Below are 69,914 nucleotides of genomic sequence, written 5' to 3'. Positions count from 1 at the left end.
AGTGGAGCCACATTCTGGAGACCCCCTGACCCCCTGGGCTGAGCACTTGGCCAGGACTCTCCAGCCAGCCCATGCTACTGTGCCAGGGGCTGACAGACCTGGACTCCTCTTCCCTCTCTGGGTGGGATAAAAGCCACCCACCCTATTGTTCACAGCCATCCTCTCAAAGTTTATAAATAAACCCCATTTCCCTGCTGTCTTTGTGCTTTTCCATTTTGACGCACCCTTGATTTCCTCCTATTCCAGAGGCCGTCAAACAAACAGCTCCTTTTTTTGTTGTTGGTTTGCTTCCTCCGGGCCGTGTCTGAGCAGGCGCCGGTGGCGGTGCCTGTGCCTGGGCGCACGTCAGGTGCCAGGTGCCAGGATGCCGAGCGCAGGGACGGGGTTATCTGACAGTTTCCCGTAAATCACCCCATTTTGTAGGTGTGGGTGTTAATGTGCAACTTGGTGACGAAGCAGCTGGTTTTATTGCATCTGCAGAATGTTAGCAATGGGATGCTGAGAAGTCCGGGGATGGGATGTGGGAGCCTGGTGTTGTCCCAAACAATTCTTCCCTCTACAGGGTGAGGCAGAGCAAGCTCAGGCTCCTGCAAATCCAAGCATGAAGTGGGTGATCCACAGGATTCACTGCTGCCCAGACAGGATCACACCTCCACTGTCCTAAAAATACTGGGGTGTTCAAAACAAGGTGATTCCCCAATTAATTTTAATGGTGACACTTAATTTCTAAGCATTTTAAAGCTCACTTCTTGCTGGCGATTTGCAGCTCTTTAACAGCAATTCTGATGAACAGCATATTTTGGGTAAATATTTAAGGAAGACTAAAACTCACCCATGATATATGTAACTGCCCTTCTCTCTGTAGCAATATTGGGAATTGCTCATGTAATACATGGCTGTATTAGACGTGGTCATAAACGCAGGTCTGTGCCCTGGGCCAGCACAAGGAAGGGCGTGTTTTGCTTTTTCAGCACTTGCATTGCAAGGGCAGGCTAATTTTTAACTCCTTCTAATATTCATAACATCTGGGTGAAATCTGTCCACTGACCTGGGGTACAAGGAGAGCTGGGGAGGGCAGGGATGCAGAGTGAGATGTGGGTATGAATGAAGCTTTCCCTTTTTTGTTCCTTTTTTTGATTACTTCTGCTGAAACCAATCTCCTGAGAAACTCTGAGGGCTAGCATAGGTGTTATGACAACCCTTCTGCCTCCTAAGTTAAAAAACCTGTTCGGTTTTTGATATCCAGCTGGGTCATTCCCGAGCAGGAGCGAAGTTGCTATCTCTGCTATATGTGCTCACGCTACTAAGGTTAAAAAATAGGAGAGAGAGAAATCTTAAAATATCTTGATGCCTGAAGAAGAAATTCAGGAAGAAGAAAAGAAAAGCCAGGAAAAGGGATGTGCTGAGCTGTAACAACACGTGGGCAGCCCCTGTGCTGGCACGTGGCAGCCCAACCCTGGTGACGTTGTGGGTACTCACGGTTTCACCCCAGCTTGCTGCAGTGCAAGCGGGTGTCTCCAGTTGTTTGACATTTCCCTTCCTCCTCCCGAAGGCCGAGACGTCTGTCTCTCCCTATCCCGCCCATGTCTGGAGCCACCAGCTCCAAAGGGGAGCAGAATCAGACGGCGGAGTTTCCCCGCTCCGCTGCCTTTGTGCGCAAACCGGGTTTATCTGTATTGTTTGACCAGCGCCAGCAAATTACACCCTGCCTCATGCGTCGTTAGGGAGAGGCAATTAAATACCAACCCAACGAGTATTGCGGCCAGCGTGACTGGGGAGAAACAGCTGCAATCTGCATGGCAGCTGGGAGAGACGGGTGGAAAACATGAACCTTTTTGTTTATGTCTTTGCTCTACCCTCTGCCGTGTCTGGCTGCCCGGCTGGGTGAAACCTGCGTGGGGCAGGGATTGGCAGGAAGCGGGCAGGGATTGGCAAGAAGCAGGCAGGGATTATGCCTGGATCCAGTGAGTTTGCACTGGTTTGACTTCAGCCCAAGTGGCTGGCAGTGCCCATCCTGTGTGGTGCTGGCTCGGGTCACCAGAGGTCACAGGACTTTGCTTTTGCCCTGCAGAGCTTTTCTCCAGCTGCTTTCCAGCTGTTGCCGCCCTGTGGGTTGTTCTTGCAGGCACATCCTGTACATCCCTCTAGGATTTAGTGCTCCAGCTCAGTTTCCCATCAAATCAACCCGGTTTTTCTATGGCATCTTCTTCAGTGTCCTTGTGCCCAAGCTCCTGACACTGACCTTGTGTCACTGCCACCCCACCAGCAGTTCCCTGTGCTGTCCCCAGGTGAGATTTGCTGTCCCCATCCTGTTTCACCTGCCATGATCAACAGCACATTCACATCTTCATCCGTCAGCCTCCAACACTGAATCACCCCAAGTGTTTTGTAGACCACGAATCCTGTTGCTAATCCTGGGCACCCTAATGAATCATTTTTTCTCCCCAGATGCTGTGAGCACTCTAAGGGATGGAGCCATTTTGCTGTGGCCTGGAGTGTTTTCTCAGTGTTACACAAATAAACAGGGGTAGATTTGAACCAGGATCTCTGGAATCAACTTCCTGCAAGCGCTGAGAGAATTTTTGGGTAGATTTAGAGGGCTACCTTTGCAAACAGCATCTTTTAAGAACCCCTGAAGTGATGTTCATGGTGAAGTGCTCTGGCACCTGGAGCAGGCGATGAGGAAATCATCATTGGAGTCTTGTCAGAGCCAAGGATTTAAGGTGGCTCTGTGGATCATCTGCCACCAAATTCAACCATCTGAAGTGTAGAGCAGATAATTTGTGCTGCTCCCTGTCACCAGCTTTCTGAGAGCCAGCAGTCCCAGGTTTGAGAGGGTTTTGTGAGCCCTGAACAATGGGTGCCCAGGGGGTTCCCAGGAAGGGGAATACCCATGGCAGGGCAGCACATCAGTAACATGGAACAATCGTGTTCCTGCCAAAGCCATTGCCCACAATCAGCTGCTGATTTAACCAAGGGTGTTCTGCCAGGCTGGCCCTATCAGGAACCCACAGTCACTCTGTCCTGCCCTGCAAATTGGTTTGGGGCATTTTATGTGGTTTTATTCTGCAAGCTGTTTACTCTTTGGGGGATCCTACAGAATCTAGGCCCTGGAGGAAACAACAGTCACAGGCCTGAAGAGGAAGGGCACAGGGTTAAAAGTGCAATGGACGGGTCACACTGATTATTCTCTTTACAGCCAGAGATGTTTCTAGGCCAGGCAGTGCAACAGATCAAATCTCTTCTTTGAGACAGGTATCTGACAGCACTGTGAGAGTCGTCATCAGTGGAACCAGAGCAGGTGAGGATTAGTAAATGAACTGCAAAGTGAGTAACACACTGGCCAAGGGGAGCAGAAGGGCTGGGGAGGTCACCCCCACTCAGCAGAGCCAGGACCTGCACAAAAGAAGAGTCAGGACCAGCAGCAGTGGGGTTTTGCTGTGACCTGATTGACATAAGGTGCAGGGATCCCAGCCCACTGGAAGCCATCCATGTGGGATTGCTGTGGGCAGCAAACCAGGGGCTGGGATGCCAAGACTTGCCCCTGGTGCTGGTGCAATGACCAACCAGGGTGAAGACAGAGGATGCCAAGCAGGATCAGCCTGGAAGGATGCACAATCCTTCTCCTTAGTTACAATGAGAGGGGGCAGAGGAAGATGAAGCTGTAGGGAAATACTGGGGAGAGAAAATAGCTTTTAAACCGCAGATATTGTTGGCACATGAACAAATGGGTATTAACTGGTGGGGGCTGCCCAGAGACTGGGAAATTTGTGAAGGGGATTATATGACGTGGCTGCTGAGAATAGTTGGACTAAATGACCCAGCCGATCCCCTCTGGTTTCGCCCTCCCCTTATGGCAGCAGGTGCTTGGAGTAGCAGCAGGGCTGGTCTATTTCTATTTGAGTATTAGGATGTCAAGCAAGTAAAAATGAGCAAAACTGTATCCAAACACTGCTGTGCTTCTTCTTTTCTTGGGATGCACCAGGAAACCCTCCTGCATCAGCTTCAGGGTCAAAACCTGCCTGCCAGTGGCCTGCAGAGGCACAGTGAGCTGTATTGGAGGGAGATGCTTGTAAGAAATTAAGGAAATCATTAGGCAACAGCAATTACAAGACTCACAAGTTGTCTCTCGATGCATCACTCCCACACTGAACCAGCAGAGCTGCTGGCTGGTGCCACTGGATGCTCCCAAGGTTCCTCCCAAAGCAGAGCTCCTCCTGGGAAGCACTGTCCTCTCCAGGCTATACGCTCCCTTGCCCAGCTCATGTCAATCATTGTGGCACCACAGCCAGGGGCTGCTTTCCCCTGCCCGCTGTGGTGTGGCATGAGGGCCAAGAGCAGCATCCTTGTTTCCCCCAGCCTCCAAACCAGCCCCAGTAGCCTTTGCCCTGCAGGTTCCTGCAGTCTTTCCCTGGGCACTGACCCCTTCTTCTGCCTGCAGGTGAGCAGTAACTCCAGGTCTGAGCATGACCTCTTTAGTCCACAATATTTTTTCTAAAATTTAACAGATTTTTAAAATGAAACCTTTATTTTATATTAAGTCTTTTATTTGGAATATCCAGCATTTTTCCCTTCCTTTGAAAAGAAGAATGTAATTTTTCGCTATTATTTATTTGCTGCCATTGCTGGAGTCAAATGTCAGCTGTGCCCTGATGGATTTCCCCACCTTAACGCCAGCCCCAGCTACTGCAAGCCCAAGTTAGCCATGAAATCCAAGGAAACTAATTTTACTGTGCAAATTTGAGGATCTCCTCTCTGTAGAAACTGTCCAATAAATCCAAGTAGAGAAAGCTTTGGCAAAGCAGAAATAAGATATTGCTGAAGGGACAGTCTGGGGAGGGCAAAACTGAGCCCCTGCCCCTCCAAAACCCTGGGTATCATTTGTGCATGCTCCATCCTGGGGGGGGGAGTGTCTGGAAACCTCCCAGGACACTTCTCCTCATAAAGCTGCTGCCTTTCTTTTCCTCTAGGCTTTATCTTCTGCAGCCACTTTGCCAAGACACAAGGCCTGAGGGCATGAAAGGGAAAAATGAGGCACCTGAGCAGGTACAATTTGTGCACAGCCCCAGAGATGCCTGGTTTTATAGCTGCCACCACCTGAGGAAGGCCATCCTGAGCTAATGCATCAAAACACAGGGGGACTGGGAGGTTTTGTGCTATGACATCAATTAAAAGGCCAGCTGAGTGGAGGGACACAAGGCATTCAAAAGTGAGAAGAGGTTTAAACTACTGTCCATTGGGAGGTGTGGGATCCTCCTTCTCTGCTCTTCCCACAGTGCATCCTGCTGGGCTTGTCCTAATGGCTCCTCAGCCCCAGCCCAGAAAGCACAAATCCCAGAAATGTGCTGGATGTCGCTGTGTTGGATGCCACATTACTGAGTTTAACATAAAAACCCAAAGCCAAAGCATGCAAAATTGCACACTGAGACTATTACAAGATCCTCCTGCCTGGAGCAATGTCAAATGACCTTCTCTTGGTCTGCCAGCCCAGCCCAGACTCAAGGATTAATTGGTGTATTCCTAGGAGTGGTATAAAATTTTCTGTTGAACAGACGGAGAACTAGATCCTCCACTTGGCTCTTCTCACCAGGGGAGACACTCTTGGACCTTTTGCCACATCCATCCTCCCACCTGCCTTGGCAGATCTCATCCACTCCTTACAGAGCCACCCAGACCCACCAGGAATATTCAGCATTTAATCCACCCACCATGAGATGTGCCTTTTATCTGCTGGCACAAGGCAATTTCAGACCATATGTGTGCTTTCCCTTAAGGGTGGGCAAGAAAAATTCTTTATTATTTTTATATCAGAACTGTGTGGCAAATACTGTGAAAGGCCACGTGAACAGCAGAGAACTAGTAGGAGCTGAGAAGAGCTCCTGCCAGCTCCCAGCCTCTGAGACAGAAAACCTACTATTACAAAGATGGAGAGTGGGGAGGGCAATTAGGAGGCTGGAAGTAAAAAAAAGCTTATTGTAAAAGCAGAGCTCATAGCTCAGGTTTGCCTGATGAATGCTGAGATCAGGAGATCAGGGAGCACCACACAGGTAGCTTGTAAGGAGGGATTTCAGAGGAAATTAAGTAGAAGCTTTAGAGGTACTCGCAGGATGAAACTGTAAATAACAGCATCATAAATGGATCTGAGATAAGCAGTATGGCTGGGCAAGGCAGGAGCAGGCGAGAGGGACCATCGCCACTATTTGTAGCTTAGTTATTTCTAGCACACACCAAAAGAGAGCATCAAGGACAGATCACAGAGGCAATGCAGCAGCGTGGGCAGCCAGAGACACCCAGCAAAACCATGGAGCTTCCTGAGCCCCAGAAAAGGATCAGGATTACTCAAGGGCCTGAGGACCCACCTTATGCATGAGAACTGCTGGAGCAGGCACTTGAAACCCTGACAAGGGCCTTTCTCCTGGGGCACCTCTAAGTTATCCTGATCTCTTGTTTAATTAAGGGAGCAGTTGGAGAAGTGAAAGGCCATTGTAATGATGGCTTCATAAGAGGGCTGGATGCAGCCCCCCACTCCAGGTCTGGCCAAGTGAGAGCCAGGCCCTGACAGCATCCCTAAGGAGACTGAGCCCTTGGCTGCAAACATCTACCAGCCCCACAGAAGGATGTGTGGCCCTGCTGTAAATCACAGTCCCATGTCATGCCTTGGGACAAGTGACAACAGGCAGCAATAGCAGGTGGCAGCCGGGGCCTGGCAGGACAGCCTGGAGCCAGTGCTCCAGGGAGAGCTACATGTATTAATTATTGACTAGTGAAAGAAGAAATACGAGATTTCACTGACCTCTGTGTATCTCTCTGTGCAGGCTGATTTCTGCACCCCAATTAAATCATGCCTGGGCGAGGAGAGGGGCAATACCTGCGCTCGCCATTGGGCTGGGGCACTTGGCTGACTACAAGGAATAATGCCAGTAACACTAAAAACTTCCTGGGTCCAACGGAAAAATCAAGATTTTGGGAGTTACCCAGGTTCCATCAGAGATCTGCTTCCCCTCCAGGGTACAGCTGCACCAGACCAGCTCTAGCCCATCACCACCACAACAACTGTGTCCATTAAAAAAAGAAAAGCAAAACAGATATGTGATAGCCTCCAAACAATTTTTCAATATCTGTATATCACTCTTGTGCAGCGAGAAATACATGCCCTTGGCAGACAGGCAGCACAACTATCACTTGGAAAATCAGTTAGTCCTTCCAAATGGGCTGCAGCAGACTTTTAAGGCAGGTGAAATTTTATAAAAGGATTACACTGGGATTAGCCTGAAAGGAGAGAGAGCAGGTGCTTCCAGGAGCCTTTGCAGACCGAAACCTAGGGTTGTGCTGGCCCCCACCCTTTAAAACCCTCTCTGAACCCTGCCAGGTCTGTCCAGGGGATGATTTACACTGGTGCTGCCACTGGAACAAACTGAATGGATAACACCTGCGATGTGGGGAAACAGCTGCTGTGTGTGATACCACCAGAACAAGGTCAGAATACACCCACCAAAGAGGACTTACCATGTGTGCTCAGAGCAGTAGCTCTGTTTTCCTCTCTTCAGCCCAACATGGGCGCCACGCACACACACGAGATGATTCCCATGGCAGAGGGGAAGGGATGCTCACTCTCTACCCCAGGGTTTTCTCATGGCACCTCACCTGGCAGCTTTGCACCTAAACTCACACCTTGCTGTGTTACGCAGCACTGCAAAATAAAGCACTCCAGCAACCTTACCTCTTATCTAGCCCAATCCCCAAATGATGATGTGGATTTATCAACATCAGTGTGGGCACCCAACCTCTGCACCCCTGGGCCATGCCATCCTTGCTGTGCCACGCTGTACTGAGGGCAGCCTGCAGCCACAGGCTGCTGATAAAAGGTCCAGGGATCTCCCACGTGGTGAGTACTGCTTTGGCCACGTGCCTGGAAGCTGGGGCCGTGCTGACAGTGTGGGCGGTGGGGCTGAGCCAGTGCTCACCCCATCTCACCCCATCTCCCATTTCCATGGGCCCATAGAGCTGCACTCAGGTCTTCCACTTTTGTTGGAGAAGCAGCTACCCCACTGCCTTGCAGAGAAAAAATCGACAGTGAGACTTCAGGATGAGCTCAAAGGTTGAACAAAGTACAAGAGAAAAGAAATGAAGAGAGTATGCCCTTAACTGGCTGTATTTAGAAGGCTGCAGTGGATGAGGGTGCTGGACCATGGCTGCTGGATGTGCAGAGCTGGCAACACTGCAAAACTTCTTCCCTTATCACTCCTTCTGTGTTGCCTCTGATTCTGTGTGCTTTCCACTGCCCACCCTTCTTTATTGTACCCCACAGCCCACAAGCCCTAAAGCCTCCATTCCTCTTGAGCCAGTTCCCTTGAAATGCCTGCCCTTGGACCATTGCCTTGGGAATACTTTTCTCTGTGGAAGTGCCTTTAAAGAGAAATTATCCTGGAACTAAGCTAGAAGGGAAAGGAATCAAAATTATGATTATTGTGGCTTCAAACCTGGGATATCACACTGGGAAAAGCAGTACCTGCTACTGATGGCTGAATCAGCACCAATTCATACAAAGCATTGCAAAAATCCCTAGAGAAGTGTTGTGCAGGTGCACAAGGAGGACCAAGAAATGCAGTAGGTAACAGAGGATGCTGCCATTAGGCACAAGATCTACAGTATGGACTCTGGATGGCCATACACATCCTCATCTTCTGGGAGAGGGGCTGAGATTTTAAAATCATCTGATTGTTAAGTAATCTGGTGCTGGCTGCCTCTGCTGCCTTTGGTGTGCTTTCAGTAATGACCTCTTGTACTTCAAGGTGAGGTCATGGAAAGCCTTCTGCCCGATGGTGAACCAGCAGAGAGGTGCCCTCAGTGTCCAGCCAAGCTGGACAGCTGCTTGTGCCCAGGTCTCCAGTGGCTGCAACTGGGGCTGATTAGAGCAGTCACATCCCCAGCTCAGCCCCTGCACAATTAGAAAGCCAGAGACATTCTGACTGATGTTTTAATGGGAGTGTTCGCCCATGCATGCTTGTAAAGCAGGAGTCGTGTCTTATCTCAGCTAGTCAATGGAGTTAATAAAAGCCAAGTGCATTTTGAGTCCTTCACTTGCCTGGATGTACCCTATGGCTCAGCCTGGCTCCCACCCCCACCCCCACCCCTGCTCTGGTCAGCCCTTGCTTTTCCAGCTGAAATCCTGCTTTTAGGGATGGCTAGTCACCTGCGGGTGCTGAGCACACCCGGGCCTAGCATTCTGTCCTGCTCTGCTCCCAGCACACCAGGCTCTGCCTTCTTCTCCACTCTTCAGGCCACAACTAAATCTAGATGATGCTTCGTGCCCTCCCCCCTACATCAGCCCGTTCTGGGCTGCCAAACGCAGTGATGGGACAAGTCGTGGCATTGTTGATGTGGCAGCAGCCATGTGGTGCTGCCGGCACGGAGGAGGTGCCATATGGCCACGGGAGAGGCTGTGTTGAGCCGCATTGCACGGAGAGCTGGCCCATCCCCGCCATGTGCCGCGGTAAGGGCATGTGACCGATGAAATCCTGCAGCCATGCTTCCCAAAAATAGCCTGCTGGCCCCCAGCAATTGGGAGCCGCAGGGATTTCATTGCATGCGCTGCAGTCTGGGGCACCATCCCTTCTCGGATGATTCAGGTCCACGTGATGCTGCGGGATCCAGGTACCAATTAACACTTACTAATACATCACTTCTAAACGCCACCACGACCTCTCTCGTCTCCTCTCCAGCCAGTTCCGGTCCCTGGGAGGCCGGTGAGCCCGGCGAGACCCACGGAGCCCCACGGCAGCCAGGTGTGAGCAGGTCCCCACGCCCCAGCACATCTCTGGGGCGATGCTTCTCCCCAGCCGCTCCCACAGGGCTCCTCAATGGAACCCGACCAACCCGACCGGCCGGGCAGGAGCGGGGTTTTGTGCTGCAAACGTAGCAGCGTGTTTCAGGTGTTGCTGTCACGGATGGAAGGGGAGCCAGGAGCGTGTTGGAGGTCACTTGCTACCAGCCTGGTGCTAGTGAAGTCCACTCCTCCTACCCCCTCGAAATTCATGGACTCGAGATTGCAAACGACTCCTGGCAGTGCAAATCGTTGCCCTTCTCCTCAGTCTGGGTCAGGTCCTTGGCTCTCTCCTCCGGGCGCAGCTGCTCTTTCTCACCTCCCTGACTGCAAAACAAGGGGAAAACAAGCTCGAGTGTGCCTGGTCCCGACCCCAGGTCTGCAGGGAGGGACATGGAGGGGGTGAGGGAGGCTCGTGTATCCCTTGCCGGCTCTCCGCCTTCGATTTACTTTGGTAAAAAAGAATTACTAATTGCTTTTAGAGTCTAAACCCACAGAGAGCTTCCTGGGGAGGCACTGCTTGATAGAAGACGAGTAATTTGACATTAAACTGCTGGCGCTTCGTGCCGAGGGGCCCCTTTGGAGTTCGGGGCTGTGCCTGCAGTGCTGGCCCCATCGCCCCCAGGGCTGGGCGCAGGATGGGCTCCCCAGCCCGTCTGTCACGCTGGGTCCCTGATCAGGGACAGACACGCGGGCAGTGGCGGCAGGTGACACGGGGTGACAAGGGGCAGGGCAGGCCTGGCTGTGCCTCTATGACCTGGGGGCGGGTGCAGCCGGGCCCCCACCGCTACACGGGCACCGCCAGTGCCACCATCCTCGGGGGCGCGGTGCCACCGCCGCCGGCGCCCCTTTCCAAGGGGTCGTTCCCCGCTGCGGAGCTGTAACACATCCCGCGGCTGCCGAGCGGCGACCCGCCGGTCCCTCCCGCCCCGGGACAAGCCCGGCCCTGCCCCGCCGGCCGCCCCCCCCCCGCGCCGGGCGCCGCGCAGCCGCCGGCGCTCGCACTCCGCAGGCGCGGCCGGGCCGGGCCGCCCCGCCGGGGCGCGGGGGGGGCGGGACGGCGGCGGCCCGTGGGGCGACACAGCGGCGGGGCAGGCGGCGGCAGCGCTGGGACCGCGGCGGCCGCCGGGCTCGCCGGCAGACGGACGGACGGACGGACGGACGGACGCAGCGCCGCACGGGAAGGCGGCAGGGCATGGGGAAGCGCGGCCGGCCGCGGAGGGAGCCGCGGAGCGAGCCGCGGAGCGCAGGGGCGGCCGGCGGGGCCCGGTGCCCCCTCGGGGACATCTGCAATACGAGCCCCGCGGCGGGCATGGACACCTTCCTCTACAACGTGCAGGTGCTGCTGGAGGCCGCCAGCTACCTGGAGCGGATCGAGAAGGAGAATAAAAGTAAGAGTGGGCTGGCGGCCGCGGCCGCGCGTGTGCGTGACCGCGGGGCGGTCAGGGGGGCTAAGAAAAAAACCCCAAACTTTCGGCTGGCTGCAGGGGCCGGCGACGCAGTGACAAAGGGCGCCGGGGCCGGCCTGCACCCCCCGCGGCAGAGGCGTGCGTGCGACCCCCTCCGCCACTGGGGAGACCTGGCCCGGGGGGAAAGTTTGGGATGGAGAGTGGAGCGGGACAGCGCGGGGAGAGGGGGCGCATCTCCGGTTCTCGGGGAGAGCGGCCTCGGAGGGGCACTGAGAGGGGCTGGGGGGGCGGCGGGCCCCGCGCGGAGCCAGAGCCGGTGGCGGAGCCGGAGCGGCGGGGGAGGAGGCGATGACACGTCCCCGCTCCCCCCGCCGGGGCATGGGCAGAGTCACGTAGGCAAGTGGTAGCGCTCGCCAGGTAGCCGGCGGGGAGGAGAGGGCAGGGCAGAGCAGTACAGGGCAGGGCGAGCGTCCGGTGCGGGGCGGTGGCCAGCCGCGCCGCTAACCTCCTGCTCCGCGGGCGCGGAGGGTGCGCGTAGCCCGCGGCTTTTCCCTGGGGAGCGATCTCCCGAGCGGGCAGGCGGGCCGCGAGGGACGGCAGCACCGCGGGGAAGAAGCGCTTTGGGAACAAAGGGGCGGTCGTGGCCCGCGGCGGAGCGCGGCTGCGGACCCCGCGCAGTGGCGGAGCGCACTCCCGCGGCGCTGCGCCCGGCGCGCCCCGCCCCCGCGGGCGGACACATGGTTCGCACATGGAGCCAGCGCGCCGCGCTCATTGGCCGCCGCCTCCCGGGGGCGGGGCCTCGCGGGCCGCTCCGCCAATGCGCGGCGCCGGGGTCTCCCGTGTGACGTCACGCGTTGCCGAGCGGGCCGGGGGGGCGCGGGGCCGGAGGGGCTCGGCCGGGGGGGGCTCGGCCCGAGGGGGCTCGGCCCGGCGACCCCGGGGTCCTGCGAGCCCGGGGGTGTCGCAGGAAAACCCCTCCGGGAGCTCCGCTCCGCCACCGGCGCTTTGCCCTTGTTTTCCTCGGGTTTCTCTGTTATTCTTTGTTGTAGTCTTTATTTAGATTTTTAAAATTTTTCTACTTTTTTTTATTAAATTCAGTTTTTTACTCTTTTTTGTTTTTTCTCTGCCCTCTTCGGCTTTATGTTTGGGGTTTCCCCCCGGCCCCCCTTTTTCATTCGCGGAACATGTGCTGCGTTTTCTTTTCCGTTTAACTTTACAAAGGGATCAGCGAGTCCCTCACCACGCGTCTCCACCGCACCATCACCCTCTCCTCGCCGTTCATCCCCTATGGCAGCTATAGGTCCCGTGCAGATGACGATATAGAGTGCCCTTGTTCTGCGGGAAAAGCTGCGTGCACGCAGGCTTCCAGGGAAAGGGATCCCACTGCGGAGAACCTGCTCTGCCGCTAAAGCTGCAGCCAAAAGCCCTTGTTCTTTGCTCGCCCAGAACAAATCCAGGCTGCTTTTCTGTTTTTGAAAGTTGACTTAATATTGGGGGCTGGGATTTTTTTCTCATGTGCTAATTGTTATTTCGTAATGAATCTGCAAAGCCGAGCATCTGAGGAGCTGAGCTGCACCGCGAGCAGCAGCTGCGAGCAGGAAAATGACAGGAGACACCAGCAAGAATTTGTTTGCATGTGAAAACAGCAGCAGCCCTGGTTTGGAAATCGAGTGTGAGACCGCTGTTTTGGGTTTGTTTTTTCTCAATGAGCCCTCTTGTTGTGAAGGGGAACTGTTAAAATCATGGCTTTTTTTCGAGGTTAGGGGGTGAGATAGAATTCTCCTTGCCATTGAGATGGATAGTATCTGATCTTTTATATGCTCCATTTAAGAATGCATCATTTTATATGGTTCCTTGTTTGGAGCTGGAAAATGAGTAGGACAGCAGGATAAAGGATTTTTTATTGCTAGGTTTTTAAAAGAGGTGTTTGCATCTAAACAATTCCATTCCTGAGCACTTGTTTTCACTGAAGCTTTCACTAATAATTGTTAAGGTCATAATGCTGAAAATCATCACTTTTATTAGGCAATTCTGCAAAACCTTTCAATATTTTAATTTGCAATCAGGACATTTTAGGGTGAGAAGTCCCATTTAACCAAAGGTTCAGCTAGTGAACGTGCTGTTCAGAACGTGACCGTCATAAACCAGGCAGATTTTACGTGTTGCTCCCAAACAAAGAAAAATGCTGCTGGGATTGGAAAACAATCTCTGAGCATTACTGGCCCTATCTAAACTAAGGAACAGCTGCAGAAGCGGGAGGGTTGTATCCTAATGTATATACATCTCCTTTCTGGGAAGGGATTTGCATGCGGAGCTCAAGTTATTGCACCAAGAGAATGCTGTGCCCTTTCCTCTGCCAGAGCAGGGGTGATTCCTCAGTGCACCCAGTGCTGGCAGCCTGGCAGAGACATTGCTAATGGCTGGTCATTCCTCATTACAGTCTCTGACCTCACAATTAGCAATAACAGGGGCAGCGAGCTCAAAAAAAGTTTGGTGATGGAGACTGCCAGCCTCGGTTGCAGTCAGACTTGGTGCTTGCCTGCTTCCTGCAGGATGCCCGGGTCATTTGACCACCGTGTTACGCAGGGCTGTAATGAGCTATTTTGGTGTTACTCCCATCAGGAAGGTGGCTGAGTCACAGCCCTGTTGTGCCAGGTGCTGTACACACAGGGGAGTGACAGTGCCCTGCCCCAAGGAAACAGTCTTAAAAAAACAGAGGTGACAGATGGATGTTTGTCTCCTCCTGGCCAGGATGAGTGACGGGGACAGAGCTGGGTAAAGCACCAGGATGCTGGTTGGGAGCAGCATCACAGTGTGTGGAAGCTCAAGGGCTTTGGTAGCCAAAGGAAGGAATTTAAGGAAGGGCTGTTAAGGCTCTGAGAGCTCAGGGCGTTTTCCTCGTAGTTTTACAGTTTCTGATAAACCACACTCGGTGTCCTCATTCATTCTTCCACGCCTTTGGTGGTTGTGCTAGGTTATTCACATTCTCAAAACACTGTCTTCAGCAGGAGCAGATGCTGTTTGGTAGAGGGGGCCCCCTGAGAGGTGGACACAACCTCTTCTCTTGTGGATTCAAGTGCTTGGATATCCCAGATGTGTGTCACACCTTCTGGTGGTAGAGGAGCAACTACAAGGATGTTTTCAGCCTCCAAAACACACCTACCCTTGTTTGCAGGTCAGTGGTGCAAGGCAGACAGTGGAGCCTTCCATGTTGAGGGCAGGACTTTCAGATAAGGCAGGAGTTTCCTACCTGCCTGAAGCTCAGGGAGAAATATGGAGATGATTATGATTTACATTTGTAGGTCCCACATCCTATCTTTGTGGTCATGACTAATAGCAGAGGGGCCATGGGATGGCTGGGTGGTGTGGAAACAGAACCACAGGGCAGAGAGCCATGGAGCAGGGTAAGACGTACTGTCAGGGCTATGGCAAGGGGACAGTGTTCAGGAGTGGCCTCTCAGCACCACCCTTATAGTATTCATTTACCTTTTGAAGTATTAGAATAAAAATTACCTGTGTTACACTGTGGTGACAGGGAAGGTTAGAGTCCTGTTATCAGACTCCTTGGGTAAGCTGGAGTATTTTAGCTACTGAAATATATCGGAATTATTTTTCCAGTTGAGCCTCTGGGAGTGAATAACAGTGCTGCCTGCCTTCTTGCTGCAGTTTTCATGGTGAGACCACAAAACCCAATCCCAACACACCTTGCTAACTGACATGTACAGGTTTCCAAATGACCTGTTTCTAGAAATTTAAGCTTGGTAGCCAAGGAATAGAAACATCACATGAAAAAAGTTACAGTGGCTGTTTTCAGAAATGAAAGTTGTGCTGAGGACAGCTCTGTTGGTGTATTTGTAACCTGTGCAAGTGCCACTTCATGAATAAGCATGGCTGAAAATCTGTAGCAGCAGAAATGCTGTAATTTGGAAGATGTTTTTTAAAGAGACCTGGAGTAAACTCAGCTGAGGTTTAGTATGTGTCAGGCATCCCCTTTGTGTGTGTGGACTCATGTTTTTGTCAGTAGGAGTTGCACAAACATGTGATGAATCCTTCTGATATGATAACTTACCTGTAATAGACATGGTGTGTAATACATTCTGATCTCACTACACATACAGACCTGTGTTGCCATATCCTTTTCCAAAAGCATGAAGGCAGTCAAGTTGCTGTAACAGGGGGGGCAAGTTCACAAGTCTAATAGAGGTGTGTATGCATGGGACAGTGGACTTTGGTCCCTCACAGGAGACAGCTAGATCTTCTTCAAGTCCTGGCTGTGTTTATTGATCTTCTGACCAGGAGTAACAAATGTGTGATCTTAGATTTGTCCTTTGCTCCTGAATAATTCTCTCTGAGGCAGAGGACAACTGAGCCTTGGGGATGAGTTAACAGTATCTTCATCATGTGGCTCCTTCCATTGTTTATGTGCTGTTTAGGGTCTTTTTTTGACAAACCAAGAAATACCAGAGCCCTGTAATTAGCAGAGCGCAAAAGAAGTTGAGACTGCCTTTGGTCTGTGTGCAGAGCTCCCATTGAATCAATGAGAGCGGAACACGTGGCTCAAGGTCAGTGTAGATGGTCTTGGATCTTATGGTGATATGATATATAGAGCAGTGTGGGACCTCGTTATTCATATATTTTTCATCCAGCTCGCAGTAAACCCCTTTCATTCCTCCTGGTTCATGACCTGGCCACAGTGATTCATGTGTTAGCCACTTCCAGGTTGGGGTATTTTGACTCATGCTGTTTGGACCTCAGCATAGAATTCAGAAGGAAGCCACAACAGAAGAAATGATAGGGCAGAGGTAAAACCATGGAACTGTGCCAGAAGCACCGCTGAGAACTGATCACATCCCTTGTCAGCAGAGCATCCTGAGAGCCGGCAGAGAAGCACCTTCTGCTGCTGGCTGAAGAACCCTACCTTCTTGTTATTTAGCTGAAGGACTCTGTATATTTTTTTCTTACGGGAATTCCTCTTAATTTTGCGGCTGGATCAGTTAAGTGACATAATCAAAGTCACAGAATAAGATGCTGACTCAGTATAAATTGGGGCACAGCACAGGTCTGAAAACAGAGCTCATCTCCTGGGGAGAAGGAACAAGTAGCCCAAAGAGCCAGTAGATCTGTGGTTTTTACCTTACTGTTTGGCGGAACTTGGTCTTTGAATCAGTGTGCACTTCATTCCTGTTCAAACTCTTGGATATCCCAGGGGTTTGGTTCTGAGAAACATCTGTCCTCAGTGGTGGATGGGTTCCAGATACCAGTGGGAGTGCTGAAAGGGATTATCTGATGCCTTGCGACAGAGTGAGGCTCCCGGATGAGAAATGAGGCTGTGTCCTACAGGCTCTTGTAGGTGCCTTAGTGAAGGTGTTGCAAGCCTTGGAAGGGAGTTGAGTAGGTGGGACTTGGGTTGTTCTCCATTCTGCTGCTGCAAGTCCTGCAATACTGAGCTGTTACAGTCATGACAACAAGAGACCTGGTTGTCACAGTGTGTGCTGATAGGTTGTTCAGATGTTGTTCCCCTCACTAGAGAAACAGGACTGGTATGGATCTGATGTTCCCAGAAATTTGGGGATCTTTGTGAATCTTTGCACTGTTCTGAGAGTGCCAGAAAATGGTTCTTGCTGGGGATCTCTGTCCATGCTTTGATTGCAGATGAATTAGATGTCAAGGATTTGAAAACCATATTAAGAGTTTGGAGGGTTTGTGTGAAGGTGGGCAAAGGAAGCACTGATGACTGTTGCCATCTTGATGTTTCTACCAGAAAATGCACATTTTCGGGGATAGGAGGATTTTAGCAAAAGCCAAGTACAGAATGAAAAACAAGACAGCTTAGCCAAAGGGATTGCCCTTATTGAAAATAACATCCACGTTGCAAAGCATTGTGTTATTTCTAAGCTTTGTGTTCAAAGCAGAGGGCTGGGCATCTTGATTTGTGAGAAGTTCCTGTTCCACCTCTGACTTAGGGTGTGTCTTCATGTGAACAATTATGCTGCTTACACCTCAGTTTCCCTTTCTGCAGAGTAGAAAGAAAATAGCTAAAGTCATTTCGGATTTGAGAAGCTTAAACATTGCTTTCTGGAAAGCTCTTAGAAAATTTCCCTGATGGAAGTTGCTAGTTTAATGCAAGTGATGGTGATGTTGATAAAAAACAGATCACATCTGTTGTACTTGATGAAAATAGTACAGCAGCATTTCAGATGTAAATATTAATTGATTTCTGCACTGCAGATTTTTTCTTGGATATTTAAATTATTGCTAAGGAGGAGGGAAAGGCTATCAGGGAGATTAACAAATCCATTATTAAGGCTGAAAATGGAGGATTGCCGAAGTGCCATTTAATAAAATGTAAAAAGCCCCTTTCTAAAGGGCGAAGCAGCAGAACACACAATGAAAGTGAATCACAGCTGCCAGAAGGGATGCCAAGCAGCAGGCACTTATAATCAGAAAACTGTACTTACAGATCATTCGGAGCCACTAAATTAAATGATCTCATTCCCCCCTAAAATACTCTTCCCTTAGCCCCTCCCTAGTGTTGCCTGTGGATTGCTCAACCACATTTAAAATCTGACTTTGGGGGATTTTTGGTCAGCAGCTGAATGGCATCGGGCCTCTTCATGCTATTCACTTTGCACCCACTTTCGTTTCTCTCACACTCTGGCATTTTGCAGGCTGACCTGCCCACATGAGCACTTGGGATGGCAACTGAAAGATTTTACAGATCTGCTGTGGCTCCATGGTTTACTTGCCTCTTCTCTAGGGCTCCTTTTTCAGGCAAATGTCCCACAGTTTATTCCCAAATTTGTCTTTGTTTCACACAGATTTTTTTTTTCCAATTGTACATTGTTTACTTCAGAAACAAAGACTTGGAAGCTGAGCTGAAGTGTAAATGCAAGAGCTTATCCTACATCATTTCACACAGAACTGATCCTGCTGTTACTTCGTTCCAGGCCTGATTTAATTCACCATGTGTATCAGGGTTCCCCTCTTTCATACTCCCTTGTTTTGTATCTTGAACTTTACCTTCATAAGGCTGACACTCTGATATGCTCCTAACCTACCCCTTCATTTTCCAGCCATGGCTTTCCCTATTTAATCCCTAGAGTGGCACCACATGTCTCCCAGTGTGCCATCAGAAAAGCTAGTGGTAGTGGATGCTCACGAGGGCCTGTTTTGCAGTGATTTTGGGGCTTCATCATGAGTTTGGGAGGCTGGAGTTGTGGGGTTTGGGTTTTTTAATGTTTAGTATTGCTCATCCTGAGAAGCAAGTGGCTCCCTGGTTTTGGAAGTGGTTAAAGGAAGCACAGTTGGAGCCCAGAAACGCTCTTGCATTAACCTCACTCTTGTAGAGAGGTCTGTGCACCTGTATCCTTTTCCCTAATCCAAGATCTGATGAGTAGCCCTTGAGACTGCTCAAATTTGGAATTTTCCATGTGCTTTTAACAATCTCCTCTATGGGCAGTTTCCAGTGTAGAAACATGAGGTGGGGAGAGAGAATACTTCGTTCCCTGAGTTCTCCTCCAGACAAAAGCCAGTCTTTACACATGCTGTGGTCTGGCTGGGTGTAGGGGTATGAGTGGAGACTGTCCTGTCTGAGCAAGGGCTGGGACTGGCTTTCCCAGAATGAGGGAGGAATGTCCCTGGAGGTGTCCCAGCTTCCTTTATTTTTCAGTTATCCTACCTTAAGAGAAACAAAACAAATCAACCCCTAGAGATTCGGAGATGAAAAGGTCTGTGTAAGAACTGAATAGTGGTATTATTTTTACCTCCATCAGCTGCAAGCCTGCAGTTTTCTGAGGAAACCTCAGAAATGGTGAATCAGCAAACTGTGTAGAGAAAAGTTAGCTACCCTGAATCCACTTTTTTCTTGCCTTCTCGAGTTGAGTGCTGCCAGCTCTTGCAACTCTATCATGAGTCTCCTGATACTTTGTGCTCTACCTAAAGCCCTTGCTACCAGACGTAAGCCATTAATTGAGAATCTTTTCTGGGTTTTTTTTTTCAAGGTACTTCTCCATCTCCCATTGTGATGGAGGAATGCTTGCAAATGTAACAAGTCATGGCCTAAAGGTTCAGAAAATAATCCCAGTTAGAACTACAAAACAGTCTTTGGAGGGTTTCTTAGTCAGAATCAGTTTGAGATTCAGATTTTTACTATGGGTGTTCTGATTCTGATCTTGAATGTTCTCTGAGTGTGTCCTTTTTGAGTAAGTCAAATATTTTAGAGACTGGTATCATACAATAGTATGTTACCAGGTTTTTAACCTCCATTCCAGCTAATGTTGAAGTTGGTAAAATTCAGGGTCATAGAAGTGATCCAAGGGTTTGTATCTGCATGAAAATCAGGAAGTAAATACATCATTAAAATTCTGAAAAGAGTGATCATACTGAAAGGTGTGTGACAGCATTTGCTAAAATGCTGAGTTGTTCACTGTTGTTCTTTGTTGATGTGCTGCTTCAAGTACAGTGAGTTTGCTGTCTATGGTATCTCTTGTCTATGCTCTTAAAACCTCTATGCACATTGAAAAATAGGTCTTGCTCCTCAGCCTCCCATGAAAAACAATGTATCAGTCACTCCAGGTGGGACTTCCTGGCACCTTGTTTTTAGTTACATCTCCACAGGTGAGATGTGGAAGGTTTCCACACTGTGACTGTGGCTTTATCTTTTGTAGCCTCTCTGCTTTATCCTTGCCACAGCCCTGTCAGTTCCGTGTGGGTGGGCACAGAGCCATCACCTGGAGTGCTGTGTTCAGTTCTGGGTTCCTCAGTCCAAGAGAGACGTGGAGCTCCTAGAGCAGGTGCAGTGGAGGGCTACAGAATTGATTAGGGGACTGGAGCATCTCTCTTACGAGGAAAGGCTGAGAGAGCTGGGCCTGTTCAGCCTCAAGAAGAGACGACTGAGAGGGGATCTTATCAATGTCTGTCTGTTTGAAGGGAGGTGTCAGAGGTTGGACCAGGCTCTGCTCGGTGGTGCCCAGCAGTGGGACAAGTGGCAATGGGCAGAAACTGATACACAGAAGTTCCGCCTGAATATGAGGAAGAACTTTACTGTGCAAGTAACTGAGCACTGGCACAGATTGCCCAGAGAGGCTGTGGAGTCTCCCTCACTGGAGATATTCCAGAGCCATCTGGATGCAATCCTGTACACTGTGCTCTGGAGTGACCCTGCTTGAGCATGGAGGTTGACCCACTGTGGTCCCTCCCAACCTGACCCACTCTGTGATTCTGTGACCTGACCACCGCCGCCTCGGGGTCTGGGTGGGCACGGAGCCATCACCTCAGGCGTGGGGACACCCTCCCATTGCCCCGGGGGGGTCGTGCCGTGTGTCGCTGCCCCCGACGCGCTCTGGCGGTGCCTCGGTGCTCCCGGGAACTGCATTTCCCAGCCCGCCCCGCTCCGCTCCGCCCGCCCGTGAGCGCCGGGCAGAGGTAAACAAAGTGCTGCGAGGCGGCGGGCGGGGCGGCGGCCGGAGGGGCCGGTCCCGCCGCGGGGCTGCCGGGCCGAGGGGGCCGGGGCTGGGATCCTGGCAGGGCCCGGCGCGGGGGTGAATCCGGGCTGGCCGCGGGGGGCAGCGCTCGGCCGGGCGGTGGGGACGGGGCTGGGACAGAAATAGCGCTTGCCGCCCCTCGCCCTCCCAGGAGAGCCGCCCCCCGGGACGGTGTGACGAGGCCCGGACACTGGGCAGAGACGGCGATCCCCGGCGCCTCCCCACCGCAGCCGCCCCCGTCTCCAGCGGGGAAGCCGGGAGCGTGGGGGCGGAGGGCGGCCCGGGGCTGCGGAGCCCCCCGGCCATGGAGCAGGTCCAGATGATCAACATCCAGCGGCTGCTGGAGGCGGCCGAGTATCTGGAGCGAAGGGAGAGAGGTAATGGGGGGAGGATGGGTGCCCTCCGTGAGGGCAGCGGGGCTGGGGTCAGATCCCCGCCGAGGGGAGAGAGTGACGCCGGAGAAGGGATCAGAGCGAGTGTTGGCTGGCGGGATGGTGATAAATCCCCAACAGCGAGGGGGGTTGGATGAAAGATAGGGCTGATGAGTCCTCCTGGAGGTGGTGGGTGAGCTGGAAGGTTTTTGCAGAGTGGGGGAGATTGGCGTGGATGTGGTTTCTGGGAGGAAAAGGGGGGGGTGGTGTGAAAGTTTTCCACTGGGCAGGAGGGGTGGTGGTGGGTGACTCTGGCTCAGCAGAGACATCAGTGGCACAGTGAAATACGTCTGGTTTGCCTGGTTCAGATAGGTTGGGCAGGAGAAGAGAGATGAGGCACTCTCTGGACTGTCATGGTTTATTTTGATATTTTCAGTGTTTGAGTGGTAGTGTCCTTCCTCCAGGGTTGGCAGAGACTTTATACTTACCTTCCTCCCCTTTCTCCAACTCCCAGTCCACTTCCTTGTGAATACATCCTCAGTCATTTCCCTGAACTGTTGTGTTTAAGGGCCTCCCCAGCTAGGCCGATGGGTGAGGCCCGTCTGCTGACTTCCTCCTTTTTTTTTTTCCTTCTTTCTTTTTCTTTTTTCCTCCTTCTTTTTTGTGTATTTTTTGTTGTTGTTGTTGTTGTTTGTTTGTTTTTCATGCCTTGCCTGTTGATTCTCTTGCAGAGTGCGAACATGGCTATGCCTCGACCTTCCCCTCAGTTCCAAGTCCTGGACTGCAAGACCCAAAGCCCTCACGGAGGCTGAGCCGGGCACGGAAATACAGCGGCAGTGGCAGCATTGCCAGTATTGCCACCAGGTACGATGTGGGCAGGACAGCATGGGGGCAGGAGGGGAGGTGAAGCTGCAGAAGAAAGCTGGAGACAGTGGAAAGAAATTTGCTCTCTGGGGAGAATGGGAAGAGTCTCAACAGCTAGAGGGATTCAGAGCTGGGGCACACAAGTGCAGCATCCATTCTGGATCCACAGCACTGGAAGCAGAGGGGACACAGGGGACCTGAATCTGAAGTGGCACTGCCAGCTGACATCATGCCAAGGCTCAGATGCTGCAGAGGGAAGGGGAATAGGGAGATCTGTTCATAAGGTTTAGGGAAGAGGTAGGCAATAGCTATTCCCATTATATACAGCTGATGTCTTTCCAACCCAGAAATCACTGCTTTTAAGGGATAGTGCATGTGCAGCCAGGGTGCTTTGGGATTGCAATGACAGGCATGATTCGAAGCAAGGAAATGTTTTGAAATGGATCCCCTACAACAAATGGGAGAGAGGGAGATGACTGACTGTAATGGACAACATGTTAAAAATTCAGTTCAGGAAAATGAAGCTGTCTTTCAGTCTGCCTTTCAGGGCAGTGGGATTTCCCAGCTTTTGATAGCTTGGTAATTTGTAGAACTCCACGGTTTTGACACTTTTCTTATTATACAATGCCATGTTTCTTGGTTTCTTAAATCCAAGAGACAACAGGATTAAGCCTATCACCTGGTGCTGTGGTTGCATCTGCCTCTTCCCTCTCATTCCTGTTCTTTTTATTTTTGTTTGCTACCTTCTGTAGATTTGTTCAGACCTTGTTGAGACCTTCTGGGATAGCGAAACTTTAGAAACATAAAGTATGCCTTTGAAAAGGCATTTGCAAGCTTGCTTTTACTGCAGCAAGGCCTGTGCAATCCATAAAATGGTGGCAGGTGGCTCAGGTGATTAAGGCTTTCTTAAGGCCATTGGGAAGGACCTGTAAGGGCCTAAGGGAAAGGTGCCTTTGCTTGCAGTGGTTCTGCTTCAGCAGCATTTCATAATAAAGGTTGTTTGAAGCAATGTTAGGACACCTTGCTGTGGGGAAGTTTTCTTCATCAGGATCAGCATATCTTGACCTCTTTGTATGCTGAATGTTTGTATTTACTTCCCTGCTTCATCCAGCCTCTCCTAATTTGAGGGCACTTGTAGCTCTTTACTGTTTGTCATGAACCAAAGCCCCAGTCCCGTGACTTTGTGTTGGAAAAGGATGGCAAATGCTGAATTGAGGTCGGTATTTTTCCCTCTAGGTTTCCCACATACTATTTTTCCATCCCACACCTCTTTGTCTCAAAGGCCTTTGTCATGGCAACCTGCCCTTCTCCAGAAGAGGGCTGGAAGCACATCCCCCTCAGGAACTCCTTAGCACTGAATCCAGCAGCCTGTAGGCTGGAGAGGGATGCAGAGCACTCCCTGTCCCTGGGGCCAGGGTGCTCAGCAGGCCCTGCCAGCACAGAGCCCCAGGCACAGCTCTCCCGAGGCAGCTCTGTGCTGACACCAGCCCGCTGGGCCCTTGAGCTTGACAGGCTGAATATGTTCATGTGGGGGGAAAGGCGACAGAGAAGCAGAAAGGTACTTTCTAGTCTTACTTAAAATCTTCTTTATACAAGGAATACTGAGGCCAAATTGAATCTTTAGAGTGAGAACGTTGTTACCCAGAGTGTTGCCTCCTGTGGTTGTTTCAGCCTCGGGGAGTGACCAGGGTGAGGTCTGCTTCAGTCAGAGACCAGAGTGGGTCTTTTGGGGAGCTCAGACCTTACATGCACAGTTTGAAATGGAAGTTTCTTTTAGCACAAGTCGTAGCAGCTTGCACTTGCTGTAGGAGATGGCAGGCCTTCCAGATGGCTGAAGTGCTGGGAAGTGACAACTGTGAAGTTTAGGGTGCCTCCAAATTCACTGCAGTGTCTTTTGTGTGATGCTGAGTATAGCATCAGCCTTGTTTAAGGAAGGCTCTGTATCATCTCTTCCTGTTAAAATCAAAGGGGCAATTTAGTAAGTTCTGTCTGGTGGAGTTGGAATGGACTTTGAATTAAATACCAAGCCCTTGATGAGGAACAAAACCTACATTTCATGTGTGGACAGGAGATTTTTTTAGATTGCTTTTGTTTCAAAATGTTTAATTAGTGTAGAGAAATTATGCATTTAGATCTCATGCAGATCTTGTAATTTAACAGCCTCCTGTAAAAATGTCTCTCAAGCAACCTTGGCAAAGTGCCGATGTTTTCTTTTTTTTTTTTCTTTATTTATACACTTTTCAAAATGACGTGTACACTGTTGATGGTCTTTATTGAACCAAATCATCCATGATTTTGTGGTGCAGGGTATTTACGAAGCCTAGTTGCTTATTTGATTCATAGTTTAAATCCAAGTATTTCCCTTCAGCATTTGCAGCCCAGACATGACAGCTATTTCCTCCCAACAGGCTCTGTGCTGTCATTGCACAAACACCCAGAAAGTTCTGAGGAACAGACAGCCCAGCTCTGGATAGCAGTGGTGAAGCAAATCTTATTCTTACAGAACTATGGTGGTCTCACAGTCCCAGCAAAATAATTCTTTTCTACCCCAAACAGGGATGTACAGATAAGAGGGAAAACATTGCTTCATGACTTCTAATTCATATGATGCAATTTTAAAGAAGGGTGTTGTGGCTCAGGTTCTCTTTTCCTTTGCTTGTTTCTGTTGTGCAACCAACAGCATGGAGATTGCTGCAGAGGGCTTCCCTCTGCAATCATTATCTACATGAACGTGCAGTGTTTTGTGTAGATGTTTGAAAGACCTAGTGGCTTTGAGTTAAAATATGAATATGCTTAAAAATACAGTTTTGCTTTAGTCGTGGATATTTTGGTATGGAAAATTACCCACAGAAAATAAGTGGAGAATCACAGTCATTGAGACGTGGTGTTTATAATAGACAAGGGAAACTTTTTTTTAACAAATCCTACTTATCACATAGATAAAAGCAAAAATCCAAGCAAATCAGTTAGCCAACATGTATTACATTTGAATTGAATATTACCTCCATAAATTTGCACTTGACAAAAATATCTTTCGGTTTTTGGAATGGGATGAAAAATGAATAGAGGTTTGTTACAGCATGTAGTATCACTTAATTAATGTTACTTTCTTCTCAAGATGTTTCTGGGGAAGAACCTGAGTTTTAAAAACTTGCTAGAGAAGTGAAGTAGTCTGTGCTGGGAGTACAGTTCTGTGGGTGCATTGACTTGCACTCCAATGTCACTGGAAACTGCTGCATGGACCCTACATGTGCAATTCTAATAGACCCAATTATTTGAAAGGTTCATTATAGTTAGTTAGGATTAGCCTGGTTTGGTATTTATACATTTTGGAAAATAATTGAGAAAACTTTTTAATCAATTTAAACCATTGTGTCAGCAGGAAATAAAATAAACAGTAGGGTTGCTAAATGATTTTTTCCCCCAATAATACTGTCAATTTAATGAAGTTAAGATTTATAATGAAATCTGAAATTATGTTGCAGTATTAGATTGTCATTTGTGTTTTGTTTTTATTTAGGCTCTCAGGCATGTAGAAAGCCTGTTGTTTTTTTGTCTAATCCTGGGGAAATACCAAGCATCCTCCCAGCAGCACTGGGAGCCCTCAGCTCTCCCAGGAGGCCCATGTTGTTAAGAGCTCTCAAAGAATCTATTGCTCAGTTCCATGGGGGAGGGTTTGATCTCTGTCCAGTTTCTTTTTCCTTTCATTTTCCTCTCTTGCCATTATCCTCCCTTGTGTCTGAGGCTGCTTCCCAAGGGCCTTTCAGACACCTACAGTCTGGTAGCAGGTTGCTTGCAGAGCTTGGAGTCAGCAGCTCTTACAAGTATGGTAAGGCATTTTGGACATGTTACCTTGGAAATCTGAGTGTCTGGGTTTCTTTGATCTTCTGGCTCTTGTACTGGTGCAGCTCCTCATTTTCTCTGTCATTGCACTCTCCCTCTACCCACATTAAACTTTTTTTCCATGCTTCTAAATCCCATCCCTTGGTTTTGTGCTGAGTTTTCTCTGTAGGCCTTCATTCACATATCCTTTGAAACTCTCTTTTGAGGGTAAGGTATGGGGACTGTACTGCTGAAACCCTCAGGTATTTTTGGCTTTAAGCTTGATTTGCTCACAGTGTCCTAGAGTGAGGACTGAGGGGTGGGTGCATAGATGTGCATTAGGTACCTCATGTGCCTTAGGTGATGGCTTCATGTGGCACAGGTTCATAAACATGGGTGCAGAAGCTGAAAGGATGTGGCTGCCAAGTGTAGCTGCAAGTCAGCCTTGGGTGTCTGGTGCACAAGAAAGCTGATTTACCACAGCTGTACCTCGCTGTGCAGGGAGGGAGTAGGGGGGTTGGTGAACACTGCACAGTTTTAATATATTATGTCTTTTTGTCAAAGGAGGTTTCCTCCCTCCACCCCCCCACATCGTGCTGCTGACTGAGTACCTGGCAATTTTCAGTCCTTCCTGTAGTCTCTGGAGTTAGGACAGTGCTGTAATTATGATTTTATTGGGGGAGAGGGTGTGCAGGTGTCTGGGTGGTTTGCCTGTCTTGTGTAAGGAATTCCTGAAAGAGCAAATCGTTGTGTCAGCCCATGTTGATCTACTTTTCTGCACAAGGCCCCTATCCCTGACTTCATGTCCCAGAGGACTGGTCTCTGAGACTTTCTGTCTACAGCTTTCCTGCTTCCTAGGCTCTATCAGTTGTTACTTGTTTCTGGATGATACTTTGTGTATTTGCTTGTGAGTTTTTTGGTTGTGGTTTTTTTAATCCTCTTGCACTGGATCACACCTCACTCCACAGCTAGTGGGAGTTGGGTTTTGACTTGCTGTGTGTAGGTGGGTTAGAATCTGGCCCTTGTGTAATATGGGGGGGGATAGAGGCTGCGTTCTGCCTCAAGCCTTGTAGTGCCAGGAAGCTCTATTCATGGCTCAGGACCTGGCTTTGCTTCATAGAGTACAAATCCACACGTGTAAAACAGAGAATGTGCAAGATCTGCTGTGCCATGTTTTGAATTATGCTTCATTTTGATAATGTACAAACAGTGTGATTAGTATCTGGAATCTTCATCTTGCTGTTGAAACTTTGTCTAGAAGTACTTGGAGGCAGGATCTTGCCTCCTAGTAGAGGGTATACCTGAATATGCTGGTTAATTTTTCAAGAAAGGGAGGCTGAGCTATTAAGGATTGCTTTTCTCTTAGAGATGTTGAGGGAGACTGGCCAGCAGTATTGAGTATAATAAGGTATGTGCATGACTTCTTTTTGAGAAAGCATAATGACAATATAAGTGTTGTGCTGGGAAACTGGATTGCTGGTCCATGCACAAGAGGAGAATTACCCCATGTTCAAATGCTACTGTCTTTTTAGGTTTGTACTGGCATACAGGTGCTCAGAGCAGGCTGGCAGGCAGGACTGTTCTCACATAACTCTGTTCAGCCTCAGCACATCCCCTCTGCCCTTTTTGATGTAACTTGCCCCAGTGCAATCTGCAAGTGTAGATAAGCAACTCCTAGTGATGCTGGAGTTTCTGAACCTGCCAGCATTACATTGTGTGAGATCCTGCCACAATTTGGAAAATAAAAAAGTACCCCATGTAGGTGAGGTTTTGTATACAGTGTCTTTTCAGTGGTGCTTGGCTTTGCAGTACAACTGGCAGGTTGCCAGGGAAAACACAGAAAGTGGGGTGAACCCAGCAAATGGCACAAGAAGCATAAAACCCACTCCCTGGTGAGGAATGAGGCCTCCAAATGTGCAAGAGCTGATGTAGCAATTTCCATGGGGGAACCCACTGTGTTCCTCTTTATCACCCTGTTTATTTTATAACCCTCCAAGGGAGAAGATCCTGCCGAGCTGCAGTTCCTGTTTTCCTTTGTGTATTAGCAATACAGCCATGCATAGGGATATCGGGGCAGCAGGGAGTCTATGCAGAAACCCACAATTCTGGGCTCAATTTATACTTTATACCTTCAGTAGTTGTAAAATGTAATTTGTGTTCTGTTTAAACTATCAAAGTTGTGCAAAGAGGCCTTTGTGTAAACCAGAAGTAGGCCCAGTTGTTGATGTTATCTGCAACTGAGCTGTAATTCTCTGCTGCAGCATCTGTCTGCTGTGAAGTGTCACTATCTGTGGCTGAAGGCTCATGAACCCTTTGTCCTCCCAGATTTGGGAGAATCCTCTACAGGAGTGTGCTGTTTTGTAGCAGTGGGAGCTAGTGAGGGCTCATGCTGTTGGTGTTGCAGCACTGCCCAGTTAGAGCTGTGCTGCAGCTGCCGTGGGCTGATTTGCATCACTGATCACAGGGCTGCTGTGAGAACAGGAGACTTCGGATTTTGGTTCTTATGTTCTCAACGTCTTTTGAAATGTGAAGCTTGTTAGACCCAGCCCTTAGACAAATTTGGTGTCCTGGGATGGTGGAAAGGATTTTTGTGCCATACCTGGTCAACTGTTCCTGCAATTCTCTTGTTTTCTCTTCCCATTGTATTCAGTGTACAGGCAATTCTCTGGTTTAAGTCGTATTCCTTCTTTGTCAGTTGTTTTGGTTTTTTTAGATTTTTTCCCATCTCAGCACATTTGTACCCTTTTTATATCTTCTCTGTGTAATGCTTCATCCACAACACATGCAGAGATTTATCCTTCATGCTTTTGTTTAACCTGACCTGGTGCTGTGCTCGGCAGTGAATTGGTTGTCACCTGTAATGTTGTTTCCATCTGCTCCCCTGTTTGTAGGTAAGACTGACTTTTTCCTTTCTTGCTCCTGATTGAGCTTTCAAAGCCATTTCTATTTCTGACCCAAACAGACTGGTCAATGTCCTGCTGCTGAGTTAATTGTCTTGCTTGTTGGAGTTCCTGCTGTTCATCATCTCCTGATCCCTCCTGACAAACTTCTGCCCAAATTCAAAGACTGGCTGCTATTTGTTCTCCTCCTGAGAGTGTTGGCTCTTACTCCTTACCTTCTTTGAACCAACAAAGATAGGATTTATTTTTGTTGACTTATTTTGGGCTCTCTTGATCAGAGGTTGTGGGTCTCTGGGGCTGTGCACTTGGCTGGCCTTTGCCTGGATCTCTTCTCTATGAGACACTGCCTTGTTGATCAGCTCAGAGAGAACAGGCCTGCTTTTTCCATCTTGCTGGATATACTCCCATCTCTCTTTTCTGTGTTCCCTACTGTACTTTCAGTCCTTTCATTCTCTGATATGAAAGTGATTTCACTTCAGTTCTGTTGCTTTATGAATCCAGTTTGAAGTAGCCTTAGATGATTTCCAACATTATCTTAATTACTTGTTTATGTTTTGCTGCTTGCTCTGTGACAAGCAGCCATGCGGACTGAGAGCAATTCTTTTGCCTCAGTTTTGATTAAAGTTCCTCTCCATAAAATAGTCGATTATTTTCTGAAAGCTTCTCATTTATCTCCTACCATCTGTTACATTGTCAAGAAGGGAGAAGTGGTGGGAAAGGACAGATAACATCGGGGTTGCTGTTGGTACTGCTGCTCCAGTGGTCATTGCCCAGGTGCCTGGGCACCACTAAAGCAGTGTACAGGCATGGTAAGGTAACATGGCACTGGTTCTAGTTTGCCTTTTAACAGTGAGGCTACAAAGTGCAGCAGGTCATGAACAAGCAGCCTGGCCATCTGGGAGCTGTGGGAGGTAGCCACCTTGCAGCCTTCATGTTAGTTGTTGCTGCTTGTGAGCCAGAACTGTAAGAACAGAAGAAATTGAAGCTCTTCATTTTTCTCAGCCTTTCTTTTCCGTGTGTCTCCCAAATGCTGGATGAGTGTGTCCCTGTTGACAGAATACAATCTCAGACATAAGGACATCTGGGTTCTCTTCCTGATTTTCTTACAGCCTGTGGAGTCTTTATGCCTCAGTTTCCCTAGTACAATGTGTAGCTAACAATAACATAAATGTATTTTCCTGTTTTCAAGTATGTTTCCCTCTGCCTTCATCTCCAGGCACAGTATTGCAGCAGTGTAGTTGTAACATGAGAGATAACTAACAAGTCTAAATAGAAGTGAAGGAAGTCTGGCCTGGCCCCCAGCCATACAAATGCCATCAGTTTCTTTTCAAACAAAGTGCAGTTCAGTCAGGTGGTGTTTACTCAAAAAGCCTCATTTTCCCTGGTGCATCTGAAGGCAGTTTCTTGAGGGCAGAAGATGAGTGTTTGCAGAGAAGTACATGTTCCCCAGACTGCTGCACTGCAGAGGACACTGCCTAGGCTATTTCTGGAAATGACCATCTTCCTCAAAAGGGTAATGTTATGTGTGGGAAGAAGCACGGTATAGGGCAAGGGGCTGGCATGCTGGGCCCTTGGATCATTTCCTGAGTCTGCTGCTGAAAGGCTGCACGATCTGGGCACGTCAGATGGCCTACATGGGTCCTACCATCTGCACATTATATGGTTCCCACCATCTGTACGTTGGGGTAATGCACACACTTTTCTAATCCTGTTTTCTGGAAGCAGTATAGATGTTTTGGAGCTTGTAACTGCTTGAAAAAAGATGAAACTTAAGATCCCAAGTTTTCTAGGTAGATTTGAAAATTGCCTCCTGTGTCTTTATTCTTTTCCTGTGAACCACTGCAGTGCAGGTACCAGCAACTGGGATACTGGTTCTGAAGTGGCCTTGGAAGGGGCCAAGTGCCTGACCATGTAGTGAGAGTCATATCCTGCTGGAAGTCAGAAGGACAGGGACCACATAGAGAAGTGTTCATATTCTTCTGTCCTCATTCTTTGTCATGCTCTTCCTTGTTCATGGGAGAGCTTGGAGGTGCCATGGTGACATTTTTCTTCACCAGATCATGAAATACATGGTATTGTCATTGTATTTAAAAAAAAGGCAGGAATCTGTTTACAAGAAGTTCAAACTCCCTTGCATCATGGATCACAGACAGGAATCTTGCCTTGGTGAAGGCAAAAAATACACTTTTTCCTGACATGTGAGAATCTACCTGAATTGTCCAAGTCCTAAATTGTTACAGAAGATATCGTCTGCTGTATGTCCAAGGGAGAGGGACTAGGGTTTCTCTACTGAAATGGCTAAGGTACTTCACCAAGTGAGTATACATCAGCTTTTGTCTCTGATCTGTGTGTACCAGCCCTTTTTGACGTGATTAGCTGTGTGCTGTGAAGAGAAGGAAGTGGTTTCTGTAGGACTTTAGCTCACTTGTGGCAGAAGTTAGAAGGCAGACAAATGGAGCAATGAATACCACATTGGAGAACTTGCTTCACTCTTGGCTGCTGTCAGCTGCCCACTGTCCAGCCAGCAAGTCCCTTTCAGGCCAGCTGGTTATGGGAGACCCCAAACTGTCTATTCCTCACACTGATTTTTTCCCAGATAAGACCCTGGTATCTGGGCTGCGGAAATGCTGGTGGTGCACAGCCACAGGGGGCACCAGCAGGATTTGTGCTTAGAACATGTAAAGTGGCCCAGAAAACCAGGTCCTTGGGGGTCTTCACAGAGCTGTTCAGAGGGACATGAAGATGCAATTCTGATTTCTCTGTTTCTTAGCTTCCAGTTTGGAAAGTGAGGATGTTTGACAATAAATGTGCTTGTGAACTGCCCAGCCACTGCTCTCGGTGAGCCTGTCGAAAAGCCTGTAAGGAAAGCACCAGTTCTGTATTCAGAGCAGGGCTTGGCTTGAGGCCATGCATTGAACAATGAGGAGAAAACAAAATATTGAATAGCTGCTTGTTCAGCAAACCGAGTTCCTCTTGGCCAGGCAGGGCCCTGCATGAGGACAGTTTTCCCCTAGCACTTGCGGCTGGGACGAGCATGGAGGGTCTCAGGTGGTGCAGGAGAGAGCCCACGCCAGCACACTTGCTCCCAGCCTGCACAGTGGGGGGGGGAGGCCAGCTGGGGACTTCCTTGCTGGCCCTAGACTGCAGCACTGAATGCAAACAACATTCCTGCTGTTATTTCGCCAGGCTTGGAAAACCTTTCCCTGCAGAGTGCCACCTTGTGCTGCTTATTAGGATGTTAGTCTAGTTTGGGTGAGCTCAGCTCTGGAGCTGGGATAAACTCATGGTGCTCAGCAAGGAGGAGCTGTCTTGCTACTCTTTTCTCCCGTGTGCTGAAAAAGCAGAACATGCACCAACAGAACAGTGTTGCTTCCCCAGCTGAGGGTTATGTATGATACTTCTGTTGTTTGAGTTTTATCAGTAAATTAATATTGCTTTGTTTTTGGCACCCATTTTCGATTATTCTCTGGCACTTTGTGCAGTGGTGTTTCAGAGTTGGGTTAGCCCACTTGGCAGACAGTGGGCAAAACATCAAGGCCGGTTTAGGTTTGGGTTTTTGCTGGTTGTGGGCTTTTTTCTCACTTTTCCACTTACACTTCACAATAATTACATGATATTTTAGCGGTATTTGACCCAAGAATCAGATGGCATGTGTGTTCTTGTTAGCTCTCTGGGATGCCTGAGAACAGCTACCTTATCCTGGGGTTCAGGGAACCCAAATTGAATACCCTGCTCTCTGCCACAGGTTTCTTGTGTGACCATGGGGAAATTATTTATAATCTGTGTATTGGTGTTGTCCTCCTGCATAAAAAGTATTACGGAAGAGTTAATTTTGAAATGTTGCAAACAGAAATAATGATTATGGGGAGCAGGTACCAAATTGAGAAGGGCTGTGTAAATACTTTAGGTGACTTTAAATATATTTACTTCTTGAAGTATGCAATACACTTTTAAAAGTTGTTTTGACTGAGTCTTGCAGGAGACTTTCACAATACTGTGTAGAAACCCAGATGTAGGTGACTTTCTACAGTTGTGAACCACGTGGAAGAGCTCTCTTCCGCTCTTTGAGCTGAAAACAGACTGTGGGGCCATTTCTCCTTTTCCAAAGATGAACAAACATGAGCAGATGCTAGTACGGCTGCGTTCCCTTCTCTGTTGGAGACGGAGAATGTGAACTTTGGAAAGAGACTGGCTTGATCCTGGGAAAACAGCTTTGATCAGAGCCTTAGGAGGAATCTGATACCGTGTCCATCTAAGAGTGACAGAAAAACTAGCCAGAGTTTGGGGCCAGGTTAATCTGGTGCATCTCCATTGACGTCAGTGAGAAGGTGAAACAGTCTGTTCTGTCCCCTCACCTCAGCTCCTTGTGGAGAAGAATTTGCTCTGGACCTCAAGGCCAGACAGTGTAGGGGATCATGAGGTAGTAATGGCTTAAGAAAATTTTTTTCTCTGGCATTTCTTGGAAGGAAATGTTTTGTTAGATTTGCTGATATGCAAGACTGAGGTGATGCTCTTGTTAGACTTGAGGCTGCTACTTGGAAAGGGCATAAGGATGGCAGCAGAAGGACTCCTGCTCCGGCTGTGCCATCTTCTGTTCAGCTGCATCCTGCTCCTCCTCACTGTAGGAGCTCATGGCAGTGTTGAGTACCATAAGTTGCTATGTTCCCAAGGCTCCGCTGCAGCTCTCTGAGGGCCAGACTCCTGGCCCTTTTAGGGGTAAAGTGGGCTCACATCTCCCTTAAAAACAGCCCTTGAGCAGCTCTATCTGGGCAGGAAGAGTTAACTCTTGTGCAGCCATCATTTGTCTTGCCATTGGGCTGGAAGCCTCACATGCTGCTACTGGTGAAGGTTCTTTGTGGGCTTCCCAGGCTGGCTTCTGCATTGGCTTCATAAGCTACTTGATCCACTTGAAACCCTGGCAAAACACTGGGGCTGAACGTTCTTCAGCCAGTAGGTTCTGTTTTGTGGACACAGATGGATTTAAAAGCTAAAAAAGCTGTTGATCACCCTTCTTTTCCATGATTTTGTTTTGTCATTTTTGAGGAAGAGCGTGCATAAAAGAGAGCAGTAATGTAGTTCACAGGTTTCAGAAGGGTTGGTTGTTCTTGGCTTGGGGAACGGAAGAAGGGGAATTTAGTGGCCCAGTGAATGGGTGTCAGCAGATTCAGAATGTAGGAAGAGTCTATAAAATGAAGAAGAGTGAGCTCCTGTGCTTATGTGGTGTGAAGGTGCATAAGCAGGAGAAGTAGCTGAACCTGACTGGAGTAATACAGAAAGCAGTTGACCTGGTCTGCAGCTGGATGTTCTTGTTTTGCTAAATATGATTCAGGTAACTGTACCCTAATTTTCACAAGATGGTGGGATATTTATTTCCATATTAAACTCTTGATAAAGCTGAGTGGGGTGAGTGAATTTGGAGAAGCACTGGGTCTGTGTAGGCATTAAGGACATACTGGAAAAGGCCCCTTACTTACGGCCAGCAGCACCTCCTGAGACAATAGTATATCTGTTGTGGTAGAGATGGAGCTCTTGGAGTCCTGGACTCCTCTGGAGCCAGGAGCTGATGCCAAATACAGGCAGGAAGGTGATCAAAGAGAGGTGACAGGATCCTTGGGTCTAAGTGCCATCTGTGTATTGCATAGAACAAGGGCTCTCGACTGCTGTGTTTCTCCCAATAGAAAATAGTTACCTCACTGAGAACCCAAACCAAAATGCAGATATTCTGCAAGTGCATGTATTGGCCCATTTATCAATAATAAATGTGTATAACCAGAAAGGTCAGCTGTGTTTAATGTTATGTGGCAGCTTTGTGATTTTAATTACAGTAAAAACCCCAATGACAAATGAGTTCAGTGCTGTTTAGAGCTTGTTCCTCTCTGATGAAGTTAGTTGTGGTGCCTTACCTGTGCTTGGGTGAAATTTGGCTGCCTCTGCCATGGTAGGAGAGATTTTATTTAAATAAGGAAAATGGGGTAAAATGGCAAATTACTTGCAGATACTCTTTTGCTGGAGGACTTCAGCATAGTTTAATGTTTCAGCAACACCTTGTTACTGTGTTGGATAGCAAGGTTGCAGGCAGAATCACTGTAACTGGCACAAAAAGTTGTTGCATCTGGCCTTAAATTAGAATGACTGAAAATTGCTGCTTCCCTCTTTCTTCCTATTTTGTATGCAGTTTCAGGTATCTGAGGTAAATTGGGTTAAACTTATGTTTGTCCTCTTCCAACTTTTCGTTGCTTAAAATCTTGACAGGGACTGCTCTGCTATTTTTGTTGTTTGCTTGGCTCCTTTATGTTAAGCTTCTAAAACTCATTCTTGATCTTTTTCCAAACTGTTTTCAAAATGTAGTGAGCAGGATCCTCCTCATTAATAACATTTTTTCAGTTTTTAGGAGTAGTTATCAGTTTGGGTGTTTTAAACTGATTGTTAAAGAACTGACTGCTATAGAAACCTGACTTTTAAATGAGGACCCTGCAGACAATTTGTGCTTGAGCTACTTTTAAATTGCAGCTGATGTTTTGAGCAGTGCCAGTGCATGTGCTTGGGCTTTTGTTTTCCCCTCTGAACATGTCCATACCTGCCTGGCTCTGGTTTCAGCTTTGCAGGTTCTGCTTGCCTTGTCCATCTTACAGCAGGGATGAGAATTCCCCTGGTTTGTGGTCCATGCTTGACAGCAGTGTCCTTGTTTCACTGGGTGACACAGGCTGTGGCTGACAGTCTGCAGCAGCACAGCAGCATCTCACTGAGCACACTGGTTACTTGCTGTTGTAAACCCAGAGTGTTCCCTGAGTTTTGGCAATAGTTTACAGCTGTGGTGTTCATCCTGTACCCATCAAAAAGCTGGTGATGGTGCACAAGGATGAGGCCTTGATTTCAGTCTGCTGATAGTCTCTGAGTTCTCAGTTGATGATAAGAGCAGCTCAGCTGAAGTGATCCAGTTACATTTGGTTTTGTACCTATTTAAAAGACTTCTTTTTCTGAATCATATCAGTAGAGGTTCCTCCACTTTTTTCCACTTCACTGACAGCATTGTCCTTGTTTAACTCGAAATAAGTCTTAGTAACATGTGCAGCCCAAAAATGAGGGGTAGGAACTAATCTTTGGATTAGGAGCTATAGAAAATGAATTGAATTATGAACAGAAGAGAGAGGGTTTTTTCCCTTTATGTGTTGTCCAAGCAAAAGGAAACTGTCACAGAAAATATGAGTTAGTGAATGGTGATAGTGGGGAGTGGTGATGGACTTTTTTCCTAAATTCAGGTGAAATAAAAAATTAAAACTTTTCCACATGGTCCCCAGTGAGGCTAAGCAAAACATAGACAGGTAAGAGAAGAAGCCTTCCTGTAGGATTCATTCAATGCTGCTGAAATTCTTTCATTTGCATTCAGCTTCAGTGGGAAGGTGTTGGGGGGTTGCTTTTTTTCTTTGCCACAGATGTGGTTAAAAGCCACAGCATATATTTCCTGACTTGGTGAAAAGCCTGTGACCTCTCTCAGTTGTCTTGTTCATCAGAAGGCAGATAGGTAATAAAGAGTCTCCTGTGTGAGAGGAGTAAGGAGAACCTGCTGTTTTAATTTTGTTCACAGCAGTGGGCCAAACTTTCTTCTTTCAGTGCTGGCCTTGGTAATTGGCTAGATAAAATACAGGAATTCAAGCCATTGCATATCTTTGGCCTTCTAACTGCTAATGTCATAGCCAAGAAGAGTGCACAGTCTCCTGCAGGAACATACAGTAAATAAGAACAATAAGCATATTTCAAACTACATACAGGTGGTGGTTTTAAAGGGCCTCAGCTCAGTCTTGATGGGTTAATTTGGATCCAAGTTGCCTGGACAAATGGATTTTGCTGGTTTAGACTCTGAGGGCATGTGGGTTTGATTTGGGAGGTTTTCTGGACTAAATATTATGTTCACGTTTCTGATTCCTGGGAACCAGAATGAAGACATCCACTACTTTTGGGAGGGAATTTGGGAGTTTCCTCAGCATGAAGAGTTTGACTATAGTGTGCCTTGCCTTTAGGGTATCCCATGTCCTGCTGAGCAGGGTGGCTTGCACAGGTATATGGTAACTTTTGTTTTTCCTCTGCTCTCAGCCACGATCAGCTAAGACTCATTTACCTTGGTTTTTTTGCAGACATCCACGGTTTATTCGTCATTTTCAATGAGGTTCTAACACCTGTTAGGCACTCCTCCTTCCTTTTTTTGGAGAAGCATTTAATTATGACAGGGTTTCCCTTGGAGCACATCCTCCATTCAGTTCCCTAATTGTAGAATTCTCTGTGGGATTCTCCAGATGGGGGATAGAGGATAATCTTCTCAGAGCTCCGGAAGAAATGTGATGCCAAATTAGAGAAAATAGATCCTTTTTATTAAGCTCTTGCGTTCTTTTTACTCTTATTTTAAGGTGACCTTCTGTTAAAGAGAAATGTTGGAGAAATGGCTATCCTTTTAAATAATCCTCAACAACCTTACCTGGGTTAGATTAGAAATCCTGAATGGATTTAAACTTTTTTTTGCCACTCATTCTGTCATCACAGAGGCAAGGAGAATGAACTTGCCTGTTTCCCTTTTGTTTCTAGTTGGTTTCATTTTCAAGCTGCAAAGCTCTAAATTAAGGAATGCTGGCAGTGTGCTTGGCATGGCAGGCAGGTATAAAGACAAAGCCCCCTCCTTTGTTGAGTGTCACAGTGCCACTTTGTGGGTCACTTCACTGCATGCTGGTGTTGTGGCGGTGCTGTTCCCATCCCCAAGGGGTTTCCAGATTTCCTAAATGTGCTATCCCCACTGATGTTTGCAAACATGGCAGTACTGGCTATCCCATTTTGTGCCCAAATGCTGGCCATGTCTGCTTCTGCTAAGTTGGCTGAGTCTGGCATGTGATGGCTGAAGGGCTCCTGGGGCTGTCCCTACAGAGCCAGTTCTGCAGGAAGGTTCCCATGTATTTGATGTGCACAAACTAATGCTCCACAAGCTCCTGTGTTAGCAGATGATACCAGTATTTTTACAGGGTGAATGAAGAAACTAAAGCACAAAGAAACATAACTTCAGTCCTGTACTGAGTTGGTGGCAGAGCCAGAAGGAATCTGGAAGTGACAGACTCTGGTCCCCTGTTCTAATCATCACCTCTCTTTGGGATTTTGTGTGCATTTAAGTCTCTAGGGAATATTTTCTTTAGCAGTAAGGGTACCAGCTTTTGCACTGGAGGGAGGGAACTTCTTGTCAGCAAGGAGGATGAGGTTATAGATTTTAATGTATGTAGTTGGTTGGCTTTCCACTGTGATGTGCCACTGAGGATGCGTACAGCTTGCAGCAGTTGAACTTCGGTGCTCAGAGGTCAAAGGTGGCTAATCCAAATTTTTTTTTATCTTCCAGGTCTACGCACAACGAACTAGAAAAAAACCGGTAAGTAGCTAATGAGCTGAATTCTAAGAAATGCAAGCCTGGTGAGTGTAATGTGCTTTGCCCTTACCCATGCAGGTGCTGTTTGATCAGCTTAGACAGCTGTGAGTGACCACACTGCATCACGTAGTTTTAAAAGTTGGGGGGAAGACACAAAACGATCTGAAAAAGAAGCTTTGTTTTTGGTTGGTTTTTTTTTCTCTCTCTCTGAAAAGGCAAGAAGTGACCCAGTTTTGTGACTAATTTGTATGCAGAGTAAATACTGTTCTTCTCCTGACACAGTGAAATCTGATTGGGGCACTTTCCATACATGAGGTTGCTACGGGATCAGGTTTCTTGGGCACTGGGTACTATGTGTAACCATGATCCCCCACCCCTGCTCTGGGCTGTAATAATCTCTGTAGCACAGAAGAAAATACCATTGTCCAGAGGCTCCGAGATCTGGCCACCAGTGCTCCTGTGGAGACTCTTGTAACCTGTTCTAGGATTGCGCCTGTTTATCCTTGAACCTGACGTTTTAGCAAGCCCTGCAGTTTTGTTACTTGGCTGGCTCTACTATATGACTCAACCCTTTTGTAACAGGAGTTAAAGTAAGATAAATACCATTGAGACAAGGGGAGCTAGTTCACACACAGATCAGATTATCGCCTTCCATTCAGGATGCTACAGTTAAGGTTGTGTCAGGGTTTCCATTATAAACTTATCTTGGCTCTTCTGTGGGATTTTAGGGGGACCGAGGGTGGGTGTGGTTTTTGTGGCTGCTCTAACAAAGGCAGTGCTCTGGCCAGCTGCTCTTATGAAGAAACCCCCAGGGTGGGAAGGAAAGCTGAGTCTAAATAGGCTGATTGCCTCCTCTTCTCTCTTAGCAGCCCGTCATTTAACAAGGGATGGGAGGACTCTGAGGATGGCCAAAGTCACACAGAGGCTTTGAGCCAAGTTTGTATTTTCTTTCAGACAAGATCTTTCCATGCAGCTTCAAGGGAGTTGGAGCTGAGTACCTCATGAATTGTGTTGCTCTCAGTTTCCCCCACATATGCCTCCCTCTGGCAGTGCTGGGAAGCAGCTTGGCCTTTGCATGGTGTGGGTGTTTTCTTCCAGCCTATGCTTCTACCTCCTGGTACTTTTGAGTATATACAGAGTTACCATGGTCTTGTTTCTCTGAGTTGATGCAGGGAGGGTTTTTTATTTGGGTTATAGTGCTCCCTGAGCTTTAGCCTCTCTGGTCCCAGGTTGAACTGTGTTGAGGAGTGTTGGCTCCTGGGTTTTCCAGTGCTCTCTCCAGTTCTATTTACTAGTGAGGGAAGGAAAATGCAGTCCTTGGGTCTGACCCAGAACTGAAGGTGCTTTTTTCTCCATGACAACAGTAAACCGTCACTAATCTTCAATGTGAGTATTTGCATATCTAATTGTTACTGCAAATGCTGCTGGCACTCAGTACAGCTTTAGAGCAGAGCTGTCTCCATCTTTCCCTGTACCAGCCTGGTCCTATCACATTGGCCAGGTTTTCATGGATATGTGATCATCTTCTTCTAGCGTGAGGGCAGGCAGCAAAACTTCAAACTCCACGTGGGTGAGATCTTAGCAGCCAGTGTTACATACTTACTGTCCAGCTAAGGACTCGTATGGACTGATGGGGTTGGGATGTACTGGGTACCAGCTGTCTGTGTGAGTTGAGGAAGTTTCTGCCTTGATTCCCTGTCTTTAACTGAGGACAGTAGTATTATCTGAGGTGGGAGTACCATAAGGATTGACTATTGACTAGCATGTCAAGAAGTGTTACTCATGAGAAGAGTGTTATTACCTGAGCTTCCCTTATGTCACCTTTTCCTGAATGTTGGCAAGGTGTTTGACTGCTGCAGAATTTGTCTTTCCATTCTCAGTTGGTGTAATATCTCCCTCTCCTTCGGTCTCAGTTATTCTCCTTAGTCCCCACCTGCTCCAGGCTGAAGATTCCTAACCATCAGCCTTGTCAGCAAGGTCTTTCCTTCAGGGCTTCCCATTCCAGAGCACTGTATTCCAGGTCTGTCTCAGGCATGGTTTTACAAGCCTTTGGTTTTCATCCTGCTGGGAAGGGCACACGTTTGATCACATTGGGTGCTCTGTACAGGCAAACTCCTGTATCTGGGAACTTTGGTCAGAAGTCTGATGTTCCTGGTTTGGGATTGTCTGTCCCTTGATGCAGATGCCATGGCTTGATCCGCAGCTAACCACATCTGCAAACCCAGCTAGATACTGTGGTATCTTTGCTGTGTTTGCAGTGTTCATTACCAATGATTTGGGCAGCGAGTTTCATATTGGAAGCATTTATTTTCAAACTCCACAGTGTGTTTTCTGAGTGAGGGGGATTGCTTCCTATGTTCCCCAGCACCATGTTTAATTTGCTGTGTTGTTAAGTTTGTCAGTATCTCCAGACTTAACTGTTACAAATATAAAAGCCCTGATACTAATGGCTTTGTGGCTGACAGGTGCTCATTTTCCCTATTATTTGAGATTATTCCTTCTGAATCTCACTGTTATCTCCATTATTGACACACACTATAATTTTCAAAATTGTCCACTATTAGGTCTCTAACTCTGGTTTTTTCCCTTCTTGTCTGTGAACAGCAGTCTTCATGTTCAGTTAAATTTTGGTTTAACCGATTCAACAATTACACAGACTTTCTTTCAAGCAGTAGCAAGAGAATATTAGTAAAACAAAATGCTCTTTTTTTTGAATATGTGATTTAACTTTGACTCCATATTGCAGAGCTGATGATGTTTTAATGTGTACCCCTTTAATGTAAAAAAATAACTAAAAATGTATTTTAAAATATTAAAGCAATGTTTTAAGTTCTACTGCTTGAAAATATTTCACTCCAGAACACTCCACTGGTTCTGCTGAGGATCCGTTTGATTTGGTACCAAACATTAGCTGTAATATTTAAATGACTCCTCTTTTGGCTTTGATTTGGTTTTTTTTATTTGAAAATATTGCAGTGAAATTTATATAAGGGACTTTGTTTGTTATAAAAGATTAAAGTTAATTTATAGTTATTATCTGTCATTAATGCTCACACTGAAAAATTGTTTGTGTTTTTTATTTAATGGGTATGTGTTTCAGTTTATCTCTCCTCAGGATGAGTCATAGCTTGTATTTAAACAAGAAACCAGCATTCTTCTCATCAGCTGCAATACGTAACTAAAATGATACTCTTTAGTCCTTTAACACGCCTACCAAAAAGCCTGATGTGTAAGCAACACTTGATCATTTTCTGAAAAAAAACCAAGATAAAGTGTGTGACTGAAAGATGAACTTTGCAAGTGTAATATTTTCTCGAAAAGGATAACAAATGAAATTCAGGCTGAAGTTAAATGTTGTGTGTTATACACATAGTGGTGCTAGCTGTTGTCTGTGAACATTTTAGGCACATGCCAGTGTTGGGAGGATGTGGTCAGTGTGGTATTAAGGGAAGACACACAGCTCTGAGGTGGCTTTCTGCTGCTCTGTGAAGTGGCAGTTCTGGTAGACCAACACAGTGGTGGTGTCTGTCAGAAAACGTATGTCTTCTGACAGAAGAAGAAAGAGTTTTGTAGTGCTATTGAAGATGTAAAAAATAAAAGCCGAAAACACCACCAGCATTTTTTTGTATATCATACATTGTTCTATTAGGTTTTGATGATAATTGCTTTGCAATACAGCAGAAGGAAGGAAAACAAAGCTGAGTAATTGGGTAAAGAATGAGTTATTAGGGCGTATTTTTCTTACGGTAACAATAATTCAGTTCAAACAAAAGATAGATCCAGGAACGGAAGGAGACCTCAGGATCTCTGAAGATATTGCAGAATTTGTGGCTCTGCAAAAGTACATCATTTAAAATTCTAAACCAAGTTGCTAAAAGTTTGTTTCATGTAAAAGCACAGAGTGAGGTGATGTAACATCCTTTCTCTCTGATATCTTTTGAGAAGATCAGAAGCAAAGAAGACAAGCACACAGCAAGGATCGAGTACTATGGTTTTTAGCCTGACTCTTACCAGAATCCCCCATCTTCAGTGGTTCCTCACCCATTCTTTCTTTGACGTGAGAGACTATTTGTTGCAGAGTGGCTCTCCAAGGCGGTTTCTCACCCAGAGCTGACTGTTGTGTTTGGTTGCGTATCTGAGGTAGTGCATAAGATAAAGGAAAAACCCTACTGAATGTCAAGGAGAGACCCATGACCTGGGTCAGCTTGCACTGAAACATGGGGGCCTTCTGAGGCTCTGCAGCATTTGCCCTGTTTGGTTCTGTTTCTTTAGAACAAGGGCTTTGAGTGTGTCTTAGGAAAAGCATTTAATGTAGGGCTTTTAAACAGTGCAGACAAGCTGTCTAGGCTGGGAAAGATAGAGGGAAGGGAAATGAAAGTGTAGTGAATCCTTGCTACTTTGAATAGACAAGGATGATTGTGCTTTTGTAGTGCTATATATACTTGCCAAGGCAATCTGATCAGTGTTTGTCTTGAACCAACTAATCAATGTGCTGTTGAGTTCAGTGCTATTTATCAGGAGAGTTGGAACAAGAAACTGATGCAGTAAATTTCATTTGTTCTGTGGAGTGGGCTTTGTTTTCATGCTAACTTCATGTAGCAAACGTTCACAGTACATATTGTTTTCCTCATTAATAAAACTTGGAACCTGTGATGTTCTCTGCAGCAGTCAAACCGTGTCCAGCACAGCTGAGCATGCATCTTTCTTTGACACATCCAAAGGTCAGAGCATGCACTGATCCAGCTTGCTCCTTGTGGGAACTGTAGCTAAACCCTCCTGTCTCCAAGGCCAGTGTGGAACAAGAGCTGGAGGTAGTTAGCTGTCTTCAGCCCTGTTGTTTGGATGACAGATTTCAGCTTTCAGCTAAAATTTTCCCGTTTTCAGCTGGGACTAACAATTTTCAACAGAGCTGCAGCATGTTCCTCTGTTTTAGGAGATCTGGATAACTTATTACAGTGCTGTTCATGTTTTTGCTTAACCTGAAGAGGGTGAAGCTGGTGCTTTTTGGAGTCAGGCTGTCAGAGAGCTTTTCTTTCTGGATACATTCAGGCTCAGCTGGTGTTATTTAGTGTCAGTTTGCCTTTTGCTATTTCTTTGCATTGCTCTGAGAACTCACCAGTCACTGGTGTAACGCTGGGGCAGGTCTCTGGCCGACCACCACACTTGCTCATGCAAAGTGCCTCCTTGGGCAGAAGCAGTGTTTTGATTCACTTACAACTGAAAGTCTGCAAAGGCTTTGTTTCACATTGGCTGGGCTGCTGAACATTCTGAACTCTTGAGTACAGCTGCTGCAAAGGGACAGTTAGTCTCCATGCCAAGATTTGAAGGAAACAAAATGATCCACATTTTATTGCAAGTCCTTTAGTACTGCTCATATAGGAATTTCTAGTTTCAATATGATTTATTTTTTTATTCAAAGCAATGCAGTGAAGAATGTATGCATTCCTCTCTTCCTTTCTGCTCCCAGATCTCTGCATCTCCCTTAGGAATCCAATAGCTGTTGAAGAAGGAAGAGGAAAAAGAACAATACTACTATTTTGGATAAACTGTCGCAAAGAAAAATGGTTTTGTTTCAAAAATGTCGCACAATAAAATCACTGTTATAAGCCATTTTTCAGAAACAGATATTTATCACAGAGCCCTTCTCAACTACGACATGTTTAGGGGCGCTTTCTGATGTGTTTTTCTCCCATGGTGTAGAAAGAACTGTCAGCACAATCTGCTTGGCCTTGTCATAATGGTCTGATGCTGAGAATCCTTTCATCGTCCTGCCTCCCAGAAGGGAGACTTGTGAGGAAACTCCCATCTTCGAGAGAAACATTCTCTGCAGTCAGGTCTCTGCACCAAATCAGAGGTCACCAGTCTGATTGGGAGTGCATCATTGCCAGCTGTGGTTCCTGAAACTCTTCCCAAACTTGCATCCTCTGATTTCTACTTGGGTGCATTGCCACAATTTTCTTTCAGGCTGAACCCTCTCCAGTTCTGTATATTTATGGCTGTCCTCAAAAAATTACAAAGACTGGGCAAATGCCTTCTTTAATCAGTGAGCTTGGACCTCTGGCCCCAGGTAGGAAGTCAGGCATTCAGCATTCCTGGCTCCATTTTCAGTCATGTCATGGCTCTGTACTTACCATCTCTCTCCTAAATGGATCTCTGGAGACTTTGCAGGTCTGTTTTGTTGGTTTGGTTTTTTTTTCCAGGGTGCTCTTTGAGGTGCTGAGAGCCAGAAATCCTGATGCAACAACTTTTCTTGCTCAAGTGACTAACATTGCTCGTGGGCCTAAAAGCATTGCTAGCTAAAAGCCAGTTGGGAATTTTTGCTGTGGGGAAGATGAGGTAATAGGAATATAATTTTGAGAAAGATCACCTGTTAGCGGCAAATTTCAGGACCTTGTACTCTTGGGGCAGAAGTTGGAGTTGTATGTGTTGATCTACATCTCGTACACGTAGCAATCTAGCCCGTGCAGACTTGTAATAACCACAGGAAGCAGGATAGGAAATGAAGGAAAGAACCTCTCATTCTCTTTTCTGTATGTGGCCCATTTTTACCAAAGTATCACAGCTTTGAGAACCTCTAACCTTATATTCCAAGGGAGGATGGGAAGAGTGAGATGCCCCCAGGTGCCTCCTGGTGTGACCTCAGCCGGATCAGAGGCAGAAACATGCACAGATCCGGCGCCTGGATGAAGAAGAGGAGCAGGGAGAAGTTTGTATCGACCTAGTCCTTTGCTTTGTTGATCCACATCTCCAGTCAGTTGCTTGCCTTTTCTCTCCTTCACACAAATTTCCCCTATCCCACCTTCCTTCAAAACTTCATGCTCAGTCCTTGTGTCCCTCTCAGTGTCCTTCTGTCCCCTCAGTGTTGGCTAGGGCCAGGAGGTGCTGCATGACACCTTCTCCCATCAGAAAAGAGAAAAGGGACACGAAGTGGAGGCACATCTGCTGCTATGGGAGTATGGTCTAACTCCTAGTTTTGGGTGCTGTGATGGTAAATGCAAGTGTGTGACAGGTGTTCACAACCTTGTCTGGGAAAGGAGAGAAGGGCTTCATCTTGCAATTGCTGTGGTTCTTACCTGGCTGCGAATGATGCTGGTCACCTTGAGTAGTTTGCATAGCTGTGGGCAAACAGACCTCACAGGTTTCCTCCCAAACAGTGCATGAGAAAACCATAAAACAATTAAATAGGCAATGTGCAACCAAGGGCCAGGAATTCTCTTCACATGAAACCAGTGGATAACATGGACAGGGCTAAGTCAGGACCATGGCAGAACATAGCAGTAGATGGTGTAATCTACCAGCTTTCCTTCTGTCCTCAGGAGTTTAAGTTTGTGTGGAAACACAGATCATGTCTGCCTAGTGCTCTTTGTGGTTGTTCCTTACAGTACCTGTGCAAAATTGGAGTATCCTGTTTTTCAGAGGTGAAAGAGACTTGAGTCTGTTAGAGGCAGGCTGAATCTCATGTAAAGGTTTTGGATTTGTCTGAGTCTGGAGGAATGCAGAGGAATCCTTGCATGAGTCAGGTTTTCAGCCCCATGTTCCGCTAAGAAAGCCTAGGGGCTGTCTTTTGAAGCTACACTTTATGGGTACATTGCTGCCTGAGCATCACTTCCCATTAGCTGTGTAATAAGATTTTGTCCCTCTTGCCTGTTAATTATTTACCTTTGAGAGTACATTCATAGAGAAACATGACTTATTTAAGGAAAAATGAAAAGCTTTTGCGAAGGATGGATGCTTTTTTCTCTTTCTTTTTTTTTTCCCGGGAGTTGAGTCCCTTATAAGACTCAGGCTGAAGAACAGATTGCTGTGAATGGGAAATTTTGCAAATGAGCATGTTCAGCTCACAAAAGGTGAGGCAGGAAAGGGGATGTAGCAGTTCCAGAGTGATCTTGTAACTGTCTGTACAAGGGTTTCTGCACAGGAGGGGCTGAGGGAAAGAAGGAGGATTGGTACAGAAAAGCTTATTCATGAAGCCACCAGTGGAAACAGGATGTGAGTTTGAAATGCAGTGTTACTTTCATAGAAGCAGACTCCGTGCATGGTATCAGCGGGTTCACACATGGTCTGGGCTGATAGCAGTTCGTATGGTGAGGGTGTGGTTTTTATCGTGGTAGGTAGTAAACAGCTGCACAAAATTTAATCATGCTTACAGAGTCAAGTGCAGGCTGCTGTCTCTGAGTTGTCTGGTTGCTGAGCCAGGGTGGAATATCTAAAAGCATCTGAATCATTTAGAAGCACAGCTCTTAATGACTCTCGGATGAATACTTGCTCCTTCACGTGTTGCTCCTCTCTAGTTGTCTCTACAGTGCTGTAGTTATGCTGAGTCATTTGGGGAGCAGTGCCAAGGGTTCCTTACTGTCCAGGACAGCAAATAATGCAGAAACAAAAGGAGGGCATTTGATAGACACTGCTCTTCTCATGATTAAGTGTGTTTGTAGTAAAAGGGCAAGGACCGTTCCACGTGGGTGAAGGCTAGCAAAGCCATACAACCATCAGGAGGGATATGTGGAAAGGTGGTTGATGCCAGACTTGATTTTGTTGCTGATTTGTGTATGGGTAGATCTCCCTGTGAGCATCCCAGGAAAGAAAAGGAACAGAACAGGAAGGTTCAGAGGTGAGATCAGCCCTGAGGAGCCCACTATGGCTGTCACTAGCCTTGAAGAAGAGCCTGGTCAGCCAAGAGTGTTACAGGAAGTGACAACAGGAAGCTGCCAGCATTTCCATGGGCTACTGCAGTGTGTTCCTCTCCACTGTCCTCTCAGAGCTGGATTGTACAGGAGGGATTCCTTTGGCTCTCCCAGGAAGTTCTGGACAATGTGTCCTCCACATTTTCCTCTCAGGAGAGACTTTACAATGCTAGTTCAAGATGCAACCTGCTGAACAGTTGGGGTAATTCATTCTAATTCCACGTGGCCAAAGCCCAGCCCTTAGATGGGAATTGTTCTGCTGCTTCTGGAAACTCAGTGAAATTGTTCAAATGAGTCATTCTAAAAGGAGGAGCGGTGCAGCAGGTTTATTGTAGACATCAGAGGCTAAAACAGAGGTTGCTTGGTATCTCCCATGTCTTTTACGTCCACCTATTTGGCCTTGTTCCCTGGGGTGGCTTGAGTTGTGGGTTGCCCAGTCAGATTTTGCCCAGCTGTGTGGGAATCTTCCATACAGCTCAGAAAATACCATTCATTAGCTACACTCCGGTAATGTCAGGAGGCCAAGTGTGGGGCGAGTACACGTGTTTGCCCAGATGCACAGTTACGTGCAAGCACACACAAAGAGCTTGCAGTTAAAATCTACGTGCCCTTCTCTTTTTAACAGGGGAAGACAGCCCCAGCTGTGTATACAGTTTGGTGTTTCCCTTTGATCTGTGTTTGTTTCCAGTGTTTCTCATAGAGTGGATCCTGGCGCTCCTCAGAGCTGTCTGCCCTTTTCCAAGTTTGCAGCTGTGTAACTGCACACAGTGAGGCTTGCTGGGGTGTAACCGGTTTCAGCAGTTTGGGGTGGGGGGGGTTTCTCCTCCCTGCAACCCCTCCTGTTATTTGCTTTGCTCCTGTCCTTTCCTTGCCAATGTGCACTGCAGGGAGCTGTCTCCATTCTGCTAATGGAAACAGTGCCTTGCAGATGCCTCAAAATCCTCCCTTTTACTTTGCCCGCCTGCTCCCACACGCATAGCATTAATGCCCTTTGCCAGCTGCAACTGCCACTCTGGAGCAGATCTTCTGCTCTGTCACCCAGGTCAAACCTCCGAGAGGTTTCCACAGATTTGGCACACTGCCCCTGCAGCTGGCTCAGGCCCTGTACCTAAAGGAGAGCAAGAAACTCTGTTCTTCGGATTTCTGTGGTTTCTAAATTTTTCTGAAGCTGTCAGAGATGGGGCTGAGAGGGGCCTGCAGTGCTCATTTGGACCCCTCACCCCAAGGTAGGAGAAGCTCGATCAAAAGCTTTTCTGGCAGGTGCCAATCTAGCATGGCCTTAAAAGCATTTGACAGCAGGATTGCACAGGGAAGCAGTGCAGCCTATTGCCCTGATTAACTGTGGTTACTGCTATAAAGTTTTGTCTAACGTCTGACTAAGAAGAAAATTATTTCAGCATTGTTCTAGGGAAGAAAAAAAGTCTTCCAAAGCTGAGTGTCTCTGTGAGTGTGAAGGAGAGAGTCCCAAATGCTGAATATAGCAGTCAACTTTCATAGCAAGAATCACTCTGTTAGACCCTCAAAGTATGCTGAGGAGTTCTGGCTGAGATAGGCAAATGTGGGGAAAAAACCCACTGATCTTTTGTTTTTCCAGTGCATGTGTTTCCCACTTCACCTAACCTAAAGAGCAACTTCTATGCCAAAAAAGGCAGGAAACTATATGGGAACACTTTGTCTCCCATGGGTATTCTACATAATGTGACCCTCTTAGGTACTGCGCAGAGCCTGTTCTCTGTGGTGTGACCTCTTTTAAACTTTTCTTGGCTTGGAAAAGCAGCTTACAGGCTTGGTGTTCACTGGAAAAGCACATATGGGGATACATTTCAGTGAAGGGATTGCAAAAGGAGAGGAGAAGCAAAATCTTGTATCCAGTGTCATATCCTTCAGGAAAATGTGTGAAGGCTCTCTGGAGTCAGGAGTGTCTTTGAGTTGTGTGTTGGAAAGATCTCTGAGAAGAGTACATGTGGTGGGGAAAGAGTGGAATGGGAAGGAATTTGGACTGTGTTGGGCACACTGGAATGATCAGCAGCAGTCAGAGTGGAAAGATGCGGTACACAGCAGGGGACTCCCATAAGCTCTCCAGTCGGGCTCCCAGGTCTGTGCAGACAGCGCTGGCTTGTGCTTTCCCTCAGCCATCCAGGGAAAGCAAATTGCATGAGGTTCTTAAAGGATTTTTTTTTTTTTCATTTCAAATGAGATTTTTTTTTAATTGTTCTGTTATTTAAAGTGAAAAATATGATTCATCTTGCCAACTCTTGTAATCTTCCCTGCAATTCTGGTGATACTCGGGGCATCCCAGCACCCAGAGTCAAGTGGAGCCCTCCTTAACTAAAACTCAAGCTGTGTTAAACCATGACCCCCCCACAGAGAACCAGTGTATGAGCCAATGTAACCTATGTATTTTAAAAACAGAAAGAAAAAGAAGCATCTTATGTAGGTGTTTATTTGGTTTTTTTAAGTCATGTGATATCTGAGCTACTGTGGTATATGTTTTTTTTATGGGACCTAAACCATCATCTTTTGGCCACATGGGATTAACGGTAGGACATCAGAAACTAAAGATTTTAAAGAAATAAAAAGTTTTATGACTGCTTGATTGCAGTGTCAACAATACAGCCTTCATGTTGTCTTCCTGATTATGACTAAACTCCGTTTGAAATTCTGTCTTGAGAATTTCTTGGGACAGAGGTAAGAGAAGACCTCAGATAGATTTTTGCTGCATATACAGAGCAATGAGGAGTTACTGATCCCTTTTGGGAAATGTGGCCATGTTGTGCTCAGAGCCTTATTAAGTACCAGAGAAAGCTGGATGAATTGGCTTCCCAAAGAATCCTAATCTCCTGGCTCTTCCCACACCTTTGTCATTGCTGAGCTACATGAGTGCCTGGAAACCAAGAGCAGATATAGCTGTGCAGTACTCCATGAAGGAATTAGGATTAGCTCCATTTTGTGGATGAGTGGTGCGTGCTTCAGTTCCTCGAGGGATTTACCTGGGGTCATGCAAGCTGTCTGTGGACAGGTCTCCTGATTCTCACTTAAATGTCTTGCCTGCTGCATAACCCTTTTGTGCTTGTGGAAATGTTGTCTCCAGTTTACTGCTTTGCTCTTTCTGTAAGTGCCTGCAAGCTCTGCCAGCTCCTGGCTAGCACAGCACTAGGAAAGTCAAAAGCTTCGTCCTTCTGGTTTGCAGTTTGGCTCCCATGCTGAGGAAATCCACCACAAACTCTCTCGAGGTGAATTGTCTTTGGAGAAAATCACCTTTTTTGTTGTTTTTTAGCTATGATTTTTAACAGTAGTGTTCTTTGAAACCAACAAAGAGTCATCCCAGGATGGGATGCAACATAGAAAATATCTGATGGTGAAGCAGTAGTGAATCTTGCCTAAATTCATGAGGCCCTGAGAGTGACATAAGCACTACAAAAACGCAAGGAAGGAGGGTGTGACTGTGATTATAAAGTGGTGCTGCTGCAGGTATTTCTGTAAGGTCGTGTGGTTATTTTCTTAATAGTGCTCTGACAGCTGAGCAAATGGAAACCAGTTTCCACCAAACCAGAGGAGTAGGTGTTCCAGCTCCCCTCTCTTTTTCTTTGTCTTTTTAAATTATTTTTCTCTCCAAAACAAGCCATGAACCTTTCTGTGCCTGGTTTGTTCCAAGTGGGGTCCTAACCCTTTTCCTACTGGGAGAATACAGGGTCAGCAAGCGTAAGGCAGCTAATCCTCCTACAAATGTTAGTTTACTCAACTACAGCTGTTCTTGGTTTGGGGGAATCAAATTTGTATCCATTTGTGGCATTGAAGACCCAGACAGGGTCTTCAGGGTCATAATGGTCTTCAGCTGATCAAAAGCTCACTAGGTAGAGTGTACTGTGCTTAATATAATGATTTTTTGAGCCCTGTTGAAAGCACTAGAAGTTTTGTTGTGGAGCTGAAAGAAATGGAGCAATTTTCATGTGTTACAGATACATTTTGTCTTGCTTCCAGCTCAGGGAAATTATTTCCAAGTAACCAGCTCCATGCTTTTTCCTTGTTTGAGGTTTGAGCCGTCTTACATCTCTTGGCCTTCACACACTCCTACAGGAGAGAAAGAAAATATAAGGAAGGTGCCAAGTTAAAGGGGAAAGGGCAAGGCAGGGGGTTTGTGTTGTTTTTTCCCCCCTGAAGTTTATATTGTTTTAATTTTCTAGGCAATAAACTTGGCTCCTATTTGGAAGAACTGTATTGAGAAAGAGTTTGTATTAGCACATCATACCAGCTAAACAGAGGCAAGGTGTGTTTTCACACTCTCTGGTGCTTCCTTTCAAAAATACTTTCTTTTCCTGGTACCTCTGTATGTGTGAGATCAGGACATGGCTCACATGACCTGCTGTCAGTGTGCTGGGATCTGTGCTCTGTTCAGGCTCCCCTCCTGAGTAATATGTGTAGGTAACTTGAGTTAAAACCATTTGTCACTTAATATTGGCTTACTCCTAGCCTCTTGAAATACAGTATTGCTGGTTTTTCTGTGCAAAAATCCATATCCAGTAGGAAAAGTACTGCTAGGATCTCTTAAGTTCTTCTTCCTAGTGCTTTTTTTCCGAACATACATCTAAGAGTGACCTTCACTGGTAATTCATTTTCCCTGGGAAGTTTGAGGTTAAATTTAAAATTATTTTACAAGGTGAAATTACATGCACTGCTTCCTTTGTTCCAGATGTATGCCCTCTAGACCTGAAAGGTGCAGTAGATATTTGATGACTCCTTAAATATTTCTGACAGTGTGAAGAGATATTAGATGAAGAGCACATGCTTTCCTTTTGGCATAAAAGATTTTGTGTAAACAAGTATGCCAAATGGTCACATTCTTAGAATATATTTTTGTTAGGAATTTTCTTCCATGAGGTGAGCTTCAGAAAAATAGATGTATGGGATGGAAAAATTCTTAGTAACTATAACTTACCTGAGTAATTTAAAAAATTATGTTAATGACAAAAATAACTTTTAGTACCAGATCAGTATCTCTCCTTGATATTGACAAATTTCCCACTCAGGATTTTAAAAACAGGAAATATGTTTTCCCAAATAACAAGTTAGTAGCATCCTTTAGTCTTTCAGTGATGTACAGATGTCTGTCTTATAAAGCAAATGCTTGCTTTTTTAAGCTGCTTAATGAAAGTACAAGTTTGAAACCTGACTGTATTTGGAGGGCACCAAAGTCCAAGGTCTCTTTCAGTAGTATTGCAAAGAAACAGAGGCTGTTTGTGTGTACTTTTATTGTTATGACACCCTGTGGACCATGGGTAGCTTTTCCACTGTAGGCAGACCAGTCCCTGGCTACTCTCCAGCTGCCTGCTGGGAAGCTGTCTGCTACCTCGGGTTCTGCCAGGCTCAAGTGCAGGCATGGGCCCTTCAAGGGTCTCTGCAGATCCTTGCTAATTCATCTGTTTTCTGGTGTGTACCATCTTCGATTTCTTCCAGAGAGGCTGGAAGGACCTGGTGGCAGTAGGACTGAGCTGAAGAACTTTCCCATGGCCTGGCAGTTCTAGAGGCCGTTAAGGATTATGGAGTGAGAGCATCTCTGCTTCTCAGTGTCTGACTGCAGAAGCCTTGCAGGAGCCCAAACGTCATTTCAAAGGCATGGTGCTTAGCCAGGAAACCTCTGAACAGAATAATCAAGAATAGCTGGAGAGTTTGGAAAATCTTGGCTATCTTTGCTGGTGGCCTAATTCTAGCAGTAAGGCTGAAAATCTGTAGGTCGCAGCAAAGCAGGTTAGTGCCTCCTCTGCAAGGAGGCAGGTTTCTGATGAATGGCACAGCTGCTTTGCAGGCGTGTTGGCAGCATGCAGGAGGACGCTGCACTGACTTGGCGGCTGTGAGCACACTGTGTATCCCTAGAAGGATAATTACAGTGGTATTAGTGAGAACCAGGGCACAGGACACCGCTGGCTATTTAAAGAGCAGGTCTATTTTTAACCACCTTTTAACAAAGATGGAGTTTTTATTAGACTGGGCTTTGTAATTAACCAGCCTAGGCTGCATGTTGATGTTTACAGCTTACTTTGCATGTTCCCTGATAGTCAAATGCAGGATTGTAGCCGTATCCTACAGCCGGGGCAGGAAATTGCAATACCAGCATGGTTGGCAGCACAACTGAAAAGTTGCTGGCAAATGATCTTGTGCAGGAGATATGTACGTGTGGCTGTACCTGCAGCACCTGGGCTGTGTTTTTAAGTCAGAAGGAGAATGTGATGCAGAGAATTTGTGGCCTGTGGTGGCTGTAGGATTTAGCATGTTGTTGTGAGCACAGCTCAGCCTAAAAGGGGTTTAGCTGGTAACATTGTCTTTTGTGCTACAGTAAAATGGAGTTAATTATATTCACCAGGGATTAAAATACTGGTCATTAAAATGACCAAGATCATTAATAGGAGATCCTCAATATTTAAGTCCAGGGGGAAATCTGCTCCAAAGCATCTGTTGCTATTTGACATCTTTTAATATTGCTTGCGAGGAATGGCATAGATGAGCTGGGAGGAGGGAAGAGAAAGTGGCAGACGAGCACTGAGGTCGGTGCTAGATCTGTATGAAAATGAAGGAGTGAGAGAAAATGCCAGGCATTGATTGACTCCATTCCTCTGCTGGGCAGATGGCCACCTATGCTGCTCTCGTCACCTTCTCATTGTGAAGCCCAGGCTGTTGCATTTGATCTTTTTCTACTGAGTTGAAGCAGCCCTGTCTCATCGGTGCCTTTGAAGATCAAAGGATGAGCAGTCATGTTACCGAGCAACTGTGAGTTCACTCTGGAGGAGGCACCTTCCAAAATGGCATAATTTTTATTACTGTGAGCACCAGTATTCAAAAGTTTTTGACATTGTCTTGCCTACGTTTGGAAGTCATGAGATTACAGATAGTCTCTTTATTTAAATAATTTTTTTATTCATTTAAATGAAGCTTCTGTCTTCTAGCCATATAGTTGAAAGCAGAAAACCTCAAGATGTGCAACAAATAGGATCCAAAGGCCCAGAAGTTGTGTTGTGAATAAAATTAGTTCCGGATACATCACTTCAGCTTCAGAATCCTAGTTTTGCTTTAGTATCATTATTTGGGATCTGCTTGATTTCGGAATTCTGAGTGCAGTCACGGGAACCTGTTTCAATGTCTATGCATTTGGCAACTGTATACTTGTTCCAAAGAGCTTCCAGTCCAGGAGACCGTCAGAGAAGAGGACAGAGACAAAGCCTAGATAGGCTGAAGGATGGCAGCTAGTGATAGCAGAGCAGAGCAAACAGTGCCGTCAGAGAACGGAGTGCACTGGAAGGTGATAGACTCAGTGTGAGATGAGAGCAATCCTGCTCCCTGAAGTGCCCTCTAAGATGAGGGTGGGACTGCCAAGTTTTCAGAAGTGTCCTGTTCACAGCTGTGTCTGCAGTGCTGTGACTTTGAATCGTGGAAGTGGATGCTCTCTCATGTGTCCGTGTAACTCAAAACGTATGTAGGCCACCCTGCACCCACTGAACAGTGTGATTTGCACTTAACATCTGCACAGTGTGGACAGACTGATCAGCCACATATACAGCCACAGATACAGCTAAAACTGTCAGTTACCACTCCAGACTGCAGCCCAGGAGACACCTGTCCTGCAGGAAATCCAAATCTTTCAGCCAGATCCCCTGTATTTCACCAAAGGATTGGAGGCTGCCTGATTTTCCCTCCCTCCATCCCTCTCTTTGGCTTTTTGATTTTTGAAAACCTTGAAGTAATTAATTTGCCTTCAAAATCATAACAGGAGAGCCCTCTCAGCAATGCTCAGTTTTATACTCAGAAGGATCCCAGGAAACGCAGAGATTTTGACAGCTGTGTGATGTGGAGAGAGCCTGTCTTTCTCCAGACTGCAGTAGTAGGCTGGAAAGATCCACATTGGAATGGACCAGTGGTGGCAACACATCACTTGGCACAAGGTTTGTTGGTCTTGCAGCTTCTGTTTGCCAAGAACCTGAAGCTCTTCCAAAGTTGACATCAGTGATGAGTCTCCCCATCTAGAAGAGTTGGGAGTAGAAGTAATTTCTGTGTGTCTGTAAGGTGCACTTGGCCATATGCTCACGCTGCAGTGCAAGGCCACACAGGGCTCAGGGCAGGGTTTGTTGACGGCCTTCTTCAAAGTGTACAGTGGAGAGTGTGGGCAGTACATTTTCAGGTAAAACCCTTGCTTTATGCTTACCTTAAGGCTTGCAGCTTCTGTTACAGATGGGGAGAAGGGTTTGTGTGCCCCAAAACTGGCCATTTTTTCCTAAGTGTTTCAGTTGTTTGGTAAGATGCTCTCTTTCCCAGTGTACCTGGTTTTGGTTTTGTCGCTGAGGTGGCCTTTGGACAAAACACTGCAGTTGAGAAGTACATCAGTACATTGCTGTTTTCTTATGCATTGTGCCACCCCTTATCTGCCTGGTACATGGCTTGTCACCAGGCAGAGGTGCATTGATTTATGTGACTTTGAAAAACTGCATTGCCTTGGGGTTGGGGTGTTTTTAATATTTCTATTATTGTTCTTACCATTGTTAGGTCATAGATCTCGTCATTTGTGGTTTGTTTTTCCTTTGCCCTTGATTTGAGAATTCAGTTGAGTGCATGTTCATCTCTAACTTTTGCAGACAGACCTGACATGGTTAAGATGAGGCTGAAAATGTTGCCCATAGAACTTTTTTGTTCCTTTAAATTCCTATTTATAGTATGTTGTCAGGTCTTTTTATTGCCGGTCTTAAATTTTCATTTCTTTGTTTATTTTAAATGGTAGCTCTTTACATTTAAAAATCTAAATAGATGAATGATTTTTTCAATTAATTTTCATGGCACATTTTATTAGCATTTGGAATACAAATACTCCTACATGCCAGGGAGCCATCGGTAGAAATTGACTGGAAACAGTCAGATGAGCAAGTCTCCTCTTCCAACTGGGAGCAAACGCAGGAAAATAATCATGAGAAGAGACCAGATTTAAAATCCAAAAGCGGGGCTTGTTGTGAGTGATTCCACAGCTCAGGTGGAGAATATTAGCTTTTAGCTGTGTATTTGTGAGTCAGATTTCCTTCTGAAACACGTGTCGGTGGTGCCCTGTGGAGTCGGGCTGAGCGGGTGTGAGTGTGTTTATTGCAGGCTGGCCGGGCGCCGCCGCAGCATCACTGCGTGGCCGGAGGGCTCGCGGCTGTTGCATAACGCGCTGCAGCACAGGCAGCGGGGGCTCAGCCCGCTCCTGCCGCCTCCAGCCCGCAGACAGGTGCTTGCAAAAACCTCTTCCCTCACTGGAGACAAGCGCTCAGTAGAGCAGGGAGCACATACCTCGCAGAAAGGGCTGGGCTGGGGGTCAGGGACAAGAGTAAGGAAAAAACGTCTCGTCGTGTGATGGCTGTTGGAGATAAGCAGCCTCTGACCTGTGAATTGCTTTTAGAAGGAAACCGTATTTTCCCTGCCCTGGGGTTTTTGCATGTGTTTCTCATTACTTTTTTCTCAAAATCTTTCTCATACAGTGAATTATTGATGTGGGGTCACATGCATTTCTCCAGGAATTGCTTTCTTTAACCAGTGATCCCTCCTGAATTTTTTAGGCAATCTGTTAGGCTCTGAAATCCAAACAAAGTTGGTGGTTTCCAATTTCAGGGTTAAATTAGATTCAACTTTGAAAAGGCTTAGAGGGAAGAGGAGACATATGATAATGTCCTTCTCCATGTTAGGATTTTTCTTCTTCTGGTTCTTTTGGTGCTTCTTTTGTTTTGGTTCTATTTTTTTTTAAATCTCCCAGAGATCAAGCGTCTGATTTAGCCTCAGTGGAACTTGAGCATATTCCTAATGTTGAGCACATGCTTAAATCCACTGTTGAATTCAAGCCCTATAGACCTGGAGGCATAGTACAAAAATATCTGGGAAATGCTTTTCTCTTCCCTCAGATGCTCCCTTCTTTCAACATACAAAATTAAGAATTCAGCATTTTGAACTGCCGCTGGAGGCGAGTTGGTCATTTCCTGCTGGGAGGGAAGCTTGATCTTTTAAAGATGGGAAGAGAGTGTGTGTGTGTGTGTGTGTGTCTGTGCATGTGTGTGTTTTGCAGATGTTCAGGCCTTGATTCAGCAAAGTCTCTCAGCAGTGTCTGACGAGGGGATAGTGCTGAGTCTGGTAAACCTGCTGCTCCAGAGCTGAATGTGCGCGTGTGTTTGCCTGACTCCTCAGCAGAGAAAGTTTCTTTTCTCAGTTTCCATTGCTTCTGCCCATGGTGGAAGTTGGCAAGAACCCCACACAAATCCCAAACCACTTCTAGCAAAGAAGCCGCTGTCTCTCTGGCAATGTTAACATTCAGGGATGGCTCGTGTCTGCAGCCATTTCTGCAGCATTGACCAGAGGAGGATGGAGCAGGTGGTGGGGGTCACCTGCTTGTCAGGGGGTGCTCAGGGGCTTGGCTGAGCCCACCAGGGCCCAGGAGGGGAAACTGCCAGTGGCCTTACAGCCCTGGGCTTGCCTTTGCAGGGACCCCCTCGGGCATTTGGAGGTGGGTAGGTTTCGAGCCCCTGTGTAGCCACTTTGTGACCAGCAGAGACAAGGCTTGGAGCTGCCAGCACAGGTCCCTCATCTCTCTGGGGACTTTCCAGGCAGGGAGGAAGCTGGTGGCTTTGTGCCCAGCTTGCTGTGGTGCAGAGTGTTGTGCTAGGTTGATTTCTACCCAGACTCCTCAAAAATATACTCAGAGGTGTGGGGGAAGGAAACAGGGACTTTTTTTTGTACCCACGCCTTTTTCTGCAGTGCAGTTTTGATTCAGGCAAAAGAGAGCCCAGTTCCTGCAGTGGGATTTGCATGTGTGTTGTACACTGAGACAGCTGAAGCTATGAGCAAAAAGCACGCATAAATAAAGGCTTCCTCCCTGTGCTTTATATAATCAGAGTGGGTGATGTCATTGGGAGCTGGAGAGGAGAGCAGGCTGTGAAATTACAGCCCTCTGCAGCCAGGCAGAGCCGAGTGCAAGGGGGGGCTGCGCAGAGCAAGAGCCAGGCTCCCCTCTGATAGAGGCTCAGGACAGAGGACCTTGGAGGGGAGCTGGGGGTAGAAGTAGATAATCCAAATACAGTCAGATAATCCAAGTACAGTCAGAAGCTCTTGCACAGGCACAAAGGGAAAGCAGTGGGCAGCAGTGGGTCTGCCATTTCAAGGGCCTGCACTCCCTTCCTCCACATGCAGCCATCTACAGCTTGTTGTGGATCAGCTGGCAGGGCTATGGGGCTGCTGGGCTTTTTCATCTTCTTCTGCTTCAGTCTCCTGGCCCATTGCAGCTCCTGGCAGAGAAGAGAGGGCATCCTTGCCCTGCTTGCCTTCCACATCCCAGAGGAACCTGCTTCTAGTCTCGTGGCCCCAGGGGAGACACAGGGGAGGAAGCAGAAGCAGCAGAGGGGCTCTGTCCTAGCCAGAGTGGCCAGGTGAAACAAGATAAAAGGTGATACTCAGCTCTTTGGGACAGGGCTTGTGTTTGGCTCTGGGTTTCTGAAACCTTTCAGGTGTTTCGCTCTTTTTTTGGCCATCCCGATGCCCCCAACATGGGAATCTCAAACAGGAGTTTTCCCTCTCATCAAGCTGAGCAGGAAGAGGGGAGCAGGCTGATCCCTTGGGAAGGTAGAGAGCCCCCTTCTTTCAAGTCCTTCACAGATTTCTTCTTCAGCACATCAAACACCTAAGCATCCTGCTTAGGATGCTGCTGTGAGAGCCTGATTTTCTCCCACTTAGGCAGGAGGAGGGGCTCCAGCTTCTCCCATCTCTCCTGCAGCTAGTATGCAAAAGCTTTGGCCTCTGCTGAAACTGGAATTCTCCTTCTGTCATCCTCTGTCTTCCTCAGGATCAAGGCAGCGAGAGGCAGCAGCCCTTTGCACCAAGCCCGCCTTGTTTCTCTGTTATATAACAATATGGGCTTTTAGACTTGTTTTTCCAGATATTGGCAGATGCGTCAAATATTGGCATAATCCAGTGGTTTACATGGAATGCCGTCTGGCTCTGTCTGGAGGCTGCACAATGCTGGTATTTTCATTGAATACAAGAGCCTGCAGCATTGTCAAAGCCACATTGCAACAGAGTCCAGGTAAACAAGGAGAAAAGACACTCACGTCATGGCCTGACCTGTGGAATTACAGCTGCCCAGGGGCAGCTCCACGACTTGATAAGAAAGATTAATGGCTTTGAAATTGCTTTCTCTCTGAAACGGTCTTTTAGCTAAGTCTTCTGTGATGCTTTTCAAAGAATCACAAAATCATTTAGGTTGGAAAAGACTTTCAAGACCAACGAGTTCAACCTTTGACCGATCACCACTTTGTCAGCTAGACCATAGCCCTCCATGCCACATCCAGTCCTGTGAGCAATGACTCCATCTCCTCCCAGGGTTCTGGAGTTCTATTTCTGATACACCCATCAATGTGTCACACCTGCAGTGTGTGCTCTGTGGTTTAAGAACCCATCATGGTCCACTGGGGCTGTTGGAAGTTAAGAGAGGTCAAGGACTGTGATCGAGTTAGATTTTAAAAATTAAAAGGTAAGGAAGGTATTGAATGCTGCAGAGGGGAAACAGCTGGGGAAGTTGTTCAGTTTGAATCTCTCTGAAGGAAAGCAACATGCTCACATGCCAGGACAGTTTGCGGGCTTGGTTGCTCCTTCGTATCCCAGTGTGGCTCAGCTTGGAGTGCAAAGTAGGGGAAAATCCAGCGACAGCACCGAAGTGATGGCTTTGGTCAAACCTCTTCCAAACCTGCCTTGGCTCAGCCAACACAACCTACCTCTGCAGTGTGCTTGCAGCTCGAGCCCTGCTATGTGCCATTGTGAGCTTATCAGCTCATACTGCACTTGTGTCCAGGGCAGGTGGCCCCTCCTGATGCCTGGTGCGCTGGCACAGGCCATCACCCCCGCTGCAGGCCACGGTCTTTGGCCAGTGGCCAGGAGAGCCACAGGCAGGAGTGGCTTCTCTGAGAATGGTCTGCAGGAGCCTGGGACAAGCAGTAACCTTCACTCTACTGTGGTCCAGGGGCACAACAGGAAGGTTTTCAAGTGTCCAGGGATTTATTACATGACTGGACCTTTGCCTGTAGCTTTCAGATGCTTAACAGGGTTGATCTTGTTCAGTCTGCACATAACCCAGCTTTTGACGTGGCAGATCAGTGCCACCCTTTTAATCGCTGTCTCAGCAATCCAGCCAGTGCTTGCTCCTGTCCGAAGCTGATCACTGGTTCCAGGAATTGCAGTTCCTGATGCAACACCCTCCCAGTTCCTGGTAAAACACAGTGCTGAGAATCAGCCCAAAGCTCAGGCTGCAGGTGTATTGTCCATTTCTCTCTGCATTCAGGAGTGGACTGTGGTACCTTTGCCACTGGTTAGATGTTGATAGCCCAAACTTTTTTCCTGTTACACATATAATTCTGTTTTCACAGTGGACTGGGAGCTGCCTCCAGGTCTTTGGTACCTGCCCATGGCAGATGCTATGCAGCAGTCTGCTGTTAGGTGGAGCCCCCAGATCTGAGCTCTGCTCAAGCTGTGTTTTTAACTTGGGCTGATCCGTAGGTGAAGTGCGTGGCTGGAGACTGTACTTGTGCTGTGAGGAGACACGTGCTGCTCTGTGCTGCAGCTTGATGGTTGTGCTCTGACAGCTCTGACTCGGTGACTTGCCAGTGTGGCCATTCAGGAAGTCTGTGGCATATCCAAAAATGGGTTTCAAACCCCAGAATGTCTTTGGCCACAAGATCCTGCTCCTCTTCATTTCTGTGCAAGAAGTCAGTGTCCAGTCTCCCAAGGGATGACATGAACTGTAGTGCCAGTGTGAACCAGCAGTACTTTTTCATTGTTTGCCCTATGGGTCATTGTGGAACACAGGGCAAACTCCTGTAGTGGGTACACACTCCTGACCAAGCTCTGTGTTGGAAATTGGCTTCCAGGTAGAAAAAAATCCCCACATGTCAGCCATATGGGTTTAATGACAGTGGGGTTTGCCCTAGAGCAAGCTGAGAAGTAAAAGATGAGATTGATGTGATTACTGTTCTTTCAGTTTGATTTTTGGATTATGATTTCCCTTTCCCCACTCCTCTATTTGTTCATGTTTAATGGAAAACATGTTTTCTTCAAGGCCCTTGCTGGTCATATGCAGCCCTGTGACTGTTATTGAGACAGAATGATGGACCCTTCGTAAAGAGATTTATGGGAGAAACTGTGAGGAGCTCACAGCTACAGCACGGCCAGTGAACACTCCCCTGTGCTGACAGTTCATCAGCAAAACCCCTGACCCTTCCACCCTTAATCATCCTTGCTTGTCACTGACATAATTGCCTGATTACAGACTCCTCTCCCCCACCCCTTTCAAACTGGGTGCAATAGTGCATTTGAAAAACAAATGAAAATGAACTGTCCATGCTCTTTTTTTTCTTTCTTTTTTTTTTTTTTCTTCCCCTGCATTGAGGTAGATCAGGCTAAGATTCAGTTTCTTTGTGCATGAGCAGGGGCTGGGATAGGCTTTCAGGACTCTTTTGCACTGGCATTTCTTGCATGTGAATGGTAAAGCTGATGTCATTGTGTTATTGATTGGGATGACAACTTTGGACATAAATCATTAATGTCTGGGAAAGAGAGAGGGAGGTGATAAAGGCAACCCACACTCGATAGTTTTCCATAAATCTGCTGTTCCTCTCTGCATACATGATCCAGAGGAGGAGACAGTGGGAACAGTTTTCCTCTGCAACCTGAGGATGATATGCTTTGCCGCTGCTGCCTAAACCATCTACCCCAGAACATGTTGTCATATTCTGCAGAAAGTGGTTCATATCACCAGCAATGCTGTTGTGCTGGAGCCTGTCTTTGTAGATGTAAGCCAAGGTCAGAAGTCTGCCTGGGGGAAGGTCTTGGGTTCTCTCATTCCCACAGACCTTGCACCTCTAGCAGCATTTCAGACCTGGGCCTAGAAAGGAATAAGAGTGCAGTTCTTGGGAACTACCATCCCTCTCGCTCCTTTAATTGCCAGCAGGGATTGTTACAGTGTTTTGAACTGACCATTTTTCTCATTGATGATCTTAATTTCACGCAAAAAGAAGGTGTTCAGGTCAGTTCATAGCAAATGTCCCTGAGCCAGCAATGAACAAGCGTGCAGGGGGTAGCAGTAATTCAAAACTGCTTTCACAAAAGTTCTTCTCAGCAAAACAGGCAGCAAATAGCTCAGAGAGAGTGGAAACCCATGAGATGCTTGTACCATTTTCCTGTGTGCCTTTGCCCCGCCACAAAGTTCATCCAGATGAGTCAGATTATCAGTTCAGACAGCAACAAAATAAACAGTGTCTGTCAGAGGTTAGCAATAATGCAAGTATTGGTGAACAGCTGATATTTGAAGTGTAAATAGTTTAGTGGCAGTCTCTACTGGTACCTGAGGGGAATCCTGTGGTGCGTGGAAACAGGGAAACCTGAAAACTGCCTTGTAGGGGGGCAGTAGTGAAAGAAATGACATTCCCTTGCAGAAAGTATGGCTCTGATCCTGCTGTTCTCCCCTTGCAGCCGAGCTCACCTCCGCCTGTGTCTAGAACGCTTAAAAGTTCTGATACCACTCGGACCAGACTGCACCCGGCACACCACGCTTGGGCTGCTTAACAAAGCCAAAGCACATATCAAGGTAAGAGCTGCTTTTCCCTGCTGCTTTCTGCGTGGGCTCTTAGAAGTGCAGTGCAATTGCTCATCCTTGCTGCCTAGGGCTAGCTCTGTTGAAGGAAAGGTGACACTGTTAATAAATAAATAAATAAATAGAGAGAGCAAGCAAGTCTTGCCCCCTTGGTTAACCATTTATCATTGCTACAAGCCACGTTGTTGGAAGAGTCCATAATGCACTCCTTAACTACAAAAATGATGATTGAAGAGCAAGGATTTTGTTCTCTACTGTGATCGTTTGTTGACAGCTGCATCTCTTTAAAGAAAAACATACCTATTGTTGAATGACTGCATTTTGATGGGAAATGCAGCTTTTCTTCTGGTGTGCTAGTGAGTTTCCACTGCCGAAGCATTAGCACAAGCCACAAGAGTGTGAGACAGGTTTGGCTTGCTGGAGTTCCATGTGTGAACCTTCCAGGTAGCCCAGAGCTCTTCTAGCTGCACTTTTGGCGAAGTGAGAAGTGAAAAGAAAATGCAGCATTTTCAGTATCTGGGAGAGGCCAAAATACTTTGTTGCAGATCGGGATATAGAGAGGGAAGATGGGTGATGAGGGAGGAAAAGTGCTGCCAAAGGGACAGAGTTAGCCTGAAATGACTCGTCCTTATGCAATGTGCTTGTCGTAGTAAACAAAGAACAGTGCCCTGGTAGATTTCCCAGCTGTGATCAAAGAAATCTGTAGTAGGTTATGTAAATCACTCATTGAATAGAAAACTGTTTCTGAGAAATCCTTCTAAACCATGCAGTAAGGAACACAGAACTCCCAGGGCACGTTTTTATGTTGGAGCAGCTCATAACAAACCCTGGAGTGGTTTGGTTCGGGGGATTGAGGCCCCTGCGTGGGCAGAGGTGGTAATGCAGGTGTCCGATCCTGGATGGAATGACCCACAAACTGCTGCAATTCACAGCGTTTCCCCTGGAGAGGCTCAGTCCTCAGAGACTCTTTGTACTAATGGGTATGATTTATCAGAATCTGAGAAGTGGAAATATGTGGGGAGATGGCATTGTGCTTGGAGACTGCAAGGCAGCTTGGTTCAGGGCACTGGCAGCTTGAATCCTTCTGGGACTGGGAAGGTCTAAGCAAAGCAGGTGGGAGGGCAGTGGAGGTGGGAGGGAAGGAGAAAAGGATGAAACTAATTATTGAGTTATATTTGATCATGTCAGAAACTTGAAGAGGCTGAGAGGAGAAGCCAACACCAGCTTGAGAACCTGGAACGAGAACAAAGATTCCTAAAGAGAAGACTGGAACAGCTACAGGGTCCTCAGGAGATAGAGCGAATACGAATGGACAGCATTGGATCTACCATTTCCTCGGATCACTCGGACTCGGAGCGAGGTGGGTGTTGCTGAACCAGCATGGAGTTGCCAGGACTCTTAAGTGAGAACATGACATTCATCCATTTCTTATCTCTCAGTTTCTCCTTCTCATGGCCTTTTGATGTTTAGGTTGCTGATTCACCTCGCACACAAGCACATACACACACATACATATGGAGAGTTTAGTATTTTGCATGAGTTCTAAGTCTGGAAGAATTGTTGTTGCTGTCAACTTGAGCTGATTTCTGTGGCATTGAAAGTGATGGTAAAGCTGAGATACCCATTGTGCTTTTTGATCTACTGAATCTCTTAGCAACACAAAAAGAAAAATGTAAGAAGATACTAATGGGACTGGAATGGATCCTTCACATACCTACCCCCCTACTCCCCCTACCTTTTTGCCCCCAAACTTCCCATTAGAGTTCCTCTCCTAAGTCAAAACCAGCTAGAGATATCTGAATGGCTAACTGAATTAAGATAACTTCCTTTTTAAAAATATCCCTGCAGTGGAGAGAACATTAGGCACAATAGATGGTTTGATATTTACTGACAGACCAGAAGATGCTGCATAGTTTGGGTGTGAGTCTGTAGTTTAAAGCAAAAATCCTTTGGAAAATTCCTGAACAATATGGAAACCAAGATACCTGGTTAATTAGATCTTTGCTTTTTAAGTCTTTCTTAAAAACAAGATGTCTGTTCCAAAATCCACTGACTATGTGTGAGAGTAACCCAGATTCCCATGGTAATGCATTGTAATTATATGTGGTCCTGGCTTTAGCAATATAGTGTCAAGCAAGTAGCATGTATTGGGGTAACTTCATGCTCCATTTTCTTTCTTGCACTCAATTTTATCTGTTTCTTCTTTTTTTCTAACACTGGGGTATTAGAGGTCCAAAGACAGAGGTAGTGGGACAAGCGCAGTGTGTGGGGTGGCTCACCTATGCTGATGGTGTGGCTGGCATGTAGAGGAATCAAACCCCTTTGCCAAATCCCTGCAAAAAACTCCAAGCTGGTATCTGTTCTTTTTATAAATCCTGACCACAGCCCATCCCGTTCAGGGGGAACACTGAAAGTCTTCCTGCCAGATGGCTGCCTCATTTCCTGTGTTGGGGGAGTCCCAGGAGCTCACTGGCATGAAGGGGGTAGTTGGGTGTGTGGTGCTAACCTGCGTACATTTCTCTCGTTTTCCTTTCTAGAAGAGATTGAAGTGGACGTTGAAAGCACAGAGTTCTCCCATGGAGAAGTGGACAATATCAGCACAACCAGCATCAGTGACATTGATGATCACAGCAGCTTGCAGAGTATTGGGAGTGACGAGGGTTACTCCAGCGCCAGTGTCAAGCTCTCATTTGCTTCCTAGAACCAAGTGAGACAACAGTGCAGGGTGAACGATTTCACTGGGGTGATCAAACTGGGTCCTAGATGCCAGTATCCTCTTTCAGAATTGACATATTGACAGCTAGGCCTGGAGAGACCTGTATATAAAGCTTTTTGGGTAAAAGGAAGCCTCCCCAGAAACCCATATTTGTTCATTTGGTCATGTTACCAATCCCAATTTCTGCTGGCAAGAAGTTAGACCAAGCACTAGTCCCTTTGAAGTCAATGAAATCCGTTTGTTTCTGTGGGACCTGGATCTAGACCTTAGTGATGAAACATGTTGTTTTGAATTTATTTGAAATTGTTTGAAAGAGGATACTAGAGACTCATCCCTCTCTTTCTGTCATGAGATCTGAGAAATGTCAAAATTTCTTACACTGCTTTCAGGTTGAACAACCTAATTTAGGCCCTTCTGAAGAGCTTTTGTGGTCCTAAAAGGACTGTATCCTACAATTTATCACAATCTAATGCTGTCATAATGTACTAGGAAATCTAAGAAGGCTTACGTAGCCTAGGAATAACAGTGACCATAATGATTAAGGTCTCATTCTGTGCCCAGAGGGAGAGGGGCAGTGAAGAGAGATGTTCAGGGGAGAACACCATTCAACTCAGCTTTCTGTTGGACATCATTTAAACAGTGAGTACCTCTGAAGCGTGGCTAAAGCGAGGTACACACCTGTAATCTACCAGCACAGGGTGGGCTGTCACGCCTGGGGCTGTGCTAGCGCCAGCAGGTCCCCGGTAGATGTGTGCCCCTCGCAGGCACACGGCCAGCTGAGGGCAGAACGAAACCAGCACTTGAGAGGTGACACACCAGACAGTCATGCCCAGATACTGAGCCACTATGACCTTTTTATTTGAAGCGATTTTTTGATAAACATTTGTAAATGTGTTGGGAGGGAAAACACCCCAAGTCTGTTGCGTCTTTTTAGAGCTTGTCCATATGAAACCTTAGATGTCTTTTATATGAATTTATGCCATGAAAAGATCTCTGTTTTGATGAAGCACTTGACCCAATGAAATGCAAAGATGCTTTTTTTGCCATGCACACAATGGATGAAGGCTGTGCTAGCTGGAAGAGGCCAGATTTGGTGGGGGTTTCTTCAGTTTTCTTTTTAGAATCATTCCCTTTGCTGACTTTTGAAGTTCCAGCCCAGTAGTTAACCTAGTTAAGCTCAGCACGTCTCTCATGTTAATGTAACGTTTTGACTGCACGTCCTGTTCCCAAGGGCCTTGCCATCTTATCTGTGCAGGTGCTGTTAAGAGCTGTTATAGCGAATGTTTTCTAATTTTCTCCAAGACAAGCATTCTAACCTGCACTTTGAGGGCTTTGCTTTTTTATTTTTGTCTTTTTAATGGCCAGGATTATTTTGTTTTCCAAGTTCTAAAAACCTTAATAGAGTCTTCACCTATGGCATTGTTTGGAACTTTGTATATCCTTAAGTAATTTAATTACCCCTCATTACTAAGAAAAAAAAGAGGAAAAAAATGCTTTATAAAATTCATAACTTATTGCTGATTTGAATGGGTTGTTAATTTCAGTCCTTTAGATTTTATTTTATTGTTTTAGATAGGGTTGGGTAAAAAGAGGTAAAATAAAGTAAAAAAATAAAGACAACCATATTTAGCAGTGCAGTGGAATTGTGTTTAAATGTTAGCATATGGTCCCCATTAAAGTAGCACTTTAACGCCATTAAACATTTCTGTATCTGAAATGAGTTGTGTTCTTCCATCTTGGTCATTCCTGTCACTTCAGCCAACTGTTGTTCTTCTTGTGCCCTTCGGTCCTGCGGTGACATCCTGAGCAAGTCTCACATAGACTTTTGCACTGTGATAAGTTGCCTGTGTTTAAATACTCTGATGTTTTCCCCCACTCTCCAAAATGGGCCACTCCCTGTGAGAGGCACAACACACATGCTTGAGTAGAGAAATAATCTTTCCTTGGATGTAATGAATGATTTCTCTTCAGTTTGGGTTTTTTAAAATTAATTTGCTTACTAAGTTTGCATCTGGTTGCGGTTGTTAAATGTGTTTTCACTTGTGTGCATATAATCCAATGGCTCAGTCCATCTGTTGTTCTTTCTGGGAAGTTACCTGGCAGGAGCAGGAGTCTGCCACACAGTGAATTAGGTTCTAGGTTAACAAATGGAGCCCAAGGGCTTTGAAAGAAGAAATGCTGCTTGGATTTATATTTGGGACCATATAATCTCTGGATGATACAAGGCTTGGAACAGTCTGTAGAGTGGTGAAAAGTAGGAAACTTCAGCTCTAGCAAGGCCTTATTTATTTATTTATTCATTATTATTCTCTTTGGAAGTGTTGACCACTGGCAGTGCTGGTGCTGAGCAGTTGGATACCAGTGGGATTTATTTATTTATGAGCCCTTTTCCATAGCTGTCCCAGCACCTCCTCTTTCCTGTTATTCCTGTTTGTGTTAAATGCCCACTTGGGAAAGCAATACCACAGCCGAGAAACACTGAAGTTCAAAGGATAGAGAATGGCTGTGCTCTCCTAGTTGGTATAAAACAGTGACATGTCTATGGTTGGAATAAATGTGTTTGAAATGTTTGTTTGTAATGCTCTGGGACAGTTTGGTATCTCCTGCCTTTTCTAGTGTTGTGGTCTCAAAGGGATCCTGATCTCAAGTGCAAGTAAATGGGGAAAATGTCACAGGAGATGAACTTCCATCACCCAGCCACCTGCCTGACCGCTCAGCCAGCAGCAGTGGTCCAGCCAGGAGGAGGTCCAGGAAGAAAACAAAACTAAGAGCCTTTCTAATAACTCCAGAGACCTGGGGTTGATTGCTCTGGTGCTGGTGGGTTCTTTGTAGCAGATCCTAGCAGATTTCAGCTAGAGTTTTGATAGTTTCTTATGTGATGGAAACATTTCTCTGGCCTTTCAAAGTTGTGTTGCCCTACTATATTTCTGCCTTGTGGCCTCTGCTTTTTCTCACCTCACACAACTGTCATCCTCCTCACATCTCCCTTCACTGGTCTGGTCTCTTGCATTGCAGTGTTCAAGATGACCAATTTTTAGAGAAGTTGCTGTAATTTTACAAGAATAGGGTGACTTTTCCTGTAAAAGCAGAATTGGATGCACGTTCCTGAGGCAGCCTTCTCATGCAATAGGCACACAGGCACACGCACGCGCAGCTGCCTCATAAGCTCATTCTGTCAAGTCCTCCCTCTGTAAATTAGATCCCCGGTGGGTCTCTTTGCTACAGACAAACCCATTAAAAAGACCATCCAGCATTTCCCTTCTTTTGACACAAGTGTATTATGGAATGTCATCTCGTGTCTGCAGACAAGGTGGAGATGACTATCTGGCTGCATTTGTCACGGTTATCCTGTGGCGAGTTGTCACTTGAAGGTCATTTTAATGTCCGTTCCATTAGTGGCGTGTCAGTGACAAAGGTGGTCTCAGATCTGTCTGTCTCAAGAAATCTGTAGGTCAATAGAAAGGGGGTTAACTAGACAGACTTATCATTTTCTGGGGTTTGCAATTGTGTTTTCCTTTTGTCCGTTTGTTTGCTTTTTTGCTACCATCTGTTTGTGGTCTGTGAGCTCCAGCCTCCTGCTTTTCTGCTTTATTTTCTTGTACTCACTGTTCCCTGTGTGTTGTGTTGCCCTTTTGGAATGGATGAAACATTTGGCTTCAGTGGAAGTGAGATCCATTGGGTGCACTAACTGGAGGTAATTGTTCTGTTTCCTCCCCACACAGGATCATAAGCTTTTCTTGTGGCATATTTTCTGACACCGAACATGCATCAGTGGAAAGAGAAATCAGGGTCACTTCCTGGAAAAGAATGGTAAAAGACAGGACTTCGTTCTGGGGTTGGGGAGGTGATAATAATGAAAAACTATATAAAAGCAGAATAAAGTCCTATTTTTTTTCCTGGAGCTTTCTCCCATGGACAGATTGTCCAGTGAGTGAGAAATTCTGTGACTTGATAGTGACTGAAACTCCTCTGCATCAGCAATACAATCTCTGAATTGTCCTGTGGACCCTTGGGGAAGAGAGGAGTGTGTCCTTCTCCCCTCTGTTCCCCAGTCTGCACAAAATACCTAGAAAACACTGATGTGCTGTCACATTTTCTTGAAATGTGCCAACAGATCTGACTGATGGTTGGGAGGATGAACACAGGAGAGTGGTGTCTGCACAATGTTTTCCTTTTACTGTGAGGCAGGTTGTTTAATTGGGAATAATACGCCAGCACTGGCCTCTGCTTCTCTGCTCATTTCCTCCTGCAGAGGACTGATCCCTGCGAGTTGTTAGCCAGAGGCAGGAACAGGGAGGCTGTGGGTACTGGTCTTGTGGCTGTGGTACTAAGTATTATTATAGGGGGGTTCTGTTTGGGGTGCTGCCAGTCAGTGATCCTTCTCTTGGGCCTGGCCCAGGAATATTTTCCGTAACCCCACTCTTCACATAACTGTTGCAAGACAGTGGTTGTTTCCCAAGACCCTCCCACAGCAGAACCCCTTGCTGTGTAGACCAGTTAATAAATCTGGATAATAAATTGTAAAAACCCCCAAACCAATTAAAACACCATCAGCCACATTTCAGGTCAACTCAGAATTTGTAATACAAGGAACTCCTGTGTTTTGGCAATTACCAGCATTGCTGATTTATTTTTATTACATTAATTTCTCAAGCCACTTTACTAAGGCCATCTACCAAAGCCAGATTACAATGAACTGGCCCCATCCTGCAGGTGAGGCAAGAGCATAAAAAAACCTGATGTGCTCTAAGGAATGGCTGTATGGCCAGCACAGCAGTTTTGGTGGGGCTTTTTTGTTCATCTGAGTTGTTC

At 46.7% G+C, this 69,914-nt stretch overlaps 1 protein-coding gene across 2 annotated transcripts; it reads left to right on the top strand.

Annotated features, from left to right (window-relative positions):
* The first annotated feature begins 10,923 nt into the window (after positions 1 to 10,923).
* Positions 10,924 to 67,681, top strand: MXI1 (MAX interactor 1, dimerization protein). Of its 2 annotated transcripts, none has more exons than XM_039553677.1 (6): positions 10,924 to 11,214; positions 21,817 to 21,949; positions 38,042 to 38,071; positions 62,266 to 62,380; positions 63,575 to 63,746; positions 64,924 to 67,681. In XM_039553677.1, exons 1-6 carry the CDS (start codon positions 11,019 to 11,021, stop codon positions 65,085 to 65,087), a joined length of 810 nt encoding a protein of 269 aa, XP_039409611.1. In that variant the 5' UTR covers positions 10,924 to 11,018; the 3' UTR covers positions 65,088 to 67,681. The 2 variants fall into 2 exon arrangements, with proteins under 2 accessions (XP_039409611.1, XP_010411236.2); XM_010412934.3 differs by lacking the exon at positions 10,924 to 11,214 and adding an exon at positions 20,753 to 21,091.
* Positions 67,682 to 69,914: the final 2,233 nt, after the last annotated feature.

This window comes from Corvus cornix, chromosome 6, assembly GCF_000738735.6.
Source record: "Corvus cornix cornix isolate S_Up_H32 chromosome 6, ASM73873v5, whole genome shotgun sequence".
In the NCBI taxonomy this organism is placed as follows: Eukaryota; Metazoa; Chordata; class Aves; order Passeriformes; family Corvidae; genus Corvus; species Corvus cornix.
The sequence above is the reverse complement of the archived record's forward strand: the minus strand, read 5'-3'. Positions and strand labels throughout refer to the sequence as shown.

What these genes read in the sequence shown, in the direction of transcription:
- MXI1 (XM_039553677.1), top strand. Translation starts at nt 11,019, where the DNA reads ATGGGGAAGCGCGGCCGGCCGCGGAGGGAGCCGCGGAGCGAGCCGCGG. An exon ending in GATCGAGAAGGAGAATAAAA is followed by an intron (nt 11,215 to 21,816) that starts GTAAGAGTGGGC and finishes ATTCTCTTGCAG; the next exon opens with AGTGCGAACATGGCTATGCC. An exon ending in ATTGCCAGTATTGCCACCAG is followed by an intron (nt 21,950 to 38,041) that starts GTACGATGTGGG and finishes TTTATCTTCCAG; the next exon opens with GTCTACGCACAACGAACTAG.